Source organism: Tachypleus tridentatus, chromosome 10 (assembly GCF_004210375.1).
Source record: "Tachypleus tridentatus isolate NWPU-2018 chromosome 10, ASM421037v1, whole genome shotgun sequence".
NCBI classification, from domain to species: domain Eukaryota; kingdom Metazoa; phylum Arthropoda; class Merostomata; order Xiphosura; family Limulidae; genus Tachypleus; species Tachypleus tridentatus.
This window is the reverse complement of record NC_134834.1, coordinates 187953254-188012638: the sequence shown is the minus strand read 5'-3', so window position 1 is coordinate 188012638 and position 59385 is coordinate 187953254. Positions and strand designations below refer to the sequence as shown.

Genomic DNA, 59385 nt, shown 5'->3' with positions numbered 1-59385 from the left:
AAATCACCAAGCAAGTAGCCCTCTAGTGGCTCAGTGGTAAGTTCAAAGGCTCATGACGCTGAAACAGTTTTAGGCAACTGTGTTGTGGAAATCACATATCGTCCATGTGTAACTTTGTAATTAACAACAACAAACAGTTACCAAGAATTCAGCTTTTTTCCGATTTCTTTTGTTTTATACCACGAACAATAAACAAACAAATGTTAGGAACACGTGTTGCTGTCCTATCACGACACGTGCAGTGGTGTTCAAAACGGTGTTATTAAGAGAAAATAATACATTTCGTAATTAATCAAATTATGTATGAAGTATGGCTGATAAAGAACCTGTCATGAACTGAACTCTCGTGGGCCATGAGAAACATTTCAAATGACGTAAGCCAGCTTGTATTACGTCATATGAGACAGTTCCAATAGCATCAACAACATTACATTGCGTAAGATGAAACATTTTCTGCAGAGTCAGCTATATTCAGTTCCATCAAATGAGATATTTCAAGCAGTATTAGCTAGAACACACCAATCTTTGGAGTTTCGATTCACGAGTGACGTATGATTGGTCATTTATTTATTTTTGTCGGTGTGTAAAAGCTGTTATTGACCGAAATAGCTGATGCATTTTTAAAATGTTTCCTGTACACAGAAAACGTGAAGTTGAGCATATATATGTTATATTAATAATGAATCATGAGCGGTGTAAACTGGTCTCATATGTGACCAACACAGCTAATCTAAAGTCGCTGTGAAACAAAATGCATCAGAACTAGATTTTTACTCTGACGATTTCAAAATTAATTGTTTTGTTTTTTTTAAGGGTGTGAAACAGCTCTTTCCGAAGTAAAATATTCTCACAATTAGATCATGATAATTGGCTCTGGATGTAGATCTGTACTTTCAAAACTTACTTGCAAGGACCAAGTTGAGGCACTAGTACCATCCAGGAAATTACCTTAGCAGGCGAAACTTTAGCCGTTGTGTACCACGTGAGGAGTCATGTAGCAGGTGACAAACAATCCACGAACACAAAGTTCTCTAGAAAAGACCGTATACGTGCTCCACGAAGCAGCAGACGAGCCCCAGGCAACAGTAAACAGTTCATATAAGAATGATATCCGTCTTGAAAAGTAACGCAAGCGAAATGAGCACATGTTGCTTCCACGATATGTCCGAACAGCCGTCCCATATCTCAAGCAACTGGAGAACAAAGGGGTATTTATGCTGTATACATCGAAGTCATATCTGTCAAGTTGCTGAGCGCTGTGAAACTGGACAAAGCGACCTGTACTTTAACGACATAGTGATGCTACAAAATCGTTTTAATAACGTACTCAACCACTCTATACAGCAAGTTATATCTATTTATCTAGAGGGAGTTGGGACATTAGGGAACAATAGAAGCAGAAAAAATGATTTTTTGTTAAGAAACATAATTACCGATCAGAAACAAGAAGGCTCGGAATTGCCTGGTGGGTAGGGAACTCTACTCGTAATCTGAGGGTTGTGGGTTCGAATTCCCATCACACTAAATATGCTCGCCCTTTCAGCGGACGTTATAAAGTGACGTTCAATCCCATTATTCGTTGATAAAAGAGTAGCACGAGAGTGGGCGGTGGGTGGTGATGACTAGCTGTCTCTCCTCTTTCCCTCTAGTCTTAAACTACTAAATTATGAACGACTAGCGTATATAGTTCTTGTGTAGCTTTGCGCGAAATTCGAACAAACAGAAACTGAAAACCAGAAGAATGTGAAGTTTTCGTGATAGTAGCGCCCTCTATTAATGAACCTATATATTTCTAATATTTTAAATTTATATTGTTTCCTGAAATAAAACAGACATCAATTGTAACTGACGTGTGCAATAATGATAGTACATTATTTTTAGTTAACGCATTTTTATAATATTGTAAAATTTAAATCGTTTTAAAAAAACAGTTATTATAACTTTCAAAAGAAGCTGTAGATATGAAAATATTACAGGGAACTCAATACACACCTGCGGTTCTTAAAGCTTAAAATTAAATAAAAATTCGAAAGAGAAAGAAACGTTCTATTTGAAATATACAATAAGGCTAACCTGTTATATGAAAATACCTGTTTAATATTAGGCCCACTATACCATATGGTTTACAAATAATATAAATCCTGAAATAGATACATTACACTATGTAACAAAAATTTTACTTTCTTCGTGTTCCTAAACAGAAAGTGTTATTTCCCAGTTGCTTATGCCTAAAGCAAATGGAAAAGATCTATTTTTCTCTTCAAACTTTGCTTTTGTGACCTGGGTAACGAAATTTTCAAATTTATCTATTTTTCAGAACATTCCAAGCAGATTCAGTGCTGAGTAGCTGAAAAAAAAAATTTCTAGAACTTACAAGAATTTTCAAGAACTTTCTGGAATGTTGTAGAACTTACGAAGATTTTCAAGAACCTTTTAAAATTTTCTAGAACTTTCCATAGTAATATATATACAGGGACTCACCACTCACCACTTCAGTTTAGTTCTAGCTGTCTAAGTGAACACATAGACCTATCTGATTTTATCAGATGTCATCAAGAAGCTGCAAGCATTCTCCAGACACATTCTGCTATGTATGTGGTCAATTTATCAAGACAAGAGCGAAAAAGTACTCTGTGACAGCATCTGCTAAAATGTGTGAAGCTTACAAGGTACATTTCGACATGCATGTCGGGGATCAAGACAAACCCTGAGCACCTCATTTTACCTGCGAGCACTGTAAAAAAAAAAAAAAAAAAAAAAAAACTCTAAAGGGTAAGACGGACAATTTTCGCTTGCTTTAATAGTGAGATGTTATATTATACAAATTTTAGACCTTCTAAAATTCGGTACACCTCAGAGAGGAATACAACAGCATCAAGACCTTCCTAGAAGCCTTGAAGTATGATGAGTATGGCTGGGAGGTTATTGGAGACTTCAAAATGGTGGCATTCCTGATGGGTCTCCAAGGAGGCTTTACCAAGTTTCCTTGTTATCTTTACCTTTGGGAAAGCAGGGACACCGCAGCACACTACAACAGAAAGCACTGGCCACAGCGGACTGAGTTCTCTGTGTGGAGGCACAATGTCAAGTGTCAGCCACTAGAGGACCTGCAGAAGGTGTTGTTCCCACCAGTGCACATAAAATTGGGTCTTATGAAACAATTTGTCACTGCTCTTGATAAGGAGTCTGCAGCCTTTAAGTACCTTCAAAACTTCTTCCCTAAGCTGTCTGAGGCAAAGGTCAAAGCTGGTGTCTTCTTTGGACCACAAATAAAGAAAATCCTGGAGTGCACAGAATTCTCCAAGAAGCTCAGTTGGAAGGAAAACAAACCTTGGAGCAGCTTTGTCGCAGTGGATCTTGGGCAATCACAAGGCCGAAAATTATGGGGAACTGGTTGAGGCTCTGGTGAAGAGCTACAACAATATGGGCTGCAGGATGTCCCTGAAAGTCCATAACCTTAATGCTCATCTTGATAATTTCAAGGAGAACATGGGAGTATACTCAGAGGAGCAAGGCGAGCGCTTCCACCAAGATATACTGGACTTTGAACGCCGCTACTAAGAAGTGTATAACAAAAACATGATTGAGAGTACATTTGGGGGCTGATACGTGAAAGTGATTTACATTACAGTCGCAAATCTTGAAAAACTTCTCACTTCTAAACATTTTTGTACAACTTTAGTATAAATACATGTAAATCTTGATTCATATGTTGTTTTATTCACATCTTATGTGAATGAAAATGTGCAAATTTGCCCGTTTTACATGTAAAATAGGTTAATTTCTAAATTTCTATATCCAGGTCACAAAAGTAAATTTTGAAGGGAATAATGGCTGTTTTCTGTATTTTTACAATATAAGCAATTAAACAATAACACATACTATGGAGGAACAAAATTTACAAAGTGTAATTACATGAGAAATATCAATGCGAACTATGTACAAAAATTAGAACTGAAACATAGTTCACCTAATGTGATATACCGTGTTTCCTTATTTATTAGAATGCATTCATTTATCGATTGAGGATTAGCAACATTCTCGGCCGAAATCCCAACAGTGTCTCAATGAACTCGTTAAACTCAAATCCGTATAGTAGGATAACAATGCATAATAATTCTCATAATACAAATCTAATAAAATGTGGACAGTGACAATGATCAATATATTGCACATACTGTAATGTGCATAAGTGTTAGAACAAGACAATATTCTATCATTACTTCCACTTTATAAAGCTAATTCTTCCATGTCATTACAGAATGTAAATTACAGCCCTATCGTAACGATTCACTGATCTGTGTTGACAACTGAATGAGCTACTTATTATGCTTTAGAATTCCCATAACTTGTTCCAAGGACATGCTGTAAGGGTTCCATTTGGAAAAACATACTAATCAATTTTAAGATCTGAAATAACTGCCATGGTACCTTATGCAGTGTTTTAACTATATAGAAAGAAGATGGCGAGAAGCTAGCATGTGGTAGCAGTATTTACTAGAACAAATCAGTTTAATGACATTCCACAAACACATATTGATAAAAACAGTGTTTAACACTTTATGTTAAGTTTTGTTGTCATGCCACGGCTCAGCGTAGAGAATTTTCAGTAGAGCAGAGAGTTCTCATAAGAGTTTCACATGATGCTGGTTGGGCTCTCCAACAAATTGCTGCACACTTGAAATACTCCCTAAACACTACCAATTACATCCCAGATCCCGAGACCAAGACAGGTAAATCTGAAAATAGGAAAGGAAGAGGTAAAACACCTAAATCCAATGATACTGATGTTAAGTATCTTTGTTTATATAGCCTTCAGGACAGAGGGAAGACAGCCACAGCATAAGATAAACAACCATATACCAAATGAAAGAAAAGTGTCCAGATCCAAGCTATCAAGTTAGGAGTGTTTTTATACTAAAGGAACAGGAAATATTTGTAAAACAAATGGAATAATGGATCACCACAGGAACCATCAAGTACTGATCCATCATGGTATACTTAGTGGTTTGTGTATTATTGATAAAGGATTCTACTACCAAGAAGATAATGATCCCAAACACTCATCCAACCTATATAGAAATTACTTAACTAAGAAAGAAGCTGCTGGAATCATTCAAATGATACAATGTTCCCCACAGATCCCTGATATCAACCCAGTTGAAAAGGTAACTTGTAAATGCAAGTCCTTTTCGTGTGGGGGAGGTCAGCTATGACATTTATGTAACCAGTCTTGACGTGTACGCATCAACCGTCCTAAAAGCCTTCAAGTGACTCGGTGGTATGTATGCGGACTTATACCTGTGGTGTGGAAAAAACACAAGTAGCCTTTTGTGTAGCTCTGTGCTTAATAACAAACAAACCGTCTTAAAACAGGATAATAAATGTCCTAAATAAATAAAAGTTCTAACCCGTTTGGTCTTTCATTCAATGCCAGAAATCGTTAGTTAGGGTGAACAACGACTTGCTCGAGACAAAAGTTAGACCAGAAATGCTAATTTGATGTACCTCTGTTTTTCGTATGTTTGTTTGTTTAATTCGCGATGAACAAATCATTATGAGTGCCGGGTGCGACATCTGTAGTTAACGTGGTTTGTATGAACTATTTAGGCCTATTTGTATGAAGTTATTTAAACCGTAAATTGTAATATTTTAAAAGAAAGTGGCTGATATTATATCAGCCAGGATTTATGTGTTTTTTTTTAACTTGTGAATGTTAAGCTAACTTAGATATGTAATAACTTCGTGTAATTAGTTTGAGGCTTTACATAATATTAAAAAATGCAAACCATTACATCATCCCTAACGGTGTTGTTTGAAAATACAACAACTGAACACAGATTTCTGTTGTTCCAGTAGTTACACTATGTTTGCGAGGGTTATTTTGTTATCAGTCAATCACACAAAACCGCTTATTTGGGTTCGTTTATTTTAAATTTCGCGCAAAGCTACTCTAGGGCTATCTGCGCTAGCCGTCCCTAATTTAGCAATGTAAGGCTAGAGGGAACGCAGCTAGTCATCACCATCCACCGTCAATTCTTGGGTTACTCTTATACCAATAAATAGTGGGATTGACCGTCACATTATAACGCCCCCAAAGCTGAAAGAGCGAACATGTTTGGTGTGATTGGGACTCAAACTCGCGACCCTCGACCACTTGGCCCTGCCGAGCAAAAAACCACTTATGTGTAGAATATATATTCTTTTAATTTTGTAAGTAGCATCTTACGCGAACTCCACCAGTGGCTCACCAATAAGTTAAAGGACTTACAACGCTTTAAAACAATTTTGAATTCCATTTCCAGGTGATAAACAGGACACAAATGGCCTGATGAGTAGCTTTGCACTCAAACAATTAAGACACAAACGAACAGTCTTTAAATATTAGAAAAAATATATCGCTTTATTGCGTGTGTCTGTGTGTTTTCTTATCGCAAAGCCACGTTGGGCTATCTGCTGAGTCCATCAGCGGGAATCGAACCCCAATTTATTACGAAGAATTAATTATGTGTTGTATAACCTAACCCTAGTGGCTGAACGCTAATCTTATAACACCAGAAACCGGTTTTTGATACTAGTGTTGGGCAAAGCACAGGTAGCCCATTGTGTAACTTTGCACTTAACTTCAAACAAACAAACAAACAAACGAAAACTCATATAATTAATTGTTAAACTTGATGTTTTACAACAAACAAATAACTTTTGCGACATCTTGAATCAACAACAGCAACACGACATCTTGGATCAACAACAGCAACACGACATCTTGGATTAACAACAGCAACACAACATCTTGAATCAACAACAGCAACACGACATCTTGGGTTGACAACAGCAACACAACATCTTGGGTTAACAACAGCAACACGACATCTTGGATCAACAACAGCAACACGACATCTTGGATTAACAACAGCAACACAACATCTTGAATCAACAACAGCAACACGACATCTTGGATTAACAACAGCAACACAACATCTTGGGTTAACAACAGCAACACGACATCTTGGATCAACAACAGCAACACGACATCTTGGGTTAACAACAGCAACACAACATCTTGGATCAACAACAGCAACACGACATCTTGAATCAACAACAGCAACACGACATCTTGGGTTAACAAATGCAACACAACATCTTGGGTTAACAACAACAACACGACATCTTGGATTAACAACAGCAACACAACATCTTGGGTTAACAACAGCAACACAACATCTTGGATTAACAACAGCAACACGACATCTTGGGTTAACAACAATAACACGACATCTTGGATCAACAACAGCAACACGACATCTTGGGTTAACAACAGCAACACGACATCTTGGATTAACAACAGCAACACGACATCTTGGATTAACAACAGCAACACGACATCTTGGGCTAACAACAACAACACGACATCTTGGATCAACAACAGCAACACAACATCTTGGGTTAACAACAATAACACGACATCTTGGATCAACAACAGCAACACAACATCTTGGGTTAACAACAGCAACACGACATCTTGGATTAACAACAGCAACACGACATCTTGGATTAACAACAGCAACACAACATCTTGGATTAACAACAGCAACACGACATCTTGGATTAACAACAGCAACACAACATCTTGGATTAACAACAGCAACACGACATCTTGGATTAACAACAGCAACACAACATCTTGGGTTAACAACAACACGACATCTTGGATTAACAACAGCAACACGACTTCTTGGATCAACAACAGCAACACGACATCTTGGATCAACAACAGCAACACGACATCTTGGATTAACAACAACAACTGTTTTCGTTCAACTATTTCGATGATAACCAGACAAATAACTTTCCTTCGTTACGAGTTACGTGTTGTATATTTAGGGGAAATATAGACAGAAGAGGTGAATTGGTGAAAATATTTACTATGATCGCCAATTAAAAGTAAATAAAATCTTTAAAGCATTTCTAAGTTGATACTACAAAATGATCACTAATTGTCAGAGTCCGGTGAACGGCCTTTAAGTGTTAGACTATTTAGAGATCAAGTGCTAGACTCTTCAGAGATCAAGTGCTAGACTCTTCAGAGATCAAGTGCTAGACTCTTCAGACAACAAGTGCTAGACTCTTCAGACAACAAGTGTTAGACTCTTCAGAGAACAAGTGCTAGACTCTTCAGAGAACAAGTGTTAGACTCTTCAGAGAACAAGTGCTAGACTCTTCAGAGATCAAGTGGTAGACTCTTCAGAGAACAAGTGTTAGACCCTTCAGACAACAAGTGCTAGACTCTTCAGAGAACAAGTGTTAGACTCTTCAGACAACAAGTGCTAGACTCTTCAGAGAACAAGTGCTAGACTCTTCAGAGAACAAGTGTTAGTTGGGTAATCAAATTTCATCAGTAAGAAACAGCTTTCTAATGTTGTAGCTGTTCTGAACAAATACGTTTATAGTTCATTCTTTCTTTGTGTCGCCTTCGACAATCTCGGTTAAGATTTGTTTCTTTGTTAGTATCTAGCCTCGCAAAGGAAACTTTGAAGAGCGCACTTCTCGTAAGCACGTGGGAAAGCGAAACCATGTTTATTGTTGAATACTTTTTTTTTAATTCGCCATAAAATTATACATTACAAAACTTTGTGAACTAAACTACGAAATGTTTACCCAAGATGTATAAAACTAAGGAATTATTAAACTTAAATGCAAACGAGTGAGCGAGCTTCTAGTGATATAAGTTTACTTGTGAAAATGAGTGAACCACCAAAAAGGTTTAAAAAGACTTGCTAATATTTAAACACATATCGACTTTTGAGTCTGTTTGAAATTAAGCGCAAAGCTACACAATGGGATATCTGTGCTCTGCACATCACGGGTATCGACACCCGGTTTTTAGCGTTGTAAGTCCGTCGACATGCCGCTGTACCACCGGAGGCCCTTGTCGAAGTTATCTCTTTAAATCTTACTTTACAATGAGCTCAAAATATGACGCTTCTCGATGTTTATTTTTTTTCTATGTGTGTGTTTGTTTATTTGTTGAATTTTGCGCAAAGCTACCCGACGACTACTTGCGCTAGCCGTCCATAATTTAGCAGTGTAAGGCTAGAGAAAAGCAGCTAGTCATCATCACCCACCGCCAACGCTTGAGCTACTCTTCAACCAACGAATGGTGGGATTGACCATCACATTATAACATCCCCACAGCTGAAAGGGTGAGCATGTTTTAGTGTGACGGGATTCGAACTCACGACCCTCAGATTACGAGTCGAACTCCCTAACAATCTGGCCATGCGGGATCTTGCGTGTACAAGTGTGGCCATAAACCTACGACCATGTAAATAATTTTCGTTGAAGTAATAACATGTTTCATGACTTACATAATAGTTAAAAAGGTTAATTCTAAAGAAATAATTAAAACTGTGTATTTTTGGTAGATTTATAACGTTTTCAGTGTATGGAGGAAAGTGGTAACTCATAACTTCTTTATGTTACTTGTCTAGACTTTAAGATAGCAGTGGTGTGGTTGTAATCACTGGTTCAAGAAAGTTAATACTATTAAATGATATTTAAAACACGAGTTTCGGTTGTTTTCCAGCAAACAAAGAACTATTATCAAATTACAAAGTAATAACGTTAACAATGAAACACGGTAAACTGAACTGAAGTGTTTACCTGTGATAGAGATCTCCACACGTCTGCTTATCAGTAAGAAAGACATCCATCTACCTGCATATTTATAATACAAACTCCCACGTGGTTGGGTATTTTTAACAGAGACCTCTACATGTCTGGGTATCTGTAATAGAGGCCTCCACGTGAATATATTTATATATAACTTAGTGAACAGACTAATTCATCAATTGCCAATCCAGTTATGAAATAATTTACTGTGACACACACACACACAAATAAATAATCATAACGCTTTCAGCACGTGAATCTTTCTCGTTCAGGAGCACTCTCGCCTCTCTCTACTCATGAATAAAATAGGCTTAAATATAAAAAAAGCTTTATGGTTTTATCGTATTTGTGTGTGTTGTTGTTTTATCTGGTTTACAAATATTTTATACGTGTTTTATACTATCATGACTATAACTTATTGCAAGTAAGCCAAGCCTTCAATTTTGGAACGATACACAAAACTAGGTAGAATTAGATTTCTACAGTCTCAATGTTCTACACATTTTATTTCCTTCGTGAAGGAAATCTGTGTTGAAAGCTTTAACAGTCTATATGTTATGTTAATGTTGCATATTTCAGCTTATTTTCTTCAATGCAATAAAATTGTCCTACTTTGGAATAGTTGTATTAAATAATTATAATTATCTGTTATTATTATTACTCGTTAGCAGAATATATACAAGTACTTAAACTTAACAGATCTATTCAAAATTATTTGCAGAATACAAATGGTTGAAGAAATGTTATGACTGTAGTGTCATCTATTGAGCGAGTAAAGAAATAACAAGTCAACAAGCAACAAAGAGAAAAGGAAGGGGTTTTCCGAAGGAGGATGACAGTGCTAAACATTACCCAATAAATGATAATAATTTAGTGAAAACATTTTGTGTTGATTTTTACTATTTTCGAAAGGCTTAGTCAAATTATTTTAACTGTAAACCATCCTTTTTTCCTTCTAGTCCTATATTTTTAATAAAATGAGGATCCTCTGGTACCATACTGATCTTTTACAGTTTAGTATTCCGTTTACCTAAAAATACACATTTACGTGTATCTACATATTAGACACGTGTCCTGTCCGTCGCCAAAGGGATAAACGACTGAGTATTCCGTTTAGTTATCTTGAATGATGAACTGTTAATCAGATGAATAACAATTACCCGAGCAGGCCCTGGCGCCTATAAGGTTACTCTAAACCAAGACTGACATTTACAGCGCCACCACAGATGACAGTGCAGAGTGTATTCAGCCATTTGTCGTAGGTTCAAATGCTGAACCTTTTGATTCCTGTCCTGGGACACCGACCATAAGGCAACATCTCTGCTTGAAATGAAAATCAGAGAAATATGTTAACATTAAAATTAATTGAACGTGACTAGCCAGCTAAGTACAATAATCTAGTTTCCTCGTGTTTGTATGTTTTTTTTCTTATAGCAAAGCCACAAAGGGCTATCTGCTCAGCCTACCGAGGGGAATCGAACCGCTGATTTTAGCGTTGTAAATCCGGAGACATACCGCTGTACTAGCGAGGGTCACCAGTTTCCTCAATTAATTTGAAAAAGCACTGATAATACTATTTTATATTTTATATTCACGTGAGTCTTATCACATACTGAGTAGTAGTTTATTTTAAAGTAAAAATATAAAGAAACTTCTGAGTAATAACGACGTTTCCAAGTAGAGAGTTTCTTCCAGCATTTATTTTCTTTAAGATGTTTTTTTTTACGTATTCAAACAACTGATAAATCACGGGGCTGTTTCTGGTGAGCATTCTCCAATTTTGTTTTCGTAATTTGTTTCTTTTTGGAAATATACTTCAATTGGTATCCAAGTGTTACGTCACATCCAAGAAAAGTATTAAAGTTACAAGTAATTTTAGGATTGTCCAGAAGCGTTTTGTGGCTGATGTTGCTTAGTTTGTTTCCAGAGGCGTTTTGTGGCTGATGTTGCTTAGTTTGTGTCCAGAGACTCTTTGTGGCTGATGTTTCTTAGTTTGTGTCCAGAGACGCTTTGTGGCTGATGTTTCTTAGTTTGTGTCCAAAGGTGTTTTGTGGCTGATGTTGCTTAGTTTGCGTCCAGAGTCGTTTTGTAGCTGATGTTTCTTAGTTTGTGTCCAGAGTTGTTTTGTAGCTGATGTTGCTTAGTTTGTGTCCAAAGGTGTTTTGTGGCTGATGTTTCTTAGTTTGTGTCCAGAGTTGTTTTGTAGCTAATGTTTCTTAGTTTGTGTCCAGAGGCGTTTTGTGGCTGATGTTTCTTAGTTTGTGTCCAAAGTCGTTTTGTAACTGATGTTGCTTAGTTTGTGTCCAGAGACGTTTTGTGGCTGATGTTTTTTAGTTTGTGTCCAGAGACGTTTTGTGGCTGATGTTTCTTAGTTTGCGTCCAGAGATATTTTCTGGCTGATCTCTTTTAGTTTGTTTGTGTCCTGGGAAGTTTTCATATGTTTGTCACAACATATTTTAGTCAGTATCTTTAGCACCCTCTTTCCTTTGTTCTCGTCCGACCATTACAAACAATGTAAATTTCCTTCCAAAGGAAAGTTTCAAGTCACTTTATGATAAAATTAGAAATAAAAATATCTGAATACATTTTATGTATTAAAGATATCTCACACTCGTCTCTTTACATTAAGAAATAACATGTGGTACATAAACACGAGATTCATAACATGTAGTACATAAACGCGAGATTCGTGTCACTTCTATGATATTCTTGAACTTAATTTTATAGACGGTCAAGAACAAGGGATCAAACCCTGATGCTTAGAAGAAAACCTTCAATATATCTAGAATAATTCAACAATCTTCATTAAATAAAGAATATTAGCGCACCCTTTAATTAATCCAGAAAACGAGTACACCCTCAGATCAATCCTGACTACCAGTACACCCTTTAATAAATTCATAATACTAGTAAATCACTCTATGAAGCTAGTGTATGAGTACATTCTTCAATCAATCCATCACACTTAATTACACTAGAATATGAATCCTTTTTTCAGTAAATATAATATATCAGTGCACACTTCAGTTAATCCAGAATGTAACCTGTCAGTATATCAGTGCACACTTCAGTTAATCCAGAATGTAACCTGTCAGTATATCAGTGCACACTTCAGTTAATCCAGAATGTAACCTGTCAGTAGGACATTTAATAGACTTATATACCACCTCTCTTTTTAAGTGTTTTATTATATGTATGTTATTTTAATGATGTTACCATATTCATTATTAACATGATTTAAATACCATATGTATTTACCATAGCACAGTTACTTTCAACAAACTGTGAACCCTACAAAAGGCTTAACAAAGACGGTGTTAGAAAAACTCGTAGATTCAAGAAGTCTTAATACAAAAGAATAAAAGCCTTATAGTCCAAGCGCTTTCGAATGGTGAACCTTTCTACTTCAGGGGCAAACTGTTTGTTTGAGTGAACGACACTGAAACGTGTAGAGTATCTTTTATGATCGCTAACCCGGTTTTAAGTAAAATTTTAATTGTGTAGAATACAAAGTTGATCGTTTGAGTATTTTAATATGTTTATCTATTAGATAACTCTAAGTTAACGTTTTTTTGCAGACAACACTTACAGAATAGCTAAGTTTGCCAGGATTAACTTGGAAAAATATATATTTTGAAACATCAAGAGTGCCAGAGTTATCACAGACAAATGATACCAGAGTTATCACAGATAAATGATACCAGAGTTATCACAGACAAATGATAGAAGTGACTAAACAATTTTGAAGCACAAATGTTGGTCACGTCGCGAAACGAGTCTTGTTCTCTATGAATAAACTTTGAAAGTTTCTTAGTTTACTGTGTCGTTTTCTGGTTAACTCTGAATAATTCTGAATATACGTTTTCTGGGTAGTTCCGAGTGAACATTTTCTGGATAGCTCTGAGTGCATGTTTTCCGGATGGCTCTGAGTGAACATTTTCTGAATAGCTTTAAGTACACGTTTTCTAGATAGAACTGAGTGCACGTTTTCTAAATAGCTCTGAGTGCACGTTTTCTGGACTGTAGTGTTAGTAATCACAGCCTGTATGAAGACCACTTTATGTTCTTTGTGTCAAACTACCAAGTACGTTGTATAAGAAAATAAAAGACAAGACATGATACATATTAATATTGCATTTTCTGTACAATTTATGCGCCATCAAGCCAAAAAAGGAAACTGTTTTGTTTGTTTGTTTTGGAATTTCGCACAAAGCTACTCGAGGGCTATCTGTGCTAGCCGTCCCTAATTTAGCAGTGTAAGACTAGAGGGAAGGCAGCTAGTCATCACCACCCACCGCCAACTGTTGAGCTACTTTTTTACCAACGAAAAGTGGGATTGACCGTCACATTATAACGCCCCCACGGTTGGGAGGGCGAGCATGTTTGGCGCGACGCGGGTGCGAACCCGCGACCCCCGGATTACGAGTCGCGCGCCTTACGCGCTTGGCCATGCCGGGCCAGAAAGGCAAGAAACAACACAGAACAAAAGTCACAGTAATGATAATGATAATGTGATTATACTAAATATCGGATTTAATGTGGTGTATAGTGAATAATCCATCAACAAAATAGTTTATATGGAGCATGTTGTATTTATTATCATATGACTTTTCAAAATGCGGCACTTCGATGATTAATAGACTAATTTCTCAATTTTTAGACGAACTTATCAGTCTTTTGTTTGAAAACGAGCCTTAAAATAGTCAGGATCTTTATATAAATATGTCGTTTTCTATAGCCGATACTTATATGTATTACTGAATCCAAAGTTTATTCCACGATCTCTTCTTATATTTATACACAAAATATACTCGATAAAAGCTCACCCCCTAGTGGCACAGCTACATATCTATGGATTTACACCGCTAGAAACTAGGTTTTGTTACCCGTGGTGGGTAGAGCACCGATAGCCCATTGTGTAACTTTGTACTCGATAAATAAATAATATCATATATTTGGATTTATACGTGAAGTTTATTGTTTCAATGGAACAATAATAAAGATTACGCATGCTTTTCCACTGTATTTATGATACATATTTCAGACTAAATCAGAGACTTACCAGAACAAACAATATTCCCAGTGCCATCTGGCCAAATGTTATGAACAAATGCGGGCAAATCAATCACAAAAAAAAATAAATAAAAACACCAACGGGAGATGGTTTACTCGAATTAACTCGAGAAAATAAATTTTGAAAGCAAGTAATGAAGTGCCCAAATTATCTCGGGCAAATCATGAAATGGGCTAAACAACTTTGTAAATATAAATGTTTTATTTCACGTCGCGACAGGAGCTTTATTACGCATAGTTAAGAGTTTCTAAGTTTACAACTTCGTATGTTGCATGACTTAAATCTCCCCTAACGGCAACTAGAAAGTTTAAAATCTTTTTTTGGTTGTTGTTATCGACAGTTTTTACTATATACATATATGGATGCTACTTGTAATGGTTTTTCGTTACCAAATCGTCAATTTATGATTCGGTTTTGAATTAGCTTATGTTGTGAATATGTTACTTCCTTATATTTATCAGAAAACAAAATTTTGAATATGTGGTATCATCCCACTTTAGTTTGAGTTTCTTTCTTAGATTCTGCTACATCAGCAAATTGAAATCATTTTGAAACACTTTGCATTATAATATAATGGAAATATTGCTTATATGATACTGGAAAACGTTTTTATTGCGCGATGTGCAATCCCCGACTTCATGAACATTTTATCATCTTTGTGTGTAGATTTCCAATTGGGGTCCTATTTTTACGTTTCCTGTCACGAAGAACTTTATTTTTTTTTCCTGTCTCAGGGTGTATATATGACGTCGTAATTACGCCATGCGCGCATCTAATACACTGGCGCCACGGCTAGTATATGTATATATATAATTACTCAAAATATAACATTACCATTTGAAATAGAAAGGCCAGAAAGTAACGGCTGCTAACAGTTCATATCACTGAACCGTTTCAAATTCGTTGCTTGTGTTTTGTTCGTTGATTAGACATTCGGAAATGACTTCATAGAATTAAACGTACAACACTACAGCACGGATCACGTGAAAATGTATACACGCTATTGCGGCCTTTTATACAGCCCAATCAATCAGTTTACTTTCTTATCATGAGCATTGCGTTAAAAAACGAGAACTATTTCTTCATTGTTTGCCATAGTTTTCTAAAACCGAGCAAAACAATAACGTTTCGTGCGCTGCTTCTCACTGGATCTCCTTCAATAGTTTAGGTTTCCATGTGCGTTTTTATAACTAGTTAAATGAAAAACCTTACCGTTATTTCTGCACATATAATTCCAAAGATCATAACTTTGATTTTTTGTTTCTACACCAATGTGACGGTGCTCAATGGCTCACTGCTGACGTACAGAGAATATTAGGGCTACTAAACCTCATGAATATAGAAATAAATTGTCAGATATATATCGCTAGTTTTATTTGAAAAAAACAAACAAACTACATTTGGGTTCAACGCTCTTTTTCAAAGATAATAATATTAAAAAAAAACTCCCGAAATCCTGTTTGCTCATTAGTGACCCTTGACATGTTATTAACGTGACAAGAAATAATTGAATCCTCAGATGTTATGGTCTTTGAACAGTAATCAATCATTTATAATAAGAATATAAGTAAGCTTTGAACAATAACAAAGATGGCGTACAAAATAGGGCTCGCGATTTTTCGAATATTCTTAAATCATTCGGAACAAAAGCGCACAGTTGGTGAACTGGATTTTCGTGGGAAGAAGATGGACGTGTTGTTATTTTTCTAGACTTTTCTACAATGATGATGTAACTCATTAATCGTGTCCACATTGTGCGGAACCTTGAACCCACACTTTTAGGGATACGTAATTACGAGCATGGGAGGGAGTTGAATTGTACTGGAGAGCTCCGCCCTCTGGTGTCCAAAACATCTCCATTTTGGGCGGTGCGTTGAAATGACGCTAATGACGTAGAAAACTAGCACATATATGCTATTGGTAGATGTTCGTTGAATATAATCGACAACACGTGCTTTTTCGTGAGCTGATAGTTTTAGCGTGGATTCACTGTTAGCTTGACCTCTTCCATAATAATGTTTGTGTGGGTTCATGGTAGGCCTGCTTTATAAATCCCGAGGCTTCGCGTATTTCGGGCGTCTTTAATGTCATTTGGTAACAGCACAGAGATTCTGCCCCCACCTGTGTTGAGGGTAACATGAGTTTGCCTTAGTAAGTATCTACTTCGTTAGGACTGTTGGAATGTGGTGGTGTTTGTGCCAAAAACGTTTTTCTTCCTACCTTCTACAGTCTAGACGGCTGCTGTGTAGCGCCCCGGAGCTTGTCACGAGGGCGTCAGAACTATTTCGGACACCCAGTCGCGTGAGTTTTCGTGCCGATGCACTTACTCATTCAACCTTGTGCTGTCTATTATGGTGGAGAGAACCAGACGAAGACATGCGAAAAAGCGACAGAGACACTTGGTTTATCAGCAGTACAGGTAAAAGTTCGTCTGTATTGTGTTGTTGTTTTTAACAGTTCGCCATATTTTACCACAGTCTTTAATACCCAACGCATGAAAACTAACAAATCGTAAAAGTATACTAATTATGACATTGCTATTACATGGATGTATTTTATGTAGCCTATTATCAGAACTCTATTGCATTATTCAAATATATTTATACGCCATCTACAAGTATAATGAAAGGATAATATTTCTCAATTGTATTCAAGTGATTTCGTTTCTCACCAACTACTCTATCACAATGAGCAGTCTTTTCATAAATTGTAATTAATTTCCGGGATTTGAATTTCGCACACAGCTACACGAGGGCTATTTTGGCTACACATTCATAATTTAGCAGTGTGAGACTAAAGGGAAGGCAGCTAGTCATCACCATGCACCGCCAACTCTTGGCCTTCTCTTTTACTAATGAATAGCGGGATCGACTGTCACATTAAAACGTCCTCACGACTGAAAGGCGAGCATGATTGGTGAGAAAGAGATTCGAACCCGCGACCCTCAGATTACGAGTCGAGCGCCCTAACCACCTAGCCATGTCAGGCCTAAATGTTTTAGGAAAATACACTAAAGTTTCTAAAAACGTTTCTTTCATTCTATTTTATTTCTAACAAAGAGACTAAAAAAAAACACGACACATTTGAATAGCAGTACTTTATAAGGATTATAAGGAATAGCAATACTTTATAAGGATTATAAGGAACAGCAGTACTTTATAAGGAACTATAAGGAATAGCAATACTTTATAAAGATTACAAGGAACAGCAGTACTTTATAAGGATTATAAGGAATAGCAGTACTTTATAAGATTATAAGGAACAGCAGTACTTTATAAGGATTATAAGGAACAGCAGTACTTTATAAGGATTATAAGAAATAGCAGTACTTTATAAGGATTATAAGGAATAGCAGTACTTTATAAGATTATAAGGAACAGCAGTACTTTATAAGGATTATAAGGAATAGCAGTACTTTATAAGGATTATAAGGAACAGCAGTACTTTCTAAGGATTATAAGGAATAGCAGTACTTTATAAGGATTATAAGGAACAGCAGCACTTTCTAAAGATTATAAGGAATAGCAGTACTTTCTAAGGATTATAAGGAAGAGCAGTACTTTATAAGGATTATAAGGAACAGCAGTACTTTATAAGGATTATAAGGAATAGCAGTACTTTATAAGGATTATAAGGAACAGCAGTACTTTATAAGGATTATAAGGAACAGCAGTACTTTATAAGATTATAAGGAATAGCAGTACTTTATAAGGATAATAAGGAACAGCAGTACTTTATAAGATTATAAGGGTCAGCTGTACTTTATAAGGATTATAAGGGTCAGTTTACTTTATAAGGATTATAAGGAACAGCAGTACTTTATAAGATTATAAGGGTCAGCTTTACTTTATAAGGATTATAAGGAACAGCAGTACTTTATAAGATTATAAGGGTCAGCTGTACTTTATAAGGATTATAAGGGTCAGTTTCCTTTATTAGGATTATAAGGAACAGCAGTACTTTATAAGGATTATAAGGAATAGCAGTACTTTATAAGATTATAAGGAACAGCAGTACTTTATAAGGATTATAAGGAATAGCAGTACTTTATAAGGATTATAAGGAACAGCAGTACTTTATAAGATTATAAGGAATAGCAGTACTTTATAAGGATTATAAGGAACAGCAGTACTTTATAAGGATTATAAGGAATAGCAGTACTTTATAAGGATTATAAGGAACAGCAGTACTTTATAAGATTATAAGGGTCAGCTGTACTTTATAAGGATTATAAGGAACAGCAGTACTTATAAGATTATAAGGAACAGCAGTACTTTCTAAGGATTATAAGGAATAGCAGTACTTTATAAGGATTATAAGGAACAGCAGTACTTTATAAGATTATAAGGGTCAGCTGTACTTTATAAGGATTATAAGGAACAGCAGTACTTTATAAGGATTATAAAGAATAGCAGTACTTTATAAGGATTATAAGGAACAGCAGTACTTTATAAGGATTATAAGGAATAGCAGTACTTTATAAGGATTATAAGGAACAGCCCTACTTTATAAGATTATAAGGGTCAGTTTACTTTATTAGGATTATAAGGAATAGCAGTACTTTATAAGGATTATAAGGAACAGCAGTACTTTATTAGGATTATAAGGAATAGCAGTACTTTATAAGGATTATAAGGAACAGCAGTACTTTATAAGGATTATAAGGAACAGCAGTACTTTATAAGGATTATAAGGAACAGCAGTACTTTATAAGGATTATAAGGAATAGCAGTACTTTATAAGGATTATAAGGAATAGCAGTACTTTATAAGATTATAAGGAATAGCAGTACTTTATAAGATTATAAGGAACAGCAGTACTTTATAAGGATTATAAGGATTATAAGGAACAGCAGTACTTTATAAGGATTATAAGGAATAGCAGCACTTTATAAGATTTTAAGGAAGAGCAGTACTTTATAAGGATTATAAGGAACAGCAATACTTTATAAGATTATAAGGGTCAGCTGTACTTTATAAGGATTATAAGGAATAGCAGTACTTTATAAGATTTTAAGGAAGAGCAGTACTTTATAAGGATTATAAGGAACAGCAGTACTTTATAAGGATTATAAGGAACAGCAGTACTTTATAAGATTATAAGGGTCAGCTGTACTTTATAAGGATTATAAGGAACAGCAGTACTTTATAAGATTATAAGGAACAGCAGTACTTTATAAGGATTATAAGGAATAGCAGTACTTTATAAGGATTATAAGGAACAGCAGTACTTTATAAGATTATAAGGGTCAGCTTACTTTATAAGGATTATAAGGAATAGCAGTACTTTATAAGGATTATAAGGAATAGCAGTACTTTATAAGGATTATAAGGAACAGCAGTACTTTATAAGGATTATAAGGAATAGCAGTACTTTATAAGGATTATAAGGAACAGCAGTACTTTATAAGATTATAAGGGTCAGTTTACTTTATTAGGATTATAAGGAATAGCAGTACTTTATAAGGATTATAAGGAACAGCAGTACTTTATAAGGATTATAAGGAACAGCAGTACTTTATAAGGATTATAAGGAACAGCAGTACTTTATAAGGATTATAAGGAACAGCAGTACTTTTAAGGATTATAAGCAGATTATAAGGATTATAAGGAACAGCAGTACTTTATAAGGATTATAAGGAATAGCAGTACTTTATAAGATTTTAAGGAAGAGCAGTACTTTATAAGGATTATAAGGAACAGCAGTACTTTATAAGGATTATAAGGAACAGCAGTACTTTATAAGGATTATAAGGATTATAAGGAACAGCAGTACTTTATAAGGATTATAAGGAACAGCAGTACTTTATAAGGATTATAAGGAATAGCAGTACTTTATAAGATTATAAGGAACAGCAGTACTTTATAAGGATTATAAGGAACAGCAGTACTTTATAAGGATTATAAGGAACAGCAGTACTTTATAAGGATTATAAGGAATAGCAGTACTTTATAAGATTATAAGGAATAGCAGTACTTTATAAGGATTATAAGGAATAGCAGTACTTTATAAGGATAATAAGGAACAGCAGTACTTTATAAGGATTATAAGGAATAGCAGTACTTTATAAGGATTATAAGGAATAGCAGTACTTTATAAGGATTATAAGGAATAGCAGTACTTTATAAGATTATAAGGAACAGCAGTACTTTATAAGGATTATAAGGAATAGCAGTACTTTATAAGGATTATAAGGAACAGCAGTACTTTATAAGATTATAAGGGTCAGCTTTACTTTATAAGGATTATAAGGAACAGCAGTACTTTATAAGATTATAAGGAACAGCAGTACTTTATAAGGATTATAAGGAACAGCAGTACTTTATAAGGATAATAAGGAACAGCAGACTTTATAAGGATTATAAGGAATAGCAGTACTTTATAAGGATTATAAGGAATAGCAGTACTTTATAAGGATTATAAGGAAGAGCAGTACTTTATAAGGATTATAAGGAATAGCAGTACTTTATAAGGATTATAAGGAACATCAGTATTTTCTAAGGATTATAAGGAATAGCAGTACTTTATAAGGATTATAAGGAATAGCAGTACTTTATAAGGATTATAAGGAATAGCAGTACTTTATAAGATTATAAGGGTCAGCTGTACTTTATAAGGATTATAAGGAACAGCAGTACTTTATAAGATTATAAGGAACAGCAGTACTTTATAAGATTATAAGGGTCAGCTGTACTTTATAAGGATTATAAGGAACAGCAGTACTTTATAAGATTATAAGGAACAGCAGTACTTTATAAGGATTATAAGGAACAGCAGTACTTTATAAGATTATAAGGAACAGCAGTACTTTATAAGGATTATAAGGAACAGCAGTACTTTATAAGGATTATAAGGAACAGCAGTACTTTATAAGGATTATAAGGAATAGCAGTACTTTATAAGGATTATAAGAAATAGCAGTACTTTATAAGATTATAAAAAACAGCAGTACTTTATAAGGATTATAAGGAATAGCAGTACTTTATAAGGATTATAAGGAACAGCAGTACTTTATAAGATTATAAGGAACAGCAGTACTTTATAAGGATTATAAGGAACAGCAGTACTTTATAAGGATTATAAGGAACAGCAGTACTTTATAAGAATTATAAGGAACAGCAGTACTTTATAAGGATTATAAGGAACAGCAGTACTTTATAAGGATTATAAGGAACAGCAGTACTTTATAAGGATTATAAGGAACAGCAGTACTTTATAAGGATTATAAGGAATAGCAGTACTTTATAATGATTATAAGGAACAGCAGTTTCTTATAAGGATTATAAAGAACAGCAGTACTTTATAAGGATTATAAGGAACAGCAGTACTTTCTAAGGATTATAAGGAATAGCAGTACTTTATAAGGATTATAAGGAACAGCAGCACTTTCTAAAGATTATAAGGAATAGCAGTACTTTATAAGGATTATAATGAACAGCAGTACTTTATAAGGATTGTAAGGAACAACAGTACTTTATAAGGATTGTAAGGAACAGCAGTACTTTATAAGATTATAAGGAACAGCAGTACTTTATAAGGATTATAAGGAACAGCAGTACTTTATAAGGATTATAAGGAACAGCAGTACTTTATAAGGATTATAAGGAATAGCAGTTTTTTATAAGATTATAAGGAACAGCAGTACTTTATAAGGATTATAAGGAACAGCAGTACTTTATAAGATTATAAGGAACAGCAGTACTTTATAAGGATTATAAGGAACAGCAGTACTTTATAAGGATTATAAGGAACAGCAGTACTTCATAAGAATTATAAGAAATAGCAGTACTTTATAAGGATTATAAGTAACAGCAGCACTTTATAAGGATTATAAGGAACAGCAGTACTTTATAAGACTAATAGGAACAGCAGTACTTTATAAGGATTATAAGGAATAGCAGTACTTTATAAGGATTATAAGGAACAGCAGCACTTTATAAGGATTATAAGGAATAGCAGCACTTTATGAGATTATAAGGAATAGCAGTACTTTATAAGATTATAAGGAACAGCAGTACTTTATAAGGATTATAAGGAACAGCAGTACTTTATAAAGATTATAAGGAATAGCAGTACTTTATAAGGATTATAAGGAACAGCAGTACTTTATAAGGATTATAAGGAATAGCAGTACTTTATAAGAATTATAAGGAACAGCAGTACTTTATAAGGGTTATAAGGAACAGCAGTACTTTATAAGATTATAAGGAAAAGCAGTACTTTATAAGGATTATAAGGAACAGCAGTACTTTATAAGGATTATAAGGAATAGCAGTACTTTATAAGGATTATAAGGAACAGCAGTACTTTCTAAGGATTATAAGGAATAGCAGTACTTTATAAGGATTATAAGGAACAGCAGCACTTTCTAAGGATTATAAGGAATAGCAGTACTTTATAAGGATTATAAGGAACAGCAGTACTTTATAAGGATTATAAGGAACAGCAGTACTTTATAAGATTATAAGGAATAGCAGTACTTTATAAGGATTATAAGGAACAGCAGTACTTTATAAGATTATAAGGGTCAGCTGTACTTTATAAGGATTATAAGGAACAGCAGTACTTTATAAGATTATAAGGAACAGCAGTACTTTATAAGGATTATAAGGAACAGCAGTACTTTATAAGGATTATAAGGAACAGCAGTACTTTATAAGGATTATAAGGAACAGCAGTACTTTATAAGGATTATAAGGAATAGCAGTACTTTATAAGGATTATAAGGAATAGCAGTACTTTATAAGATTATAAGGGTCAGCTGTACTTTATAAGGATTATAAGGAACAGCAGTACTTTATAAGATTATAAGGAACAGCAGTACTTTATAAGATTATAAGGGTCAGCTGTACTTTATAAGACTAATAGGAACAGCAGTACTTTATAAGATTATAAGGAACAGCAGTAGTTTATAAGGATTATAAGGAACAGCAGTACTTTATAAGGATTATAAGGAATAGCAGTACGTTATAAGGATTATAAGGAACAGCAGTACTTTATAAGGATTATGCTGAGGCGATGCTTGAAGTTGTTTTGTCGTATTTTACGTTTTATTCTAATTATTTTGTATTTTGAATGAATGCAGCTTGAAATATCTTTGGTCGATGGCCAGTACTCATTGTTTTCCATTTAATTGTATTTTATGACCACTCATGTTAATCTATGAACGAACAGTTAAAGACTCGTGAAAGAAACCAAGTTATGTTGGTACTTTGTTGCTTTACGTATTTTGTTACGTCATCTTCCTTGTCGCTTTACGTACCTTGTAACATCGGCTTCTTTGTCGCTTTACGTACCTTGTTACGTCATCTTCCTTGTCGCTTTACCTACCTTGTTACGTCATCTTCCTTGTCGCTTTACGTACCTTGTAACATCGGCTTCCTTTTCGCTTTACGTACCTTGTTACGTCATCTTATTGCTTTACGTACCTTGTAACATCGGCTTCCTTGTCGCCTTACGTACCTTGTTACGTCATCTTCCTTGTTGCTTTACGTACCTTGTTACGTCATCTTCCTTGTCGCTTTACCTACCTTGTAACATCGGCTTCCTTCTCAGTTCAATAACCTTGTTACTTCCTCTTTCTTGCTACCTAACTTGTTACATACTCGTTACATTATCTTCCTTTCCACTTCACTTCCCTGGTTACGTCGTCTTCCTTACTACCTAACTTGTTACATACTCGTTACATTGTCTTCCTTTCCACTTCACTTTCCTGGTTACGTCGTCTTCCTTGCTACCTAACTTGTTACATCTTCTTCATTGCTACGTTTTGTTTGAGGACTCATTGGTTAATGACAATTGAGCTAAGATACCTTCCAAACAGGATCTACAACACTGTTAATGTAATCTAAATGTTTGGGCTGTTTTGTATACATCTATCGAGGTATCCACGTTTCGTGTTATGATGGAATTTACTTACAAGCGTCTTGGAAACTAACCACTCTAATCCATGGGTTTCTATGAGGTTTGCGCAACTACGCACTTTCAGCTATAGCCATGCTTTAAAAGTGAAACCAGTCTTGTTTTTCGGTTCAAAGTCATTGTGGCGGATAATACTTCTGACCATCTGCTCCCATTGTGGACAGAAATTCAATTTCAGAAGTGGTTATACCTGAACTCAAAAAATCACTGAGTAGGTTGTATAACATGGAATTTAAATTGCAAACATAAAGTCTACTACGTATTTGTTGGCTATCTGCTGGGTCCAACACGGAAAAACAAATTCCAGATTTCAGTGTATTAGATGTTTTGTGCTCAAACATCATTTGTTCTTTCCGGGATGTAAAGTGAGCCGAAAGAAGACGGAAAAGCCAGTCTCAAGCTGTAATATACCCACAGTTTCCTGGTTTGTTTGTTTTGCCTCTTAGACGTCTCGAACTGTGTTTGCTCAAATTTCAAGACAAATCTAAAAAAATAATCTCCTGAAACATTCACAACAATCTCAGCAAGTGTTTGTAAAGAATGCTGAAACATCGAATGACTACTTTATTTACTTATTCTGCGTTGTTCAAAGGGTTAACTTGTGCCATATAGCTTATTCCTTCCCGGAAAGTAGGGTACGGCGTAATGATAGAATCAAGCTTTCGTCTGGAAGAAGAGATTAGGCCTAGTCTCTAACTTCTTTAACATTGCAAAGGAAAACATTCCGAGCTGCCATGGTGAGGCTTAGTAATAATATCAAGCGTTCTTCTGGAGCAAGAGTTAGGCCTTGTATCGAATTTCTTTAACATTGCAAAGGGCAACATTCCGAGCTGCCATGGTAAGGCTTAGTAACTATATCAAGTGTTCTACTGGAGCAAGAGTTTAGGCCTAGTCTCTAACTTCTTTAACATTGCAAAGGACATCTTTCTGAGCTGTGATGGTAAGGTTTAGTGACAATAATAAAGTTTTCTTCTGGAGCAAGACATTAGACCTAGTATCTAACTTCTTTAACTCACTTGTGTATTTGTTGTGAATTTTGCTTTACTGAGTGGTTTTGTGTCAGTTTTTGATTTTCGATGACATCATCGTCACATAGCTTAAGGAAGTTAAGTTTAATATGTGTATTTTTATATGATTTTTTTACTTCATTGTTCTTTCGGTTTACGTCTATCTCTTCGATTGTTAAGCAGTTTTAACTTGCATTTTATCGTTTCAAATAAAAAAAGTATCTAACCTAAACCATTATTTTCTTATATTCATAGGACCCTCACCAGATGAGTGGCATAGGAGTCGGATTTTCGGTTTGATCCCATCCCCTCCAGGTCACTCTCCGTGAGCCCTTGTATTTTTCTCATGCATTATTGTCGCTTGTAACAAACCAGCTGCTGAACAGGTTGTCACAAAACTTTGTATATGCCTCAGTGATCCCGAAAAGTGAAATATGGGGTCAGTGTTCTATCTCAAAGAGGGTCCCTATGTCTTCCTCATTCGTTGTGTCCGTTTATTACTAGAGAACAGCTAGTGATTCTTCATTCTTTTTCTTAATCTGAAGATGACATAGGAAGGTCGAAACGTTGTTCTCTGCTTATCGATAAAAGTGTTAATACCCATACCAGCCGTTCTGAGCTAGCCCGATTGTAACAAAACCAGGCATACGCCCTTAAGGACTCCCACCCCCAGAATTGACACAAGAGGAGTCGGTATCAGACCTGCCCTCTCGTGTGATCCCCAGGGACTCTTATATCTTCCCGTTTGCGAATGATAATTGAATAAAAAAATAATAAACATTTCCTGGAAGTGATATGTTCATGATGGCTCCCTAGTGGCACAGCGGCATGTCTGCGGACTTACAACGCTAGTAATCGGATTTTGATACCAACTGTGGGCAGATCACAGATAGCCCATTGTGTAGCTTTGTGCTTAATTGCAAATAAGTAAGTTCATGATCGTACAATGAAATTTTACTTTTCCAAATCATATCAGCTTAATTTCTGTAAACAAGAAAGAAAAAACAACACTTTATTTTCAGTTTTCACAAATGGTGTTTTTTATTCCACTGCAGTCTTTCTACAAAATCTTAGTTTTATATTTAAGTTTGAACTAACTGCAGTATTTCTATTTTAAATATTGCAATTTCTATTTAGTTTTAAACACGTGTATTAAAACACCCCCCACCTCGCATTCAAACCTACAAAATAACGTTCTGAAAAATTTTTTTTCTCAGAAGTTTGAATAACATTTTTATTTTGTATTTATAACCTGGACAATATTCCAATTTTAATAACATTAATAAATATTACAATAAGTTACCAGCGTGTTATTACATAATTTTCCCTAAATTGTAAAACACTGTAAATCTATGGTGGCTGTAAAAAAAAAAAAAAAAAACATAAAAAAATGTTATTACGCTGCACTTGTGGACATTAAACTTATCGTAATGATTATTATTGTAGTTCCAAAATGGGACGCAGTTGTCGCCTGACACGTGATTACATGCTTAAAGCAGGGAAGGGGAGATAACTTACTTCACTGGCTTTTGAAATCTGATCTGTTATCTCGAAAGAGGAACTCGCGCACTCAGACCAATGAAAGTATACGTACAACCATCGCTGATAGACGGCGCTACTTTCCAAAGAGATATCCCAGCAGATATAGGTAAACACTTGTAAAGGTCCTTGTGACGGGTCAGAGAGTCGATGGTGAATCGGAATTTTCTGTCGTGGGAGGTCATCAGGGATGTCTGATGAGACATTCTCCAGATCTTTAGAGGAAGGCATGGTGTGTGCAGTCGCATAAATCAATCAATCACTGTTGACGGAAAGACCATCAGTTGACTGTCACTTGTTTTATCAGTCAGTGTAAAGGATCCTGTTAGTTTGTTTGTTTTAATGGTGAACTGTATAATACATGCCCTTTATTAATTACTCTGAATGAAACTTGGCTCTGCTACGTTTACTAAGTATCACTCGTATGCAGTTTTCATAAAAGTTTGAAAACAATCGAGTTTGTTTTGAAAATGCAGGTGGCGTTTAGTTTGCCTGTTTGTTTTTGAATTTCGCACAAAGCTACTCAAGGGTTACCTGCGCTAGCCGTCCCTAATTTAACAGTGTAAGACTAGAGGGAAGGCAGCTAGTCATCACCACCCACCGCCAACTCTTGGGCTACTCTTTTTACCAACGAATAGTGGGATTGACCGTAACATTATAACGCCCCCACGGCTGGGAGGGCGAGCATGTTTGGCGCGACGCGGATGCGAACCCACGACCCTCAGATTACGAGTCGCACGCCTTAACGCGCTTGACCATGCCGGGCCAACGTTTAGTCTCAAAGTAGACTATTTTAAGAGTTTGTATGTTTTATTATTTTCGCGCGCACATGAACAACAGCTAAATTAACTGTTCATGTAAAACATGTTGGAACTGTAACCTGAGATTGTTAAAATTAACTGTTCGTGTGAAACATGTTGGAACTGTAACCTGAGAATGTTAAAATTAACTGTTCATGTAAAACATGTTGGAACTGTAACCTGATAATGTTAAAATTAACTGTTCATGTAAAACATGTTGGAACTGTAACCTAAGATTGTTAAAATTAACTGTTCATGTAAAACACGTTGGAACTGTAACCTGAGAATGTTAAATTAACTGTTCATGTGAAACATGTTGGAACTGTAACCTGAGATTGTTAAAATTAACTGTTCGTATAAATGATGTTGGAACTGTAACCTGAGAATGTTAAAATTATCTGTTCATGTAAAACAGGTTAGAACTGTAACCTGAGATTGTTAAAATTTAATGTTCATGTAAAACATGTTGAAACTGTCTGCTAGGTGAAAACGTTGATTTTTTTTTATTATTTATTTATTTCTATGAAGTTATAACTTTCCATATTTTCCTCTAAGTATTACTTATATCTCCGGATTTCTGATGGTTAATATTAGCATCACTATTAAGCTACTTCGAAAGCCATATTTCATCGCAAATTTTATATATTGGCTGAATTAGGATTATATGTGTCATTAATACACAGACAGACATACAAGTGACTACCTCACTTTATTCAAACTATCCTTATTGTGCTTTTATATATATGATATTGAACGAACTTATCTTGATAAAAATATAGTCGTAAATATTTCAACACTATCTCACATTTTTGTGGAAAAGCGAATGTTTTGGACTTGCAACGCTTAAACTGAGGTTCGATTCCCACGTTGAGCACAGCAGATGGTTCAGTGTGCCTTTTCTCTAAGACTAAATTTTATTTTTATTCATAACATAGAAACGGGTTTTTTTATGTCTAAAACTCTGTAGGGTTTGCTGTTAATGTTTCCACGGATAAATGAGTAATGATGTAATTAATTTTGGATGTTTATACACGTGGCCTGGTACAATAACTGACACGAACATAAATTACCAAGAAGTGAATACATCCAACATTTCCATGACATCGTATGCAAATAATCTCGATGCATAATTACAGGTATAATTCCGTAAAGGCCCTCTGGCGGCTAAACAGTGAGTCTGAGGGGCTTATAACGGTAAAGATCGGTCTTACATTCCCAAAGTGAGCACAACACAGACAGCTCAGTTTTATATTCCCAAAGTGAGCACAACACAGGTAGCTCAGTTTTACATTCCCAAAGTGAGCACATCACAGACAGTTCAGTTTTACATTCCCAAAGTGAGCACAACACAGACAGCTCAGTTTTACATTCCCAGAGTGAGCACAACACAGATAGCTCAGTTTTACATTTCCAAAGTGAGCACATCACAGATAGCTCAGTTTTACATTCCCAAAGTGAGCACAACACAGATAGCTAAGTTTTACATTCCCAAAGTGAGCACATCACAGATAGCTCAGTTTTACATTCCCAAAGTGAGCACAACACAGATAGCTAAGTTTTACATTCCCAAAGTGAGCACAACACAGACAGTTCATTTTGTAGTTTTTCAACTTAACGACTAACAAATCTTGGTAAAGACTACAGCATACAAACATCTACAAACCAAAATGTACTGGGAATTAACATATCTTCAAGAGTTTGCGCAGCTGGACGACAGGAAGAGGATAAGAGTCAAAGTTATTGATAAACTGTCAATCAATTGCAATACCACTGTCCACAGTGACCAAGGTGACAGTAAAATTCCAGTGACATCAATAAACAATAGGATCTATAAGGTTTTAGCATAAAAAAATCCAACAGAACTGGCCCTTCTCGCTGTGAGGCGCATTGTGAATGACAGGTCAGAACGGTCTGTTTGTTTTTTAGTTTTTTGAATTTCTCACAAAGCTACTCGAGGGTTATCTGTGCTAGCCGTCCCTAATTTAACAGTGTAAGACTAGAGAGAAGGCAGCTAGTCATCACCACCCAACGAATAGTGGAATTGACCGTGACATTATAACGCCCCCACGGCTGAAAGGGCAAGCATGTTTGGCGCGACGGGGATGCGAACCGACGACCCTCAGATTACGAGTCGCACGCCTTAACACGCTTGGCCATGCCGGACCAGGTCAGAACGGATCCTTCTCGCTGTGAGGAGCATTGTGAAGAAAAAAAACATTCGCTGTGAGGAGCATTGTGAAGAAAAAAAACAATCTTAGAAAATTTGTTTAAACTTGAAGGAACATTTGAACATGTAAAGAATTTTGGTTTTCAAGATGTTTAGCAGTCTTTTGTTCTGATAAAACTAACCTGTTTAACTAATAGACTTTTAAGTTTAGGTATTAGAAGTTTCGTAACCTGTTGGGGTTTGGAAACGGTTTACATTTCTATCTTATTCAACTGAATGGATTATCTGTGACAACAATCTCATTGTTTTATGGAGAGAGAAAGTTGAATCCCATCCGGGAATGAGCTATTATTACTCACTCGATCAGTGCAGTTCTTGTGTTACACCTGTTATATGAGTATTAAATGTGTGTGTGTGCATGTCTCTCAGGGTGTCTATATATATGCACACACACATACCCATTTTAAAGAAAATTAATACAGATAAAGTTAAGTAAACAAAATCTAAAGGAAGGATTGCGTTAAAAATAGTAAACCCAAACCTCTGACTAATTATATTAATTTGTTATAACTTAAAACACAAGGTGTAAACAAAACTAAGTTATACAAAAAAACGTTGCACTAATTGAAAAGATCCTGTGGTACAAGCTATAATGTGGGAAATAAAATGTATCCTAGGTTTTGGAGGTGGCTGACAAGTAGGGCCCACATTGCGGTGGGGATACACCATCTATTAATCTTAACCTCCATTCGCCAACTCACATAAGAAATAAAGGAGAAGCAAAAGATATAAAAATAGAAATTAGGAGTGCGAGATGTGGGTGCTCAAACCTGCAACATCCCACATCTATATCACCCTTCACCGCCTGCAGACTGTTGTGGGAAGGTGACTGCTCTCTCAAGTAAAGAAGGAAAAAATTGAGATAAAAATAAGAATAAGAAAAATAAGGTACTACCATGTGAGGGTAAGTTGAAAACTTATTTCTTGAACTATCATTGCAGTTCTCATTATAGTAGAAAGGCACTACTAATTCGTAGCCCAGTAAACGAATTATATTAGTATGAAAAGTCCCATTCAGTTATCTAAATAAACTGGTATAGCTGCCAGCCACCACCCATTTATTAAGTCTACTGTGACTATCATGTTTTAAACAAGCCTTTATATGCGAAAGGTGTCCATCCGCATAAAGTAGTGCCAAGATGTTAAATAACCTTATTCATAACTAGAAATAGTTATCAAAAATGTTTAGTAAAATTTATCTATTTTTTATTTATTTATATTTACTTAAAACATTCTTTTATTTGTTACAGAATAGCTTCATAATTTTATATAAAGTTTCTTTAATAAATTCATTAACTATTAATTTCTGTAACAATATTTCAACATTACTGATAAAATATTATAATTTATTATATATTTTACAATATCTGAATAATTGTAAAGTTATGATACTTATAACAGAATGGTATAGTACATTACTATTAAAAGATGGTAAACCATAAATATTTACATTGATATCCTTGTCAATTATTTTAATTTCTAAATATAAATAATGTATTTCTGTGTTATAAATTGAAGTATTTTCAATTTCTAATTCTACTGGATAAATAGCGTTAATAACATTATTTATTTCAGGACTATTTATACTAATTAAATCATTGTAAGTTACGGTAAAAATATCTTAGTTTGGGTAGTTTTCAACGAATATATTCTCATAATAGTAAATACATAAATTTGCAATATAAGTAGAATAGTTAGCTGCCGTTGGAGCTCCTATTATTTGTTTAAAAACCTATTTATTGAGAAATATATGATTGTTGCAAATACAGAAACTTAATATATGTTTCATGTTTTTGGAGCTAATTTTCCAGTTTTATAATAGGATAACAGAACTGTTCAATTAATGAATTTAAAACAAAGTTATATCTTTTAATGTAATTGTGGTGTACAATGTGGTGAAACCTATATATAGGTATTAATTGTTCTTAATTCAACAGTTTTTTTATAGTGATAAATGTGCGGGAAACAATAGTCTTGCACTCTTAATATTAACCTTTAACAGTAGGGTAACCATTTCTCATAGCATGAGTATCACAGCCCCATCTATTGTAGAGTAGTGTAAGGTAACACTATATTATAGAATATAGTAACGTAACAACTGAGTCGCGGTTCCATCTATTATGGAATAGTGTCAGGTAGCAGGTGCAACACAAAACCATATACTGTAGAATATAGTGACGTAACACATGTATTACAGCTACATCTACTGTAAAATAGTGACAGGTAACAGATGTTTCACACATCTTTCTATGTAGTATGGTGTCAGGTAACAGATGTATCATACCTCCATCTATTGTAAAATAGAGTCAGGTAACAGATGCATCACATTTTATCTATCTATAATATATCAAATAAATCTTACGAAATTTGGCAAGAAACAATGCTTGATTGGTTAGGCAAACCCACGTGCCCATGGCTTTATACACCAATCAAGGCACAGTAGCATTAGATATTTTGTTTCAGAATTTTTACGCAAAGTTACAAAAATAGGACTATCTGCGCATAGTAATCTCTAATGTCGAACTGATAGGCCAGAGAAAAGGCAGGTTGTCTACGGTACCATCCGCCAACTCTTGAATCACTCTTTGACCGAATTTTATTTGGATCGTCACTCATCTTGGCGTCCAAGATGCGAAGCGTACTTTGGCATCAACGGAAAGTAAACCACACAATCTGAAATCTCGCATTACGAGTAGAGCGCTCTAGCTACCTGGCCATGCCGGGGTCGCGGGTTCGAATCCCCGTCGCACCAAACATGCTCGTCCTTTCAGCCGTGGTGGCATCATAATGTAACGGCCAATCCCACTATTTGTTGTTAAGAGTAACCCAAGAGTTGGCGATGGGTGATGATGACTAGCTGCCTTCCCTCTAGCCTTACATTGCTAAATTAGGAACGGCTAACGCAGATAGCCTTCGTGTAGCTTTACGCGAAATTCAAAACCAAACTAATATAATTTTGTTATATAAATGAAGTCTTATTTAATGAAATTAGAAAAGAAAGTCATCAGAAAACATAAGGATACCCCAAGCACTATTGGCTGTTTATCATAACAACCAGCTGTTACTAAAAAGTAACTTAAGAGACGCTAGAGGAAGAATATCCAATGGTTGTTGAACATTATATGTAGTCTTGTTTCTTTTACTAGTGTATATTTCATTATGTTGCTCACCTATCTGTGTAGCGAGCACACCTGAAGAAGCCTCGCGCGTCACGTCACAAAGCTACCTATTTCATTCAATGTCGCCATACTGGGAGTCAGACATCATCTACTTCTAACCGTCAACAGTAATCCCCATCAATACAAGACTAGACAAGGCCTTACATGCTGTCACTGGTATGGACATTCGATTTGGCCAAAGATGTAGATACGAAACTACGGCCACTCCTTTTCTCAATACATATACGAAACTACTGCTACTTGTTTCCTCGAAACATATATTTTTTTACGTACATCGCCGATATGACTTACGTCATCAGATAGCACGATATCAGGAGATAAATTTGTTACTTTTCACATCAGGCGAAATTAAACACGTGACAACCAATATGGCGGAGTAAGCTGTAGACCATATTGCCGTTTGACGTCAATGCAAAACCTCTAGAGTACAAAACTTCTGAAAGCTCATTTAGAAGGGACGAAAAAATGTTCATGATAACCAATATATGTAGATATCGTCTTGAATACGAAACTACAAAATCCAGCTTAAAATAGAATAATACATTGTATTAGCTAACGAATGCTGTTTATCACAGTATTTCGTTGAAAGTTATTGATTATTACGGTCTAAGAATTCTAAAGTTATGGTTAAACTCCAAAAGCTAGCGAACTATTGAACTTATTAGGCCTAATATTTGTAATAAAAAAAATCGCTTAAGACCGCGGATGTTGTACTTCGTTCTTCACTTTTCCATCTCAGGTTTGGTATTGAATGAAAGGTTTCCTGAGCAGTGACTAGACTGAGGCTCAGATAGTTTCACTATACGCCTCTAGTATGAAATATCTAATGATTTCGTCAGTGTTCTTTGATTAGTTTGTCTTAAGCATGATTGGATGCATTGTTTTCACATGACGTTGCATATGGATGTCGAAACGCGCTGCATTATGGGATGAATTAGTCATTTTCGGTCACAACTAGAAAATGTATGCCTAACGGTTATGCGAGAAAAACAAATGTTTAACTGAGCTACGAATGCCTATCTAGTGACCAGTGTTAGATTCGAGAGTGAACACAGTCCACCCAATATTTGGGTGAAAACACCGTTTTTCACACTTTTGTGTCTGAATTTTTTTGGAAAGTTGTTTTTCACAGTTTCTATTTTTATTATTTCATCTCCAAGTGCCATAACTCTCTACTAACTAAGAGGATATTTGTAACAGACAAGAAGAAGAATGGCGAAGGACACTAGGAGGACGTCAACCAGAAGAATAGTGGGACCAAACATTGATGTGCTCTAGGTACTTTGTTACAGGTAAGAACTGACCTTATAAAATATATTATAAAAGATTTTGTTAACGGTAAGAACTGATCTAAGAAGATATATTATATCTATTTTAAGTGTCCGGGTCAAGATGTTAATTACCTTCATCCAACCATCTTCAAATAAGGTGCACATTTTTTTCGACTGGTGTTTATTGTACAAAGATTCACTGCTATCCTGATCTAAAAAGTGAGATCATTTAATTCGTCCACATGGTTTAAATCATGCCACCCTGATTTAGAAAATGAGATAATTGAATTCGTCTACATGGTTTAAATCATGCCACCCTGATCTAGAAAACAAAATAATTTGTCTGCTGATTTAACTCATGCCACCCTGTCTCCCTTCTTTATTCAGAAGGGACTAGAGAGACTTGGTGGCACTCCTAAGTTAGTCCAAAACTTTGCTCTGGTTGAATATTGGTGGAAAAGTCCACATCCTCACTCATCTTACATTCAAAGGCGTTTGGGGATATGCCTATCGAGGCTACTCCTCATGCTACTTTGAGTTATTGTTGAGGGGAATTTGAAGAACATCCCCGAGTCAGAAATTTTCGCTGGCTTCTCCACCCAAGGGGTTTCTGCAGTGAGGGTCATCGCAACTCACAGAGATGGAAGTAAGATGCCAACCAATGTCATCATTCTGACATCCACATCATCACGTCCACCTGCCACATTAAGGCATGTTATCTTAATTGCAAGGTACGGCCATATATTCTGAACCCTCTCAGATGTTTCCAATGTCAGCATTTCGGTCACTCGAAGACATCATGTCGTGGTTCCTTGACGTGTGCTCGTTGCGGTGGTCAAACCACGATGCCTATGAGTGTGAAACGGACCCTCATTGCGTTAATTGTAACGGCTGTCATCCATTCTACTTTCGTTATTACCCCAAGAGGGTGGAAGAAAAAGAGGTATAGTGTTTGAAAACGAATCAAAACATTACTTATCCTGAGGGTCGAAAGTTGTTGTCCACCACTTCATCTCAGACATATGCTTCTGCACTTCGTTCCACTAATATAGTGGGAGTGCAGACGAATCTCTCTCTGTCTTCGAAAGAATCGTTCTCAAAATAAATGAAAAGTATTTTTACCTCCATGGTTAAAAAGTTGATGAATCAAATTCAACACCCATCTTTGTCCTTTATATACATTCCAACAAATCCCAAGATCCACATCCGAGGTACAGGCATTTCCTCGGATACATCTTCTTCTCCCACCCCAAGATGCAAAATGATCATTCGTTTACGTCCTCATTCACTGGAATCCTCTTCCAACAACAAAGACCTGCCCAATCGACCTAGAGTCATGGAGATCGATAGATCATTCTCGAATGAATAAAATAAAGAAAAAAGATGTGGTCTAAAATAGAAGGGCTCTCCGCCTAATTCACCTACACATAAATACGAATGGTCACCTTGATACAATGCAACTGTTGAGGTTTACCTTCTAATCTGGATGACATCAAAGCACTGATTACTTGTTACCTTCCTGTTTGTCTTTCCTTACAAGAAAATTTTTTGAAACCTGCTGATACAGTCATCTTTTGGCACTTATCTTTGAACTTAAGTGACAGGATGTGTGATGAACGAGTGCATAAAAGGGCGGCACTGTTGGTCGATCAGCATGTGCCCACCCTATCTTTTCCACTTTACACACCCTTGAAGGCCGTAGCCATATGTGTTTCCATGGGTCGTACTGTCTCTGTTCTCTCTGTCTGTCTCCTGGAGAGCCTTATGATCAACCAGACATTGATACTCTCGTTGAACAGTTGCCATCTCCCTTTTTAATCCTGGGGGACTTTAATGGGCATAATCCCCTCTGGGGAAGGTGCTGATATTAATGGGTGTGGTCGTTCCGTAGAGCGTGTGCTCTCAGATCACAACCTTTCTCTCTTCAAATCTGATTCTTATACTTATTTTCATGCACCAAGTCAATCGTTTACTACTATTTATCTCTCAATTTTCTCCCCTTCACTATTCTCCAACTTTTCATGGAGGGCTGACAGTAACCCACGAGGCACTGATCATTTTCCTATCACTTTGATAGACACTGGCCGTGGTCGATAGCAACTGATCCGCGTGCTCCAGTGGAAGCTGGATCGAGCCAATTGGCCATCTTTCACTGCTCTCGCAGAAGATGATCCTACCATCTATAGACGATTGCATGGCAGCAATGACTGACTGTATTATACAGGAGGCTGCTCAACGTATTCCTAAAACCTTGACACATTTTCCATGATATTCTCGTCCGTGGTGAAATCCTGCCTGCCACATGACACAGAAGGCTCAAAATTGCCTGGGATCCCTTTCGTAAGTAACCCACACTCTCGAACCGCATCGCTTTCCAGCGAACTCGTGCACTGCTCGGCATGTAAGAGGTCAAACCCAAAGAAATCTTGGATTAAATTTACAAACAGCATCTCTTCTACCACCAGTTCCAAAGTCATATGGGACAAGATTGAAAAGGTCAGTGGGCAACATAATTCTGTCCCCCTTTTGATCTTGCTCTCTGATGGCCATGAAGTAGCTGATACCCGGAGCATCGCCGATACTCTAGGTAAATGCTTTTACAGGGAATCTAGCACTTCTGCTTCTTCCTCCACTTCCTTGGCCATCAATACTCAGGCAGAACGATCACCTCTTTCCTTTCGAGCTGATTGTCTCTATAACTATAATCGTCTCTTTACACTGGTGGAACTCAAACTGGCCCTTCATCGGTCTGGCAGTACATCAGTTGGACCTGATGATGTACACTATGAAATGTTGCGCCATCTATCTCCTGCTATTCTTCTGATTGTTTTTAACTAGATTTGGCAAGAGAATGTTTTTCATGATGCCTGGCACCAGGCTATTGTCCTATTTTTCTCTAAGCCTGAAAAGGATTCCAATATTTCTTCAATCTATCGTCTAATTTCTTTGACGAGTTGTCTCTGTAAGATCTTAGAGAGAATGGTTAATGCTCATCTTGTTTGGTTCCTCGAATCAAACAGCATCTTCTCACCCACTCAGCGTGGGTTCCAACGACAGCACTCCACTATAGACCATCTGATTCGACTTGAAACATCAATCAGAGAGGCCTTTCTCAAACGACAACATATTGTATCAATATTCTTTGACCTTAAAAAGGCTTATGATACTACGTGGAGGTATGGAGTTTTGCTAGGCATCCATTTATATGGACTATGTGGTTATTTACCCATTTTTATTAAAAAAGTAATGGGCAGGCAATTCCAAGTCCTTGTGGATTCGATACTTTCTCATTCTTTTCTACAGGAACTTGGAGTCCCTCTGGACTGTGTTTTGAGTGTTACATTTTTCAGTATAAAGATTAATATCGTCACTGAACAACTCCTTCTTACTGTTGCAAACAAGCTCTATGTCGACGACTTCCACATCTCACGTCAGTCGTCGGACATGAGGTTTATTAAGCGACACCTACAGACTGCCCTCAGTCATTTACTGAAGAGGACCACAGCAAATGGCTTAAACCTCTCTCTCTAAAACCATTTGCATGATCTTTTGCTGTCAATGGGGTATTCACCCCAACCCTGAACTCTGCGTCAGTGGCGTTGTGCTTCCCGTAATTTTGTACCGTAAGCTGACCTTTATACTAAACACATCAATTAGCTACGAGTCAAATTTATAAGATGGGGAGCGAACTGATGTTCTATGCTAAAGATATATCGTGATCTTATTCAATCGAAACTAGACTATGGGTTTCTGGACTAGGGATTTTCCAGGACTTCCGCCTGGAAGATACAGGACCCTGTTCATCATCAAGGATTTCGGCTCTGTACCGGTGCTTTCCGCACTTCCCCAGTCCAGAGTTTGTACCCAGATTCTCATGAACCTCCTCTACTCCTCCGTCGTTTGCACCTGTCTTTACTGTATGCTTCAATACTTTGATCCTTACCACAGCATCCCACCTGGGGTTGTGTTTTCCTTCCTCAGTGAGCCATGCTTTTTCTGAACAGACAGACTGCTATTGCTCCTTTTGACCTTCGTATCCAAGCATAGTTGGATGAACTGGGTCTGTCCGTGGACAACATTGCTGTATCCACTGATCAGTCCATCTCACCATGACTTATTAACATGTAACGTTCTCAATTGTGACCTTTCTTTGAGTCATCTGAGGAAGGCGGATACTCCTGATTGGAAGTACCGTCTTTTATTTGTTGAACATCTTTCGAACCACCCCTCCATTCCCATTTATATGGATGATTCGAAATCAGGTGACTCTGTGGGCTCAGCTATGGTTTGTTGTGGTTCGGGTTGCACACAGATTCTGTGTTCACTGTCTAACTGTATGTTATTTCTCTTGCCCTGGATCACATAGAAGCTAAGGAGTACTCGAATTGTGTTATTTATACTGACTCGCTTAGTTCGCTACTGGCCCTGTTCTCACCGATATTCAAAATGGACTGGCCCATTTTTTTAACATCTACTTCTATCCACTTCTTCTGGATGTCGTGCCACGTTGGTATTCGCGAAAACAAACTCGCTAACATCACAGCTATGTCTGTTTGTTGTGATGCTATCACTGCTGTGCCTATTCCATAGACGGGCTATGATCCTGTATTCAAGGCTCGGTTCCGTTTCAGTTGGCAGTCGAATTGGAGTGAGCAACATGAAAACAAGCTTTTTCAGGTGAAACCCTATGTTGGACTTTGGCTGTCTTGCTTCCCTAAGGATCAGAAAGAAGTTGTTCTAACTAGACTACACATTGGTCACAGTTTTTAACTCATTGTTTTCTTTTATCTGGGTCTGATACACCAATGTGTTGTCTGTGTGACACTCAGGTCCCAAGAGCCTAGATTTTGCTGTCATGTCGTCCTTACGACTCTCAACGACAGCACCATGTTTTGTCCCAAGGTTTATCCCTAACGTTGGACAGTGTCATTGGCAATGGTGACACAAAGGTTTCTAGTTTTTTTAAAGGTCACTTACCTTCTTAACGCTATTTAGGTTTTTAATTTGTAAAATATACTTCGTTTTATTAACATGATTCATTTTTACGAATCAAAGTAAAATTAGTTCAGTGCGAAATTTGAAAATGGCCGTGACGTCAAATAACTTGAAACCAGGACTGGAAAGGCCAACTGCAGGTGAGTAACGCTGATGTTTGAACTACTTGTTAGTCATCCTGGCGACTTATGACAATTAAAATTATGCAGAAATCTTTTTACAACTTGCATTACTGTAGTTTTTTTCTTACTACTGTAAACTAGATTTAGAATTTGGATTTAACACTATTTAGGTTTTTAATTAAAAAATTAAACTTTGTTTTACCTTGATTTCGTTTTATGAATTTTAATAATTTTACTTTTTTTTTACCGCTTGTTTGGCGTAGATATTCTAGTTGCTTTGGGCCATTAAACGCCAAGTAACCGAACCAAACGTCAAATGAGATGTTACATTTCTTGCTATACAATATCTGATTCACAGTCTATTAAGTGACTGGTATCACAACAGGTCAGTCAGTTCATGTGATGGGATGTTACATTTCTTGCTATACAATATCTGATTCACAGTCTATTAAGTGACTGGTATCAGAACAGGTCAATCAGTTCATGTGATGGGATGTTACATATCTGATTTGGTATCACAACAGGTCAGTCAGTTCATGTGATGGGATGTTACATTTCTTGCTATACAATATCTGATTCACAGTCTATTAAGTGACTGGTATCAGAACAGGTCAATCAGTTCATGTGATGGGATGTTATATTTCTTGCTATACAAAACCTGATTCACAGTCTATTAAGTGACTGGTATCAGAACAGGTCAGTCCAACTGACGAAATGTTACATTTCATGTTAGACTCTATATGTTTCATAATTTATTGAGAGGTTTTGTCGTGACATTTTGGTCCGTCTAATAGTTGGTATTGTTAAATGTCACAACTATATAGTGACCAGTAGTATCTCTTACAATTAATTTTATGGAATGAAAAGGTTATTCCTTACAGAGTATATATCATTGCTAGAATATTTAAAAAACTCATGATTAAAAACTTTTTTTTAAATATTTATGGGGAGTTTGTGTCCTGTCAGTAATTGCACCTAATTTATTATTCAGTGCTGTGCATTGAACCAATTGTTTAATTATTACATGTAAACTGTTTTTATCTCACATGTTCTGTCTTGTTTTAATAATCATAGTAGAAATAATTTTTATAGACGAACTGCTGTAATACTATATAGAATATGTATATTATAATCATATATAATATATATATATATATATGACCTTTATATCTGAATATAAGTTATTCGTTCTTTCTGTCTTTGAATGTAACATTTTGGGCCCGGCATTGGCAGGTGGGTTAAGGCGTTCGACTCGTAATCTGATGGTCGCGTGTTCACATCCCCGTCGCACTGAACATGCTCGCCCTTTCAGCCGTGGAGGTGTTATAATGCGACGGTCAATCCCACTATTCGTTGGTAAAAGAGTAGCTCAAGAGTTGGGGGTGGGTGGTAATGGCCAGCTACTTTCTCTTTAGTCTTACACTGCTAAATCAGGGGCGGCTAGCGCAGATAGCCCTCGTGTATCTTTGCGCGAAATTAACATTTTACAAACATTCGTTTCCCCGTTTATGACACCACTGAATTAATTCGTTGTGTGGGTTTGAAGACGTTTGGAAATAAAGATTTTCACAAGCGCGTGCCTGTCATAATTTATCAAAAGGTACGTACGGTTTGTTGCCTATCGTTTATCTTTCATTTTGTGATGAGAGACGAGCATCAATTACTTTTTACACATGCAAAGTTGTTAGAATTTAAAAGAAGCATTAGATTAAATATGTAGGAAACTCTCTCACCATAACAAGTGTTTACCTAAGTGGTGTTTACTTGAGTGTCTCGGAGTCCTGGTGTTTTTAGTTCTAACTTTTGAAAGGCATCTCTTCGGATGGGATATATATATATATATATTACTTTCGTCTTATAACTATCACAAAATCTGTGGAAAATTACTCACTGTATTTTGGATTCATAATCATTTTATATCTTTGTTCAATGATCGAAAACATAAGCTCGTGTATTTCTTGGAATACATCTATGTTACACATCTATGTCTTTGATCGGTTACACATCTTTGCCTTAAATCGGTTACACATTTATTTTAAATCGGTTACACATTTTGTCTTGGATCGGTTACACATCTTTGTCTTGGATCGGTTACACATTATGTCATGGATAAGTTATACATTGTATCTTGGATTGGTTACACATTTTGTCTTAGATCGGTTACACATTACGAGTTGGATAGTTTGTTTTTTTGTATTTGTGCATCATGACGCGCACAGACGTACCTTCTGATATTAAACGTACTGTTACGTAAATTGTTCAGATATTTTAGAACAGAAGATATCTGATTTTCTATAAATCTTTCAAGTAATAATAAAAACAGTATGAAGAAAATCTTCGACTTTAACACGTTTCATTCATTTGACTCCTTGTCCCGTTATTATGTTCAGATTCAATTAGCGTTGAAAAATATAGATTGTTGTTTAGACGCAGCGACAAAAAAGAAATAAAAACTGATATAGATTTACGTCTGTCACAAACATTCTTTTCACTGAACCCATGACCACATGGCATTTACCATGAAGGGGGAGGAAGACTTCTCAATAACAATTGGCCCGGCGTAGCCAGGTGGGTTAAGGCGTTTGACTCGTAATCCGAATGTCGTAGGTTCGAATCCCGTTAGCACCAAACATGCTCGTCCTTTCAGCCGTCGGGGCGTTATAATTTGACGGTCAATCCCACTATTCGTTGGTATAAGAGTAGCCCAAGAGTTGGCGGTGGGTGGTGATGACTAGCTGCCTTCCCTCTAGTCTTACACTGCTAAATTAGGGACAGCTAGCGCAGATAGCCCTCGAGTAACTTTGCGCGAAATTCAAAACAAAAAAAAACAATAACCATTCATTTCACGTGTAACCGATAGCTCATAATTTTAGGTTTTTGAAAGTTGCTTTCCCCCATCCCGGCAAAAAGAACTTTCTGTGTTTCTGAAATTTGCGCAAAACTATACGAGGACTATCTGCACCTAATTTTGCAGTGTAAGACTAGAGGGAAGACAGCTAATCATCACCACCCACCGCCACATTCTTGGGCTTCTCTTTTACCAACGAATAATGGGATTGACCGTACCATTATAACGCCCTCACGCGAGCATATTTGGTGTGACGGGGATTCGAACCTGAGACCCGCGGATTACGAGTCGAGTACCTTAGCCACCTGGCCATGCCGGGCCAACTTTTTATGTCACTGTTTATAAAGTATTTATTTCTTGTGGGTTCATGGTTCTGTTGGTTACTATAGTAACATATTAATCATACACACATTAAAACAATAAACAGAAATGCTATAATAAGTAATCCCATTAATTACTGTTTGGTTTCTCTATACATGTATCAATGTCATCCCATTTATTTGCTCGGGTTATTTTACACTGAGTGTTTGTAACAAGTTAAAATTACTCAATATGATTTAACACGGGTATACTTTATCGCGTAAATAAAGGTTAAGGGTTGACAGATAATGTTACATCAATACGAAATTTGATACAAATATTACTTAGTGTCAACTTAAAGTAAGCGTCAGGCCTTTCAAGCAACAAGAGCAAGCATATGATGCATATTTCGATCACAGTGACGTATATCCTGTCATTTTCTTAATGTTGTTTTCATTAATAGCATTTGTTAGAATGTTTAAAATTTGTAGATTCTTTTTTCGATTTTATTATTAACGTACTTTATACTGTAGTTTTTTGTTTTTTTTGCACTATTAACATATGGATTGAAGCCTAGTCTAAACTTCCCAACCTGTCGCAACTCGTGGAATATTATTGGGGTTACGGACGAAAATATTGCCAACAGCGATGGTACTTAATTGGTGAAACAGTTGTATGTTTGTTTCCTGTTAAACACAAACCTACGCAACAGGTTATCCGTGCTGTGCCCACCTGGTGTTTATCAGAGTGAGCCTTTAGACTTACATCCGAGTGCCTGGGGGGGAGATGCTTTATAAATAAAAATAACATAAGTAATTATCTTTACTCATCACTGTTGACTCTTGGTTTAACATAAGTTATCAGTAGTCAGTATGAATTTTTGTAATAATGGATGATTTCTTCACCTCGGTATAGAATAAAAACTCTGTAGGATAGTTTGACGTATTGTTAACGTTGTTTTCAAACAGTATTTTTGAAACCTTCCATTAAAACAATCTGGACAGCTACCTTCATCATCTTCCCTCACCGTCACGGTAATGGATTTTGAAATAATCACAAATATTTGAAATGTTAATAATGTGTCCAATATTACATGTATTAAACATAATGTTAATTATTGTTTCCACGTAATGGCAAGTCAATCCCTATCACCCCCCGCTAATACAGCGGTATGTCTCCGGATTTACAACGCTAAAATCAGGGGTTCGATTCCCCTCGGTGGGCTGAACAGATAGCCCTTTGTGGCTTTGCTATACGACAAAACACACACACACAATCCCTATCGTGTGTATATATAAATAATTAAAAAAAAAACTATTACATCATGAGGAAAAACAGCTTGTTTTAGAGAGCATATCCAAACCTTAGATGAAAACTAATTAATTATAATATTATTACAAAACCTGAAAAAAAAAGAACAGCTACTGAACAGACATAAATCACGTGGGCACATGCCATAAGTTGTCAGTTAGACATTGTGTCCTCGTATTGAGTGGTACTCAAATTGTGTTGGGGTACAAGCCTACTATCTAGTTTAACCTCAGTTTCGCAGGCCTCATTTTCTAAAAAAAAAAAAAAAAAAAGGAAAGAGAGATAGAGAGAATAGTAAATACGATAGCTCTAGTCCACAATGAAGAAAGACCCAAATTGTGTTGGAGTACAAGTCTACTATCTAGTTTAACCTTAGTTTTGCAGGCCTCACTTTCTAAAAAAAAAAAAAAAATGAAAGAGAGAGAATAGTAAATACGAGAGTTGTAGTCCACAATGTCCCCCATCTGGCTACATACAACTAAAGGTAATAAAGATGCTCAGCAAATAATAAAATAAAAATTAAAAAACAGTAAAGAAATAATTGTTATACAATATGTCAATGGGGAGACAATAACACTGTCCATCAGGTTAGCATTCCAACTACCATAATGATGTTAGGACATAAATACCACTATGCTAAGGAATCACTATACTAAGTCCAACTAAAACTGCTAATACAACTCATATTCTACCATCAGGATCTGGGAAGTTTCTAGAAGACTTACATAAGTAGCAGATTTTATATAGAAAAAATAATACATTAATACACTTTTACAAGATACAGTCCACATGAGTAACTCCAATAATTTCAGCCCGATATGGCCAGATGGGTTAAGGCTAGCGCAGATAAACCTCGTGTAGCTTTGCGCGAAGTTCAAAATAAACCAATAATTTCCCTCCTATAAACAATTAAAATTATTCCTTTTTGTGTTTATTATGGCTTCGCTTATACTACTATCTCTAAACTAACATGCATATTGTGTATATTTATTACAAAATATTTTAAAATATTTAATGAGAGCTATGTTATCAAATCCATTAAACCAGTCTATTCACAATTTAATTAATACGGGAAATCAGGAAAATGCATTGTTACAAAGTCTACAGGGCCCGGAATGGCCAGGTGGGTTAAGGCGTTCGACTCGTAATCTGAGGGTCGTGGGTTCGAATCCCCGTCGCACCAACCATGCTCGCCCTTTAAGCCGTGGGAGCGTTATAATGTGACGGTAATTTCCACTATTCGCTGGTAAAAGAGTAGCCCAAGATTTGGCGGTGGGTGGTAATAAATAGCTATCTTTCCACTAGTCTTACAGTGTTAAATTAGGGACGACTAGCGCAGATAGTCCTCGTGTAGCTTTGCGCGAAATTCGAAATGGAAACAAACAAACAAAGTCTACAATACCTTAGTATCTGAGTGTATGGCATTATTTGTCACATTACTGTTGGGTAAGGGAAGTCCAAAAATTTGAAATGTAAAATCATTTCTTTTATCAAAAATGTGGGACGTGATGGGCTATACCACTCCTTGTTGTTTTTTTTTCTTAGAACGTGAAGCCTGTGAAACTGAGGTTAAACTGGACAGTAGACGTGTGCCTTCAAAGAAATTTGGGTCTTACTTCCGTCAGTACCTCTAAAACAGGGGCACGCTGTACAACTACTAACCTTATGGTGTGCGCCCAGGTGATACGTGTCTACTAACCTTATGGTGTGATACGTGTCTCTCTGTTTTATAACTGTGTTGTTTACTTTCGTTTCTTCTTGTCTAGTATTTTACGTAACGTTACAAGTGTGTGCTATTATTGTTTGTATCCGGAAAGAAACTCCACAACAAATTAAGCAAACAAATGAAATTGGTATGCGCCTTTCAACGTTCGAAAATGTTCTTTGTACCTCCCTGGCACATAACGACCCACAGCTATGTAAATTCGGCCCACGTCCAAACCAATTAGACCTTTTTCCACTTTCTTTCAACTTTGGTCTACCGGTGTCGATCAATAGGGTCTCACAGGATTTATTATAATTGTTTATGTATTTTAATTTAGTTCAGAGTTGGATTATTAGTTGTTTTGTTTGTTTTTTATAATTAAGCACAAAGCTACACAATGGCTAATCTGTGCTCTGCCCACCACGGGTATCGAAACCCGGTTTTTAGTGTGTAAGTCCGCAGACATATCACTATGCCACTGGGGGGGACAGGATTATTAACATTGACTTATAATTTTTTATTTAATTTTGAATGATGAAAGTTAATCAAAGGTGGCGCTCATCTTTATTCCAATGTTCAAGATAATACTCCGAAACCTGTCGCTAGCTCGAGAGAACAACGTGCTATTTCTATTATATTTGTTGTTGGTGGCTGAACAGTAAGTTCTAGGATTTATAACTCTAAAATTAGATTTCAATAACCGCTAGGAGCGCAGTGCACTTAGCCCATCATGTAGTTTTACACTTTCAGTGTATTCTTATCAGTATAAATTATCAACACTTGTGTATTAAGTTACGAAAAGTATACTATTCTTATAACAATTGCTTTGTTGTAAGCTTGTTAACTTCTATCTATCTACCACTCGATTCCGTCAAGGAACATAGGGCCGCAATCACTTGCGGTTTCATGAACAGGTATTTAAGTGAGTAGGTTGTTAACCCACTGCACCGATCCGTCCCTAATTTAGTAGTGTAAGACTAGAGGGAAGGCAGCTAGTCATCACCACCCACCGCCAACTCTTGGACTACTCTTTTACCAACGAAAAGTGGGATTGACCGTGACATTATAACGCCCCCACGGCTGGGAGGGCGAGCATGTTTGGCGCGAACCAGCGACCCTCAGATTACGAAGCGCACGCCTTAACGCGCTAGGCCATGCCGGGCCCTTTGTCAACTTCATTTTATAACAATTATTTGCTATTCCATTTCTATACGAACGACAGATCTCGATCAGGGGCCATCAGTACATGACCCGTCCCTGGTTTTTTAAATGATAGACAAGAGGGTGGTAGCCAACAAGTCACATCACTCGTCAACCGCTTTTATTTGACTGCCACTGTTATAAGTTAACCCCAGGCTCCCAAAATGTGGAGCACGATTCTGTGGCAACTTCGCAGAGAAATGGGGCAGAAAACAGTTGATCTTGTAGTGAGGACAAACAGTCAGGCATACTCATCTAAAGTCAGTCGTCAGTGGAAAATATTATGTGAATAATCCCAACATTTAAGAATAATATGAAAATAAAAAAATATTCCCTGAATAACAGTTTGAAATTTAATACAAATCTGAAAGTAAAGACGAAAGAATCTCACGTAGGGATTTATCAACTCGAAGAGCTACATAGAAACGATCTATTTTGTATCTAAAACTTGAAATCCCGGGCCTCTTATAAATATACTACCCCAACCTCTGTGTCCAGTGTGGGTTAAGTTCGGGGTTAAGGCCAGGAAGTTACCGCTGAACCACAGATAACCCCCTTGTGCAGATTTTGCGCTTAACAACAAATAACCCTAAACGAAACGCTCCTTCGATGGCTCAGCAGTAAGAAAGAGGGCATATTGGGCACAAACTTATAGGATAAGTTAGATCCCTATGATAAATAGACCATTGTGCAGCATTTCGGTCAACAATAAACAATTCTAACACGAAGTGCTCTGCTCCACCCCTCCTGGTGGCTCAGAGTTGGTTTGTGGTTTTCTAACACAAATATTATGGGTTTTGATCCCTGCAATGACCACAGATAGCCCATTTTGCAGCTTTAAGAATAGCGCAGGTACAGAAGAAAGAACTTCCATTCGCATTTAAAAAATAAGATCGATTGATATTGATCCGAGCACCAGGCTTCTACATACTTACTTTAGAAACCGAGATTAGAAAACGGTATTTTGTATCCAATTCGTCATTACTTCATTTCTGGTTAACTTATATCGTACTTGTCAATCAAAGTTTGTTTGTTTTGAATTTCGCGCAAACCTACACAAGGGCTATCTGCGCTAGTAGTCCCTAATTTAGTAGTGTAAGACTAGAGGGAAGGCAGTTAGTCATCACCACCCACCGCCAACTCTTGGGCTACTCTTTTACCAACGAATAGTGGGATTCACCGTCACATTATAACGCTACCACGGTTGAAAGGGCGAGCATGTTTGGTGTGACGGAGAATCGAACTCGCGACCCTCGGATTACGAGTCGAGTGTCTTAACCACCTGGCCATGCCATGGCCGTCAATTAAAGTAATGAGAAAATAATAAACAATACAAAGACGGCCACAAGACTTGTTATTGTACTGTTTACTTGACGTTTCGTTCTGCAACTTCTATAGTACTTCTTACAAACTTTCAAATTTGTTTCTGTTTCATATTTCGCTTGAAAAATTCTATCGACCACTCTTTAAGAAACTGTAAAGTATAACTCAAGTTTTATGGCCATTGTCTAACTAACTTATTCACCTTCTTCGCCATCCGGGTTCCTTTTATTTTTCTTCATTTATACATAAACACAAAAACACCCAATTGGCTGTCTGTGCTGTGCCCATCACAGTTATTTAAATCCTATTTTTAACGTTATAAGTTCTCAGGTTTGCCGCTATGTCACGGAAAAGCCTTTGTGTTTATAAAGCAAGTTAACCTTAGTACCTCTACAGCAATTATCAGAATTTTTGAACTGCAAAATACTAATAAATTGTTCCCTTGGTTCATAAAGAGCTTCAGAAAGTCATGAAAGGAGAGGTTGGAACATTTTAATATTTCATTTCTTCGTGTTTGACTATCTTGATGAAATGTACGCTACTCAGTAATAAGGGAGGCTTAACGAAATGTTCATCACATTTATAAGGTTTGTGTGAATCATAATGTACAATCATTTTATTTCTTTTTTTATCTCTACCCCTCCTTAGTGCCAGAAACAATGAAACAAGTAATATTCGACAGTTCGAGGTCTTGATTTATCAAGCCACAAATATGAAATGGGCATTTTTGAAATGATGTTCAGTTGTGCCAAGAAAAATTAAAAATAATAATTATGGCAAAAAATCGGTATTTCTGTAGTCACATGTGATCTGTGTAGTTGTAATCGGCGTTCCACGTGCTAGATTTGGTGCGTGCGCACGTAGTGATCTCGAGAGAAAAGACATCTGCTGACTTCCACTTCACCTGCTGTATACGGGAAGGTACAATCCAAACACAGGTATATGTATAGCTGTTATACAAAAGAATTTTTTTAAAATTGTAAAAACAGATATACCATAATCATATTTTTAACTTAAAATAACAATTTTAAATTTCAAATTCTTTTTTTTTTATAAAATTAATGCTAAAAGTACCGCCTTACGCCCGACGACACGATTAGTTGTTACTGTTTGCCTGTGAAATATTTGTACGTGTGTTTCTGGGTTTCATTGACAACCAACAATCAGTTGTTGACTTATTTCTCACATTACAGATATATCTCTTGAAGACGGTTGTAGTTATTTTTACGTGTCGCCTATGATGGTTACAGGTATTCTTGAAATATAACGTACTGTCAATGACGACTAAAGTCAGTTTTAAATATAACGTACTTTCAATGACGACTGTAGTCAGTTTTAAATATAACGTACTTTCAATGACGACTGTAGTCAGTTTTAAATATAACGTACTGTCAATGACGACTGTAGTCAGTTTTAAATATAACGTACTTTCAATGACGACTGTAGTCAGTTTTAAATATAACGTACTTTCAATGACGACTGTAGTCAGTTTTAAATATAACGTACTGTCAATGACGACTGTAGTCAGTTTTAAATATAACGTACGTTGTCAATGACGACTGTAGTCAGTTTTAAATATAACGTACTTTCAATGACGACTGTAGTCAGTTTTAAATATAACGTACTGTCAATGACGACTGTAGTCAGTTTTAAATATAATAGATTGTTAATGGTGACTGTAGTCAGTTTTAAACAGTGTCAGTGATGACTATAGTCAGCTTTAGATATAGCATATTGCCAATGACGACTGTAGTCAGATTTAAATATAACCTACTGTCAATGACGACTGTAGTCAGTTTTAAATATAATAGATTGTTAATGGTGACTGTATACAGTTTTAAACAGTGTCAGTGATGGCTGTAGTCAGCTTTAGATATAGCATATTGCCAATGATGACTGTAGTCAGTTTTAAATATAACGTACTGTCAATGATGCCTGTAGTCACTTAAGTAAACTGCTCGTAAATACCTTTGCTAATCGAGAATGAATAGTTATAATGAAAATCGTTCAATGCTGTGAATCGTACCCAGAGGCGGATTTTTTACTTTTGATTCGATAAAGTTAAATCTTACAGGAACCATTTAGACCTTTGCACGAGCAGTATTACTTCTACCCGGAACTAGTTTCCTATCCGTAAGGCCAAGCGCGTAAGGCGTGCGACTCGTAATCCGAGGGTCGCGGGTTCGCGCCCGCGTCGCGCTAAACATGCTCGCCCTCCCAGCCGTGGGGGTGTATAATGTTACGGTCAATCCCACTATTCGTTGGTAAAAGAGTAGCCCAAGAGTTGGCGGTGGGTGGTGATGACTAGCTGCCTTCCCTCTAGTATTACACTGCTAAATTAGGGACGGCTAGCACAGATAGCCCTCGAGTAGCTTTGTGCGAAATTTCAAAACAAACAAACAAACCTATCCGTACATTGAGCCTCATGTATAACGAGCTCATTTCGTTCAGCGCATGCGCACTAAGTACACTCAAAGCTATAAAAAATACAAAAATAAAATTAATACGATGCCCTTCGCTTGATGTTTTACCAAAATTCATTTCATGAAATATAAGTTTTGTCCCTCAACCTGTGTACTACTAACTGCCAATCGAACTCCTTCAATGGAAACTTTGTTACACTAGTAAAGAAACTTCTATGAGACTTTTATTAAATGCTACAGGCCTCAGCAGACGCTATGCAAGTTTAACACGTTGCGCTGTATACAGGATCCGAAACAGCTCCATGATTTAAACACGTTTAAATGTATAGAAGTATAGAATAGATACACTCAGTCATTTATTCAATATTTTACTTTTGTTCTCATAAAAGCTGCACAAATATTGTTTAAAATTTGTAGAAACTTTTACGTGGCAGGTGTCCGAATATTTGTTTCACATGTTGTAAGGAAAGCATCCAGCAAGGCTTAACCACTGATATCTACACTGAACTGGACTGAGCAACGAGTCTTTCATGTGAGGTCGCCGGAAGTTATAAAGTGGCCATCTTGTTGGTCCCGTGTAATTCGTTCTGTTGTAAGACTTAGTGTATATTTTAGGTCATAGCCAGGATCTTATGTAAAAGTGCTAATGTGTATTGCATGGAATTATAACAACAGACCAAGTGTTGGTCCAATGTCGTTTCGCTGGTAATATCATGACCCGTCCTTCCATTTATAAAGTAAAACGAATTAATTGGCCACTGCCATCAAATTACATTGTTAGATGTAGAAACTAAAGGCCTAATGATAGCCATTTTACTTAAGTGAGACCAGCCCTGGCTCATATAACGTTTGTTTTTAAGCTCAAAGTTTTTAGTTTTATCATACACCGATTGCCACTTCAATCCGATTTCCAAGTTTAATAGAACTTTCTGTGGAGACAACCCGAACTGTTAAAAAATGAGTTGTTTGTTTGTTCTGAATTCTCACACAAAGCTACTCGAGGGCTATCTGTGCTAGCCGTCCCTAATTTAGCAGTATAAGACTAGAGGGAAGGCAGCTAGTCATCACCACCCACCGCCAACTCTTGGACTACTCTTTTACCAACGAATAGTGGGATTGACCGTCACTTTATAACGCCCCCACGGCTGAAAGGGCAAGCATGTTTGGCGCGACCGGGTTTCGATCTCACGACCCTCAGATTACGAGTCGCACGCCTTAACACGCTTGGCCATGCCGGGCCTAAAATGAATTGTAAATATTTGGAGAGACAAATGGTATCCAACAACCCCACCTCCAAGTTGTACTCTGAATGTTCTGAAAAATATTTTAACAGGACAGATCTAGATGTTCGTCTCAAAGAAAATGTTCTAAAACAGTATTTATGCTTTCTGAGCACTACAAAAAGGATATATTATTATTATATATTAGTAGTACACTGATCAAATTATTTAAATAATTACTTATAGGCACTTGAAAATTGGGTTAAGTTTTATTCTTCTAATGATGTTCATTTTTCTAGTTTTGTTTGAATTCGTTATTACGTTGTTGTTGTTGTTTTAACAGTGGGACTCCTATGCCTTTTTTATTTTTTTTTAGTTTTTCGAGCAAAGCGAAGTATGCTTTTCTATATAGACAGCTAATAATGGACCGACATGACAAGGTGGTTAAGGCACTCGACTCGTAATCCGAGGGTCTCATGCTCGAATCCCCGTAGCACCAAACACGCTCGCTCTTTCAGTTGTGCGGTCGTAATAAAGTGACGGTCAATCCCACTATTCGTTGGTAAAAGAGTAGCCCAAAAATTGGTGGTGGGTGGTGATGACTAGCTGCCTTCCCTCTAGTCTTGCACTGCTAAAATAGGGACGGCTAGTGCAGATAGCCCTCGTGTGACTTTGCAAGAAATTCAAGACCAAATAAAACGTTTATTTATTCTAGGTATTGAACACGTGTCTCAACTGGCTTACTTCGCTTTACGTTTACAAGTAAGTTATGATATAATGCATGATGTGCGAAAGTTTTCGCACAAGAGACTATTTTGTCATTTTATGGAACTAATTCTTTATTTAATTTCAGTAGTATGGAACCGCTTTACTGATTCTTGTTGTCAACCGAACGAGCTCTGGTGGGAATAAGTATCATTATCATAACTTGTACCACGGGTGTATCATAAAGATTCTGCTTGAATAAACATACTGATCAAATTTAGGGTCTGAAATAACTGTTATGTAACTCCCCTGAAGTGTCTTAACTATATTTTAAGGGGTTAGCGTATGGAACCACATATACTAGAATAAATCAATATAAAAATCACTTCTCAAATAAACCTTGATTATAACAGTGTTTAACATTATGTATTAAGTTTTGCTGGTTGAGATCTCCAACAAATTGTTGCAGACTTTTAAAATACTCCCTAAACACTACTAATTACACCCTAGATCCTCAAACCAAGACAGGTAAATCTGAAAATAGGAAAGGAAGAGGTAAAACACCTAAATCCAATGATACTGATGTTAAGTATCTTTGTTTATATAGCCTTCAGGACAGAAGGAAGACAGCCACAGCATAAGATAAACAACCATATACCAAATGAAAGAAAAGTGTCCAGATCCAAGCTATCAAGTTAGGAGTGTTTTTATACTAAAGGAACAGGAAATATTTGTAAAACAAATGGAATAATGGATCACCACAAGAACCATCAAGTACTGATCCATCATGGTATACTTAGTGGTTTGTGTATTATTGATAAAGGATTCTACTACCATAAGATAATGATCCCAAACACTCATCCAACCTATATAGAAATTACTTAACTAAGAAAGAAGCTGCTAGAATCATTCAAATGATACAATGTTCCCCACTTGAAAAAATGTGGGACTTGACAGATTCAAAACTTGACAACTCAAACGTTACTTCCAAAAAAACTTTATGGGAGTTTTAGAGACACTTAAAGTAAATCCCATAAAAAGCTTTGATTAAATATGTTGCAACAATACTTGAAGGACTGTCTGTAGTTATTAAAACAACAAAGGGGAACACAAACAAAATATTAACTGTTTATTGAACTCAACCACTTCCACTGAGTTTCTGTTGTACTAAACATGAAGGTTAATAAAACTGTGTTGTTTCACCTGTGATTTACCTTCCATTGTTCTTTAAAAGTAATGTGAAATGTAATTTTTGACTTTGTCCTAAAACATTTGTAGAGTACACCTTTTTACTTATTTTTATATCGTTCTTACTCGCGTTTAAATCGTTTTAGTGTTATAGAAGAAATAAACAGTACAATAATTATTTCTAAGCCTTCTTTTGTACGTAAAACAGGTCCAAGAATGCGATATTGAGCATCACGTTCTACCACATCAGGAACTCCAAAGCGTTTAATCATTAACAGATTCTCAGAAACATCTTACCAGGCAGCATTAGATTGAAAAATAATTTCTAATACTGTCAGGTAAAGATGTCTATGGAGTCTGCGAATGCAGCGTCACCTGGATTAAAAGTATGTAAAATATTCGGTACCATCGGATGAAGTAAGTAGCACACATTAATGAATGATTGATGTTCAACAACTTATTCGATAGCTTTGTTTAGTGAACTTGGAAAATGGTACTGATTACGTTGTTTATCACTACTAATTCACATTTGTCAGTATATCCTTCAACTGCTCGAGGACTATCTACACTAGCTGTTTCTAATTTAGAAGTGATTGGTCAGAGGGAAGCAGATAATCAACACCATCTATCGACAATTTTAGTGCTACTCTTCTTTTCCAACAAAATGTGGGATTGACCATCACATTGTAATGCCTTCACAGCTGAAAGAGCGAACATACTTGGTGACGAGAGTCCAATATACCCTTCAAAGAGAAAATCACTATCTCTTCCTGTTTTGGAAGATTATGGATTTAATACAAATCTGTTAAAATTTAGAATCAACTAGTTGAAATACGTGTTCAACGCATGGAAAAGAAAAAAGATCCCCGAGAGATCACATCTCAATGCCGATTTCCTATATATGTGTCAAGTTTAGTAACATTCTGTTTGGTGACTTTCTAAGTGTAAACGAATACATACACACATTGTTTATGTATTTGCTTGTTTTGAATTCCACGCAAAGCTGCACGGAGGTTATCTGCGCTAGCCGTCCCTAGATTAGCGTGTGTATGTGTAAAGCCACATCGAGCTATCTGCTGAGCCCACCGAGGGGAATCGAGCCCCTGATTTTAGCATTGTAAATCCGAAAACATACCGCTGTACTAGCGAGGAGCCGTTAGCTTAGTACTGTAAGACTAGAGTTTGTTTGTTTGTTTGTTTTTTGAATTTCGCACAAAGCTACTCGAGGGCTATCTGTGCTAGCCGTCCCTAATTTTGCAGTGTAAGACTAGAGGGAGGGCAGCTAGTCATCACCACCCACCGCCAACTCTTGGGCTACTCTTTTACCAACGAATAGTGTGATTCACCGTCACATTATCACACCCCCACGGCTGAAAGGGCGAGCATGTTTGGCGCGACGGGGATGCGAACCCGCGACCCTCGGATTACGCGTCGCACACCTTAACGCGCTTGGCCATGCCGGGCCATAAGACTAGAGAGAAGACAGCTAGTCATTACGACACACACCCAACTCTTGAGCTACTCTTTTTACCAATTAATAGTGGGATTGACCGAATGTTATAACGTTCCCACGGCTGGAAGGGGAAACATGTTTTATGCGCTGGAGATTCGAATCCGTGACCCTTAAATTGCGAGTCGAACGCCCCAATCATATGGCCATGCCGGACCTTATATTATTTGTGAAATAACAGTTTAAATAATCATTCATTTTATCAGACCTGTGATTAGATAAGGAAACAAAACCGCTTGGGCAGACAAAAAGTGTTATAAGTTTTATTCATAATAAACGAAGCATTTTATGTAGGCCTCCAGAATGACGACATATTCTGGATTCATAGCACTTATTTTTGTTTACATTAATATTAATTTCTCCAAAGGCTACAACACGGCATTACATATCAGGACAGTACGTAGAATGTTTAAAGGTGAGGTCAAAATCCAACAGATACTGCGCCAAATAAAATCGGTAGTGCTAATACTACGAAAGTATGGAGGCATACTCCCCGGAAAATTTGAAACATTGGGTGTTACCAGATTAAATCTGGAAGCAGTTTTGTATTTCAAACGTTCACGACTTTGAGTAATGACTATAAAGACATATGTCATCGTATGGTGTTATTTGTAGCTGTGTAGAAGTAACTAAACTATAAGACCTACATTTTGATATGAACGATCTTTCAACACCTTTATCATACTCAGTCTTTATGAGTTCAAGAATTATTATTCATTTTGTCAAAAGAGAAGGTAGCAAAATTAAAATTCAGTTAGTTTGTCAATTAGTATGGTATAAGTTAGAAGGTAGCAAGAATTAGAATGGTATATCAGTTAGTTTGTCAATTAGTATGGTATATCAGTTAGTTTGTCAATTAGAATGGTATATCAGTTAGTTTGTCAATTAGTATGGTATTTCAGTTAGTTTGTCAATTAGAATGGTATATCAGTTAGTTTGTCAATTAGTATGGTATATCAGTTAGTTTGTTAATTAGAAGAGTATATCAGATTAAATCGCACCGATATCTATTAGTTTTGCTTGACAGCACCTTATAAAGCTTGCACATGTCTTCTGGGAAGCGCTTTCTTTGACGTTGATGTGGTGAAGAGTTTTACCCTGTGTCACATCAGCAGGGCAGGTGATACGAAGATTCATCTCCAACCAGGGTATGGGATGTCCACGTTTTGTGAAAGATACTGTCAATGTTTACAAGTACATCGAAGCTCTCAAGAGCTGGTTAAAGCCAATGATTCAGCGTCACTTCAGTGGAGCTGACCAGTGCACGTTCCAGGATAGCTCTGCACAACAGAGTTAAAAATGGTTGGTTATATTTATGTACTCTGTGAATTAAACATGAAATGAAGAGGAAGTCTCAATCTACACATCTTGAAATTTTGTTTCATTACTTCAGGTAAAGGACTGTCTTTAAAGAGAGAGAGAGAAGATACTGTGATGGCCAGTCCTGATCTCAACTCTACTGGACACTTCTGGAAGGTGATGGATAACAAAGTGCAAGCAAAGAAACCAAGAAACATCTTAGAACTACAGGAAGCTCTAATCCATGTCTGGCATCATGAACACACCCCTGTCTACATTCAATAATCCATGTCTGGCATCATGAACACACCCCTGTCTACATTCAATAATCCATGTCTGGCATCATGAACACACTCCTGTCTACATTCAATAATCCATGTCTGGCATCATGAAGATATGTTTGTACTACTGAAATATGTGTCACCTTTCACCAATGTCAACAACTGTTTTAACCAGTTCTGATACTCCCACAATGTAAAATTTCACAACTAAAATAAGACTGGAAATCGGTAAAGCTTATTATTATTTATTCCTCATTTCCAAGTAGAATATTTAATGTTTATAGAAGCTTCTTCAGCTGACAACTTCCACTGCTGTTGTTTCCAGAAACAAAAGGTTTGTCTTTCTCTAACTATGACATATTTTTCTGTCATTCATTTATTAACTGCATAAACAGCCATCTTTTTATGAAGCTGTCTTCCTAAGAATTAATGTATGCTGTGAAAGCTTTCTGATCAACGAAACGAACCCATTTTGTTTTAACACAAAAAAGTATCTATTTGACAATGACTTTTGTTTTTGTATGTATATTATCCAGCTGATCTAAATAAAACATCAAAATATAGAATCAAATAGATTCTTTTTAACTCTCCTGTTACCAAACTTCTAAAAAATGATTTACTTTTTAACTTTTTATAACCAATGACACACCAAGTTTATAAATTCTAAATAAGTTTCATTCCAAAAAAACGTGTTAGAGTGTGTGTATGTGATTAATCTAACCAGTTTTGCATTTAGCAACAAAAAATCCATCCTAAGTGAAAAAAAAACTTGATTCAAAATTTTGTTTCCTCTGTAAAGATAAGAGAAACAAATTAAATAATCGAATTAAACTATTCAAATTTTGCATCATTAACAACGTTAGGAAATTGTCATGAACAAACACCATGTATTTTAAATTATTTAACATTAACGTACAAATTTTTTGTACATTATTTTTTCTCGTCACAGTTAAAAACTTAACTGTCACTGATGCTCAGTTATCCAGAAATAATGTCACAATAATAATAATTATGTAGATGTGTAATTTGACTTATCTTTTGAAAGGTAAATTTCATACCCAGCTCTGCCCTTCGTAGATACCCAACAGATCTGGTGAAATGAAAGTCTACAAAGTGAACACTTAGTCCATAATGGACTTTCTTTTAGAACGTTTTGCAATTTATTTGAAATGTCTTACCTCAGACGTCCTGCATGTTATTTCCTTTTTTATCTTTAAAACGCGGGAAACACGAACAAATAGGCTAAAAAATCCTGTGAGGATTTCTGTAATGTTCATTCTTCATCCTCATTGTTATAAGACAAGGGAAGTGTAGAAGTCGAGTCGAGAAATTTGGTAGAAATGACATTACAATTATATCACTTTTTGTTCAAAGCTGCCCATTTAACAGTAGAGATGTGGTGATGATTTCTACTGTTTGAACTCAATGCATTTAATACAATAAAATTAATATCATTAAATTTTGCTTCTACCAAAAACAATGTTCTACGTCAAGAAGTAAAAAAAAATACCAAAAATATATTTTAATTACGAAATACTTTTGTAATTCAGGCTTAAGCACTTATTCTAACCTTGCTATAAATAGGGAATTAAATTATGTTAAACTGAAAAGATTGTTTTGTTTTTGTTTTTGAATTTCGCGCAAAGCTACTCGAGGGCTATCTGTGCTAGCCGTCCCTAATTTATCAGTGTAAGACTAGAGGAAAAGCAGCTAGTCATCACCACCCACCGCCAACTCTTAGACTACTCTTTCACCAACGAATAGGATTGACCGTCACATTATAACGCCCCTACAGCTGAAAGGGTAAAAATGTTTGGTGTGACGGGGATTCGAACCCGGGACCCTCAGATTACGAGTCGAACGCCTTAACCCACCTGACCATGCCGGGCCTAAATTCTTATTTTTCATTCATTTAAATCTGAAATCTTTTTTAGTAAAATTTATAACAGAGCAAGATGAGGAATCGGACATGTCTTTTAGTACTTCTGAGGGTTTTATGACTGACAGAAAAGGCATTTTTGAGGCAGATCACAGAAGGGCAAGGGTTTGAATCCACACCTTCTGTACCTAATATGTTTTCGTTGAGCTTCTTTTATTGTTATTTTGCTCATTGTGGAGAAATATTTGTTCACGTGTACAGAGAGTTAGGTGTTTCTATATTAAAACTATTTTAATAAGCAAATCCAACAAGTTACGTAACAACCTAGTGTATATTGGAATGACGTATATCAGAACCACATTTTCGCTTTGTTTGGATTTTCTGAA

The 59385-nt window shown here is 36.4% G+C and overlaps 1 long non-coding RNA gene across 3 annotated transcripts; it reads left to right on the top strand.

Annotated features, from left to right (window-relative positions):
* Positions 1 to 16691: 16691 nt before the first annotated feature.
* On the top strand, positions 16692 to 57678 carry LOC143228292 (uncharacterized). 3 transcript variants are annotated; one of them, XR_013015304.1, is made up of 3 exons: positions 16692 to 17165; positions 34620 to 34711; positions 56934 to 57678. It is a non-coding gene; the product is annotated as an uncharacterized LOC143228292 (long non-coding RNA). The 3 variants fall into 3 exon arrangements; XR_013015306.1 differs by lacking the exon at positions 56934 to 57678 and adding an exon at positions 53450 to 54294; XR_013015305.1 differs by lacking the exon at positions 16692 to 17165 and having other exon boundaries at positions 34162 to 34711.
* The last annotated feature ends 1707 nt before the right edge of the window (positions 57679 to 59385 follow it).